Source organism: Apodemus sylvaticus, chromosome 18 (assembly GCF_947179515.1).
Source record: "Apodemus sylvaticus chromosome 18, mApoSyl1.1, whole genome shotgun sequence".
In the NCBI taxonomy this organism is placed as follows: domain Eukaryota; kingdom Metazoa; phylum Chordata; class Mammalia; order Rodentia; family Muridae; genus Apodemus; species Apodemus sylvaticus.
In genome coordinates, this window is record NC_067489.1 from 32,827,022 (window position 1) to 32,899,110 (window position 72,089).

Sequence of the window (72,089 nt, forward strand, 5' to 3'; positions counted from 1 at the left end):
GTAGTGTGGGTTGCACGTAGTGCGCATGAATTGTGTATTTTAAAAGTTGCGTCTTCTACCTGAACAGTTTATAGTGTAATGAGAAAACTGTATTAGTATTTCATGCAGGACCAAACATTTTCAACATAGTAGAAGGTTCTCAGCTCCAAGAGTGTTGACTTTAGGAAGGAGCAGCATAGCCTTCATCGTAAATGTCTCCCTTTGCAAATAAGTCTGTAAATAATTAGCTGTCATGCTCTATTATTGAGTTGTTTTAATACTTTAGTATTCTGGAAGACAATTTTATTTTACAGGGCAAAAATAATGAAGTCCGTTGTCTATTAAGGAAAATCGTTGGGCTTTTCAGGGGTTTTGCTCTGCTCTGCTTTAGTCTCTGACCACCGGAGGAAAGGGCGGTGTCCTGTGATGACCTTTAACTGAACAGCTTCACAGAGCCAAGAGATGGAGAGCTTCAGAAAGGAAGACACCACCAAAACCTAAAGAAACAATGGCAGACATCAGTGCTATGCTCTGGATCCCGTATTTCAAGCTCTGGCCTCCGCTGGACGTGGCCGTTTCTGCAGTTATGTGACTTTCTCGTCCTGTGCAGTTCACAAAGCACCAGTGGCATGCATGTGTGGCTGCTTAAACATCCTAGGAAATCCTGGCCCTCTTGAGTCTTAGTAGCATGGGAGAGCCAATGAAAAGGGTCAACCAATCTGACCCATCTGAGAAACGCACTCCTGGGAATGGACTGGGAATGGAATACTGGGAGATTTTTCTCTTCCTTTGCATAATTAGGACACACTGACTATACTTCTAACTCTCAGGTGTCCTTCAGATTGAGCACACAGTGACAGCATTCACAGGGACTTCACAAATACCCGTTGCCTTTAATTATGTTGAATTCCAGAGACGGAGCATAAATGTTGAGCATTTTGTGACGGGTGCACATTCTACTTATAATGTAATAACTAGACTGTGGATTCCAGAAAAGGAAAGGTATTTCTCAAAGACCAAAGCTTCACTGAGGAATGACTGTGTCAAGCTGACTGGTTGTTATTCATTTAATTAAGATGGCTAAGAGGCATTAACTTAGTGGAGGTCCAGAACAGAGCAATCTTTTCTGAAAATAATGCCCAGAAAGTATCACATTGTGTAACTTTCTCTTGTGTGCTCAACAATCTTAGCAGCAGTCCCCTTTCCAAATGTGCCAAGAAAGATATGTTGCTTTGGGTTACAGACACCGAAAAATCAACAGACCAAAATACCCAGGAGAACTAGGCAGAGAAAGGGCTGAGCCTGGTTACCCTGAAGTCCCCTGGGAGCTAGAGAGTGACAGTGCCACGAGTACCCTAGCAAGGTTCCACCCCCGGCCCCCGACTCCCAGCCCTGCTGCCCTGATCACCAGGCTCCCTTGCCCAGCCCTTCACATTAGTCTACCAATGAGTCAAGAGGAACCTCAAAGGAACTCAGCTTCAAGTAAGAAACAGCTACAGAACTGTAGTGATGTTTTAAAAATTAACTTTGGTTCCATAAACTGGCCAGCAGAGCCAGATTCTTCCAGACAAGAGTTCACATTCTGTGTGCATTTGCGAGGGTGAAGGACACTGATTAAGGGGGTTAATTGGTCCTCGTGTGTACTCATTATGAATGTTCTCTGGGTAGAGAAGTGGTCGGGAAAAGAGCCAACCAAGTCCTTCCTCTCTGTCTCTTGTCTGGAGTTCTGAACAGAGTCAGCATCCCGCTTGGCATCTTAATGCAACACAGAACTAAATCCTTGAGAGCCCTCCACACCCACTGTTTGAGTAAGACACTGTTGTCTTTCTCACCGCCATATTGAGACAAACAAATTGTGGCTGCATAACTTGTTCACACTAATCGACATCCTTCCTTATGTGTGTGATCCTCACAACCACAGGAGGCTGACCCAGAGATCTTCATGCTCTCTGGAATTTTCAGGGGACATGACTCAAAAGGCATTAAGTTAAGTGACTGCAACTTCCAAACCACTTAGGTTTGTGTGCTATATCACTACAAATAAAGCTAATCTAAATAGGACTGGAGAGACAGCTCAGCAGTTATGAGCACTGACTGCTCTTCTGAAGGTACTGAGTTCAAATCCCAGTAACCACATGGTGACTCACAACCATTCGCAATGAGATCTGATGCCCTCTTCTGGTGTGTCTGAAGACAGCTACAGTATACTTACATATAATGATAAATAAATCTTTGGGCCAGAGTGAGCAGGGCCAGAGTGAGCAGAGGTCCTGAGTTCGAGTCCCAGCAACCACATGATGGCTTACAACCATCTGTACATATACATAAAATAAATGAATAAAATTTAAAAACTAATCTATGTAAGTTTTGTTTAAATTAAAACACATTACAACAAAGAGATATAAGCTAAAATAACAACTAGTTTTTATAATTCTTATAACATTTTTAAAAGTTAATTAAATTTTTTTTATGTACATGGGTATTTTGCTTGTAATGTCTGTGCATCATGTGCACACATGTCTGGGGCCCATGGAAACCAGAAGAAGGTATCAGATACCCTGGAACTGAAGTTACAAAAAGCTTTTAGCCTCCGTGTGGATATTGAGAATCAAACCAGGGTCCTCAGGACGAACAACCAATGTTCTTAATTGACAGTGTTCCTCATCAAGGAGCCATCCCTCCGAATACATAACAAAATATTTTAAATTAATTGTAGCTAGGTTCAGAAAAGAGGTGCATGGCATTCTGAGATTTGGGGGAAGCAGATTTGTAACTTTTGCTATAGGGTTTGTTTGTTTGTTTGTTTGTTTGTTTGAGTCAGTTCTTTACTTTCACCATTCGGGTCCCAAGGATCAGACTCATCCAAGGTCATCAGCCTTAGCTGTGAGTGCTCTTTCCCACTGAGCCATCACACTGGCCCCTGAGCCAAACTTTCTCCAGTCAGAAGGCATTGTGCACGGGTCTAACCAGCTGCTCCCCTGTGGAGCTCTTGCGTCAGCTCTTGCGTCAGGGTCACACCTTAGTCTATGCAATAGAATCCTTAAGATCCTTTCCTCCCTTTTATTCTAGATCCTGGATTAAAAACAACAACAACAACAACAACAACAACAAAAAACCCAATGAGCATCGTTTATCCCTGGACACTTAACGACTAACAACAAGGAAGCTTACAACAACCCAAGATAAGCCTCCTGCTGCCTGTTGTCTGGCGCCATCCCATACAGCATTCCTAAATGTTCAAGCTCCGTGTGAAGACTGAATCAGTCATTGCAAGTGTTGACCAACTGGGAAGACTCTGGGTACAAATAATCTTCTAACCCCCACAGTGGTGGCTGAGATAGCAAACACTTACTTGAGCCAATAAGTATAACTTCACAGGAATAAAGGTTGTGTAAGGATGGACCAAATGCCGTAATCAATTGATTTAAGTTGCCATTTCTTAAAAAGGATAAAGGTACTGCCTTTGTGTATTGTTTTTGGTGTGTGTGTGTTGTATGTGATATATGTTGTGGTATGTGCTGGGGCTTTGTCTTAGTTTGAGTTTCTATTGCTGTCAAGAGATACTATGACCACCGCAAACCTTATAAGGAAGATATTTAATTTTACTTCAGATGGCTTACAGTTTCTGAGGTTTAGTCCATTGTCATCATGACGGGACATGGTATGTATGCAGACATGATGCTGTAAAAGGAGTTGAAAATTCAACATCTTGGACCACAGGCAGCAGGAGACTGTTCTATACAAAGCTCACCTCCACAAGGACATCCTCCATAAGGCCACACCCACTCCAACAAGGCCACACCCACTCCAACAAGGCCACACCTCCTCCAACAAGGCCACACCTCCTCCAACAAGGCCATACCTAATAATGTCACTCCCTATGGGCAAGTAATCAAGCACATGAGTCTATGAGTCTATGGGGTCCATTGCTATAAAAATATCACAGGCTCTAACCCAGGATATGGCATATGGTAGTTAAATTCTTTACTACTGAGCTACATCCTTAGCCTGATATTCTCTGAATTCTCATGGATAAATTTGGCTCTATTTTTAAATTCAGATATGTTCAGAAACATTAATTTAAGGACCATCATGTATAAAGTAACCCCCAAGGTCATAAAAAAAAGTCTTTCCATAGGGAAGACATGTTAACACAGATGGGGAAGGGGTGCTCACCAGACCTCAACCCTATACAAAGAACTTCGCAACTAAGGAAGGCTGAGAGCAAGAGAAAGAGTCTTCTCCAGGGATGGGCACACCAACTGATTATCCAAATACCACATGGTCAGCCTGAAGATGTATATCTGCATAATAATATACAGACTTAGCATGTATTTATATATGCCATAATTATAATATGTATAAATTATATATAAATGTATGAGACACGGTTATAATATATATTTAATATATAAATAAATATATAAATAAGTTATGTATAAATATATAAATAGATTATAAAATAATTTGAAAGAGCAAAAATAAATATATAGGAGGGTTTAGAGGGAGGAAAAAGAAGGGGAAATTATGTAATTTTATTATAATCTAAAACAAATAATTAAAAAAAGAACAATTAAACTGAAAAAGGGAAGGAAGGAAGGGAGAAATAAATAAATACCTCAGTCCTTGACCCTCCTTCTCTCTCGCCTGGTATCCCCACCCTCAGGAACCTTACAGGGACCCTGGGTTTTCTCACTCACCAGCTCTCGCAGTGAGGGCTCTGGGCATTCCCAGCATTCTGTCTGCCCTGCCCGCTCTGTCCTTGACCCCTCTGTGATCTCTTCATGATGCTGCGGGTAGCCTGGTGGCTTTTTAAAACAAGAGACAGGTCTCACCACACTAGGACTATCTATCTGCGCGTGACTTGGGGGATGCCCCAGATTCCTACTGTGCCTCTCGGGACCTTACCCAGCCAGTCATCTGACCTCTCTGAGCTCAACTCTTCTTGCATCTGTGAGTCCGTCTGCCATTCTGGCTTCTTTGCTTCTTTTTCTACCTTGGAGACTTTGTGCCCGGTTCCTGTGCCGGAGCTGTCTGTCCAGGCCTCACTCGGTACAGCCGCACACAGTCGCTCGCGCACCCCTCGCGGCTCTGCTCAAAGGTCCCCTTCTCACTAAGGTGACCTCTGATCTCCCCATTTCCATCTGCAGCCACTTTACTCCCCAGGGCCCTCTGGCCTCCTTACTCAGCTCTCTTCTTTCCCCCAAGGCCTACATCTGTTAATTTACCAGACAGCAGGCGTATTGAGTTCCCGTTATTCCTCTGCTCACTGGATGGGGTGCCTCAAAGGGAACATGCTTCGTGGGTTGCTTTTTCCTTTTCCTGAAATAGCACCCTGCACATAGTGCATGGGTGTAGACAGATGTCAGAAAGCAGCCAGCAACTCAGATCTCTCTCTCTCTCTCTCTCTCTCTCTCTCTCTCTCTCTCTCTCTCTCTCTCTTTCTCTCTCTCTCTCTCTCATATGCAGGAATTCTCTGTGTAGTCCTGACTGTCCTGGAATTCAATCTGTAGACCAGGCTGGCCCGGAACTCACAGAGATCCACGTGCCTCTGCCTCCTGAGTGCTGGGATTAAAGGCGTGTGCCACAAATTTGATCTATAAATCTAGGCACTAACATATATATATGTAAGGTGTATACATCTAGGCACTAAGTTACTGTACTTTTAATGTCTATGTAAGGTGTGATCAGACTATAAGTGTTTCTTCGAGTCTCTAGCAGTACAATGTGGGCCTCTTTTGCAGGCAGCAGAGGGAGGGTAAAAGTCAGAGAGAGAGTAAAGGAATACGCATCGATGAGCACATGGGTACAAAGGCCTGGAGGCTGAATCTGTGAAATGGGTGTCAAAGTGGCAAGATTACCTTCAGCAGTGAAGTTAGCACAGGTTTCACACAATTATAACACTGGGTGTTGACAAAGAAACAGAGAAAAATATAGCCTCAGCAAATGCAATCCTTCTGGAAAATTACTCAACCACAGGTCAAAAACCTTAAACTATTTGTTTGCTTTGTGGGAATGTATCTTGAATGTGTGTGTGGGGGGGATGGGAGGTGGGGGTAGGGGGTCGGGGTGGGGTGGGGTGGGGTGGGGGGAGAGCTAAATGCCAAAGATTTTCTTCTATCAGTGTTTATAAGAGACAGAGTTGGGTGTAGTGGCACACAAATGTAATCCCAGCAATTCAGAGACAAAGTTCAAGGCCAGCCTTGACTACCTAGAAGGCTAGCCTGTGCTACATTTGTATGTGTGTGTGTGTGTGTGTGTAAAAGTTTCACAAAAATAAATTCCACAAAAAACAAAGACAGTGCAAGGCTTGAAAACAACTTGAGTAATGAGAATAAGGACACAATGAACTACTGGTTCATCAACTTGATTTGTTTTAATGACTCATTTGATAGCTCAACAACATGGAGAGCTCTAATGTGGTTTTATATAGTAATTCCCTCTGTTCTGCTTTGGGGGAAAAGAGAGGAAGGAAGAAGGTCAAACATAAACAGATGCACCGAGGCCAGAGCTGAGGCCTCACACTCTTGGCTTTCCAAGTAAGAGAAGTCTATCCTTCTGATGCCCAGTCCCCAGGAGTATCGGTCCCTCGACGACCTCCCTCGAGGCTCAAAAGCTGCAGAGAACACTTACCGACTAGACATGTGAGGGAGTGACCCTCACTGCAATCACCTAAAGCACGCTAGAGACGAACTGGTAAAGGTGGGCCCCGGAGAGGAGGACACTGCCTTGAAGAAAGGGAGGCATAAGAAGGCACCATGAGCATCACAGTGTGCAAAGCCCGCAACTTCCTGAGGAGCACTGAGCCTGAGCTGGGGGTGGGGCAGACTTGGCCAACAACGAGCTGCAACAGAGGCGGCCATGATGAGCTGCAACAGAGGCGGCCAAGATCAAGGTCCCGAATGAGCCAAAAGCCAGTGGGAGAAAAGGAAGGCCAAGGAATGCGCCCAAGAGACCAGTCGCAGACGAGGAGTCCAGGCGGCACAGGCGGGCAGAGCCGCCAGCCATGACGCTGCACTATAGCGGGCACAGCAGGGCCAGTGAGATGGCTCAGTGGCTAAAGGCCTTGCCTTGCAAAAATGGAGAGATGAGTTCAAAACCCACATAAAGGTGAAAGGGGAGAACCAACTGCACCGGAAGGTATGCTCTGACCTACACACACACACACACACACACACACACACACACACACACACACACACTGTATCATGGCCTTATACATACATACTCACACATCTCACACGTGTCTTCATATTCGTATACACACATATTGCCATGTTCTTGTACACCACACTAACCTACCACATGCACACACACAACCACATATACACACTCACACAAGTGTATTGTCATGATTTCATACACACTCACATCTGTACACACACATATATCACCATGTGCTTACACACACACACACACACACACACACACAAATTGCTGGTTTTAAAAGAACAGCAATAATTTTTTCAATGGCCCTACCATACAACTGGTCTTTGACCAAGAAAAACAAAGGATTTTGTCCATGTAAATGCCCTCTCCAAGTTCTGACTTAGTGTCTACCTGATCAAATGCATACGTGAGGATGACATTAGGAGCATTTTATGGGTCTTCAGAGATCCAAGTACATGTGTAAAACCAGGAGAGGATCCCTCTCCAGACAAACATGCCGTCTCCTGCTCCAGCTCTTTCTGTGTACAGAAATGGGACATAAGAGCTCACACGCGTGTCACTGGGCCACCTGTCACATATCCAGCCCAGTGCATGATGAGCAACTATATAGTAAAACATGTTTCCCTGGTTCCTGTGACTTGCCAAAAAATAAGATCATTTGACTTTAAAATCTCAGAAGCACATGAAGGTATAATGTGCAAAACACAGAGATTTCAAAACCAAAAATGGCCCACACTCTCAATTTATAGCTAAGTGTTTCCAAGGGGTCAGATTTTGAACATTTTCATGACCGGCTTTTGTGTACTCTCTTTTTTTTTTTTTAATTTTTTTATTCGATATAATTTATTTACATTTCAAATGATTTCCCCTTTTCTAGCCCCCCTACTCCCCGAAAGTCCCATAAGCCCCCTTCTCTTCCCCTGTCCTCCCACCCACCCCTTCCCACTTCCCCGTTCTGGTTTTGCTGAATACTGTTTCACTGAGTCTTTCCAGAACCAGGGGCCATTTACTTGATTATGCATGTGCGTTTGTGACAGATAGCCCTGGATAGCCCAGGCTTTCTCAGGCCTAGGATCTTCATCTTCCACACACTCAGATTGCAGGTATGACCCACTGTGCCCGACCTGCCAAACTTTCTTTTCTTAAATCTAACAGAATTCTGCAGTGGGATTTGTGTGCAGCTGTAGGTGTGATCTTTGTTGAGTCTAAGAAGACAAAAGGCTTATTTCTGTGTTCCGCTTCTAAACATTTCAGGAGAATGGAATGACCTGGGGTTTGGCCATAAAACTGTGAGAAGCTAGTGTCGGGGCTTCTAACAGGGGCCTTCTGTCTTGTTTACTTATTAGTTTAAAAATAGAAGCATGCAAGCTTCTGCCCTTGGGTCTCTCTAATGAGCTCTGATTTCATTTTTTTGTCTTGAAGTATCAAGGGGAATTTTCTGGTTTTGTCTTAACCTTTCAATGGTGAGATCAACCACAAACAAAGGAGAAATACAAAATAAGAATGCACAGCACAATAAGGAACTTGAGACGTATACAGTCACTGCCGAGGTCACTAAAGAGGCATTATCAACACGCCAAAAGTCTTGTCACCCCACCCCACCCCCAAATACCACACATCTTCTCTCCTCGCTTCCCACCCCAGCAGTGTGACTTCCAGGGCAGTCACTGCCTCCCGCCCCCGGACATTATCACTTCCTGGAGTAAATGTCCAACACAGCTTAGTGTTAATGTCTTTATTTTAACTGTGACATGACTGGAAGTGTGTAATGTGTAGCCTTTGGTAACTGGTTAATTTCACAATAGCACATTTAAGACGGGTACAATCGACATGACTGTTCACTGCGCGGAGTTTTCACATCTAAGAAGTTGATTAGTGACTACATCACACTCTGGAAGTTCCTCTCTCCGAGGGCATCCAGGTTTCCTGCTCTATTTTATTTTTCTTAATTAAAAATGTGGTCACGTATCTTTTCAGAGACTGTGGGTCATCTAGAAATCTTTTGGCATCACGGTCTTTTATTTGTTTTTTATTTTTGTTGTTGTTGATGGTCTTTGAGTTCAGTCTCACTCTGTAGCCCAGGATATCCTTAAACCAATATCTCACCTGGGCCCTCTCTGCCCCACTGCTTTCCAAGTGCTAAGAATCCATGCTTGTGACAAACAGAAATAATTTAAGCCCATCTCTTTTTTTTCTTTTTTAAAACTTAGAGTCTCACTATTTAGCCCAGGCTGGCCTTGGAACTCCGTATCTTTCCACTTAGCCCAGGCCGGCCTCAAACCCATGCTTCCCCTACTTCTATCCTGAGTGCTGGATCCTTGTGCCACCGTAACCAATCCAAAATATTTTGAACTATTTTTAATTGTGTTTTTTTTGAGATTTTATTTATTTCAACTTAATGTGTATAATAAGTGTTTTGTCTGCATGCACATCTGCGTACCACATTCATGCAGTGTCCAAGGAAGCCAAATCAGGACAGCAGATCCTCTAGGACTGGAGTTATAGACGGTTGTAAGCTATGCCACGTGGGTGCTGGGAACGGAAGCTGGGTCCCTAACAGCTGAGCCGTCTCTCTAGCCCCTTGAGAGGCTAGAGAGCTAAAAGCCGTCTCTCTAGCTTTTAAAATGAACTTTTCCTCCCTTAGAACCAAGAAAAGGATTCTGTCTGAGACTCTCTAGAAGGAGCCGGTCTTGTCCACACAGTGACTTTTAAGTTGGTGAAAGCCGTACTGGACTCGTGAGTCCAGAAGTTTGAGGTGGGCAGCTACACTTACCTTAACAAGGAGAAATCATTTTGATTATAAAACAGGTCTTTTTATTTGTTTTTTTTTTTTTCCAAACTGAGATATAATTTGCCCTTGATGGTATGTGTAATTCCTAAGCTCCACAGTTTGATGAATTTTGAGAAGTGTCTACACCGATCTAGGCAACCCCTCAACTCAAGATACAGAGCATCCCAACTCCTCCCTAGGTTCTCTTTGTGGTCCTTCTCACTTATCCTCATGCCTCCTCGCCTCCAAGCCAACAACAAACAAACAAAAAACAAGAAACAAACAAACAAACAAACAAACAAAATATTTGTTTGGTTTCTAGTGTCAGCCAATCGTCTTGCCTCTTGGGGAACCTCAAATAAACGAACCACACGATATCTACTCTGCACTTGACATGAATACCAGAACTGATTTTAAAGATCCCAGAACAAATCCTGGCTTTCCCTCTTACCAACTTCCGAGTTTCCCCAAGGGTCAGCATTTCAGGGCCTAGAGACTGTCCACCCTACTACCCTGTCATGATGATTGTAGATGTTAAAAAAACAAAAACAAAAACAAAAACAAAACAACCCCATTTTGTTATTTTTGAAATGGTACATACTTACAAACACTAATTTCCAACTCAAAACAGAAATCAGATTTGAAATACTCTTTGAGCATGAGATGATGAGCGATTCTTCATTTCAAAACATTTTTTCTGTGTTTCCTGAATTTCCACATTAGCACCAGAGTTTCTGAAATAGAGAGATTTTTGTAGTAAATCAGCACAGGAGAATTAATCAACTCCTGTTTTATATCGTGTCTCCCAGCCTTATTGGAATATAATGAAAAGAAAACGGCACGTATTTAGAGTGTACGGCATGATGATGTTTTCATTTATAACATGAGTTGCCACGATCGAGCTGCTTAGCATATGTCATATGTAAGCGTTTAGGACCTAGCCCCCACCAAATTTCAAGTGTACGCTACAGTTATTAAGGACTGTCGCTGCGTGATAAGCTAGCTCTGAAGAATGCACCCCGTCCGCCCCTTGGACAAACAGGGCTCATTTCCCCAGTTTCTGCACCCCTCCCTATCTGCAGTCTCTGCTCCCATGACTGTGGCTGCTTTAGCTTCCTTATGGATGTGAGTTTACGTCTTACTCCACTGAGCACAATAACTTCCACCCTCACCCATCCTCTTGAAGCCGAGGGATTTCTGTTTCATCATTTATTCAGTTTGGGAACAGTCTTGCTAGGCCAGACTGGCCTCAAAACTCAAGACTTTCCTAGTCCAGGTGATGGGAACATCAGTGGTGACTTCTCTTTTCTAAGGCTGAGCAAATTCTTTGCTTTTGTTAGACCTTCAGATGGAAGAATTACAGATTTAATGTTTTTTTTTCAGTTAACAATGTCAAATATGAATCTGTATAGAGTGATGAAATATGAAACTGTGGATAGAATTATGTTCACTTCTCTAGGAGAAACTGCACAAAGGGAGTCTTGGACTATCATTTTAATTGTAAATTTTTAAATATTGATTTATTTTATGTGTAGGAGCATTATACCTCTGTGCACCGAGCACGTGTGTGCACCACGCACGTGTGGGTACCTGGTGTCTGCAAAGATCAGAAGAGGGTGTCAGATTCTCTGGAACTAGGACTATGGCTGGCTGTGAAGCCACCATGTGGGTGCTTTTAACCTCTGAGACACCTCTCCAGGTCCTTATTTTGTAATTTTACAAAAAGTAGCTAAACTTAGATGAAAGGATAGCTCCTGCTGAAGTGCTATCCTAAGAATAAGGCACACTTCCAGGTCAAGGTCATTGAACTGTCCCCAGTAAAAATCAAGGGTAAGGCCCATGGACTTCTTGTTTCTATTCCAAAGAGCTAAGCCATAGCAATTGGATACATCTTTCCACATGGGTCAGAATATCACACACCCTTGGATTTGACATCCTGAATCCGCTAGCCCCCCAAGTCCACATTCTGATAGTCGAGAACTTCTACTAAACAAGTATCACTTAGAACCGTTTCTATGGAGCTGAGCCTAGAGGTGTTTGCTTCTAATCCCAGTGCTCCAAAGGCTGAGGGAGGAAGGTTGAGCTCAAGGCCAGCCTGGGCTTTGTGGCAAGACCCGGTTGGTCTCAAAGTGAGGAAACAAAATAGACTTTTTAAAGTGACAGAAGTAGTAATCATTTAACTTTGTGAGAGTAATTTGGTTTAAATCAACAGTACAAATAGCGGGAAGTTAGTGATACCAATCAAATATTAGCTACTGAATGGAAACAGTCGCTCTGTAACTTATGGAGTGTGATGGCTGGCCGTCCATCCATCAAGACTCAACATGGCAGAGCTGTCTGTGGCTGCAGCAAGTGGGGGTGTGGCGAAGAGGAAGGGAGCAGGGGGACCCTTAGCGCCATGAACCAAGAGGAAAGGACTTCCTGGAAGGGGGTCGCCCTGATTCTCCCTGTCCCCATTTAAGAACGGAAGGGAACATAGCACCAGAAGCCAGCCAGAGACGAATCATTGCCAAGAAGCGACTCTCCAAGAGAATGTCCTCCAGACTAGCTCCAAGCCTGCTCGCTGGGCGGAGTCAGCACAAAGAAAGTCAGAACTACCGCAGTAGTAGTGGTGACCACTTACTGGGTGGTTACTATTCACTAGGTACCGTTTTAAGTCCTTTATAAGCATTAATCTTTCATTCCTCATTCTAACCGTATCAGATGAAAGCTACTGCACCCCTTATTTAACAGAAAGCCATTTATCTAGTGAGCCCGGGCTCTCAATCATGATAGCATTCTCTCTTTCAATGGCTGGAAAATGACTGCATTTACAGCTGGAGTTCTGAACAATTGCAGCAAAAAGAGGCTGGAAATTCTCACCATCTACTACATCAGTCTTGAGAGAAAGAAAAGTGATCGTTCAAACATCCCCCCCCCCCCCCCAGAACATGTGTAGCTCAACAGAACACGTAAAAGAAATCATCCAGATCAGGTATACAAACTGAAGGAACAGAGGGAGACTTGCCCTAGACAGGAAGGTCATAGCATTCCCCATTCCCAATGGAAGGCAACAGCGCTTATACTACAATTATCATCTAGTTATACCATGCACTTAAAGTAACAATTTAACTCAAAACATGTAGTTCCTCACATAGCCCTAGAAGGTTAGCATTAGCCAAAAGAGCTGCCATCCTATCAGAACCAAGTGGACCAGTCCAGACACAGAAGCGAGGCCATGCAAAGAGCTACACCTCCACCCAGTGTGCCGCTTCCTACAGCCTTGTGCCGTTTGCTGCACCATAGATTCTAACAGGGAAGCTATGGCTCTCACTTGAGAAAGACAGACGCTCACTTGAGTGCGTAGAGCAACAAGTCCTAAAGCTAAGCAACCAGGCGTCCCTTCTTCCTGGAATTCTGACCCTGCTTGGATGACAGTTTCTCATAACAACTCTAAGCAATGGAATTGGCTGGTTTGCCACACCCTCTGGGAGTTATGCATTCACAGGGTCAGGTTCCAAGCACGAACAAATAAGGTGACAAAGCTTTTGAAACTTAGAAAATGTTCCAGTGATGTAAGAATAGGTGTATTTTTGAGCACTCGGGGTATCCTTGGCACACTCAAATCTATCCACTTATCTACCATCTTCGTATTCGTTGTCTATTATTTACCAACACACTATCATCTATCTCTTATCTATCTTCTACCCACTTATTGTCTGTCTTTACTTCCTCGATCATTCGTCCTTAAAACATCCCCAGGAAGGACACGACACATCCATTGTGAGCTCTATTTTACTAATGAGAACCATGGGAGGTTAAGCAGGTTACCAAGGTAACAGTGAGTGATCCTGTAGGAAAGCCGGTCCAGCACTCATGGCAGCAGCCACTGAATCAGCCAACACTGGCGTTTCACAGGCTGTGCTTGGTGACACATGCTGGAGACGGTTACCTCTCTGCCTCTCTTCTCCTGCCAGCTCTCAACACCTAGGTTATCTCTCTGTTCAAATCTTCCCTTTGATGCAGGAAATCCAATAGGCCTTTTGAGGCTTAGTGTTCTGCCGCTTTATAAAGGGCTAGCTTTCAGTATATTTCCCTCCTTCAGCTAGGAAGGAACAGCAAACCAAAAAAAGGGTTTCCTGGGGCTCAGGTCGGGCACAGAATTTAAGAAAATCAAACATCTTGCCGGCTGGGGAAGTGGCTCTGTAGGTAAAGACATTAACCACCCAAGTCTGACAACTTGAGTTCCATTCCCAGAACCCGTGTAAAAAGCCAGATGTAGTGGCACAAATCTGTAATCCCAGCAGCATCCTGTGGTAGGATGGGAGGTAAGAGTCAGGAGAATCATCTAGAAGCTCAAGCGCAGCAAGCTTGGACTATACGGCCCAGCTATAGAAGAAAGATCCTGACCAGCAAGGCGGAAAGAAGGCAAATACACTAGGTTTCAGCCTCTGCCCTTCACTCACATGTGGTATATGAGCTCTCTCTCTCTCTCTCTCTCTCTCTCTCTCTCTCTCTCTCTCTCTCTCTCTCTCTCTCTCTCCTCTTCCTCCTCTTCCTCCTCATCTGTCTCTATTGATTGCATGTGTGCCCACACGTGTGCACATACACAAGAAAGAGTATCTGGAGAGATGGTTCAGAGGTTAAGAGTACCAACTGCTCTTCCGGAGGTCCTGAGTTCAATTCCCAGCAACCACATGGTGGCTCACAACCATCTGTAATGGGGTCTGGTACCCTCTTCTGGTGTGTCTGAAAAGAGCAACTATGGTGTACTCAATGCATAAAATAGACAAATTTAAAAAAAAGCATTCAATATCTTTAGGAATCAAAATTAGGGCCCAAGTACCGTATCCATAGTGCTGCAATCAAATTAAACCAAAATCCTTCTAAAAAGAAAAAAAAAGGCCATGCTTTACATCAAGGGGCCCAACCCTATATTCATATAGCACTCTCTGCCCCTCCCTGTGATCTTTGCTCTGGATTCTGCCCATATTTAATTTTTTACATATTCTTTAACATGTAACTTTTGCACCAATTTCACTTTTCTGTTTCAAAGTTTTATTTGTATATTGCTGCATTTGTTTCCCATGTACACATGTGTGTACGTGTGCCACTGCAGACATGTAGAAGTCAGAGGACATCTTGCAACATCAGTTCTTTTCTTCCACCATGTGGGTGATGGGTCTTGAACTTGGGGTCTTCAGGCTTAGCTGCGAAAGATTTTATTCTCTGAACCATCTGGATGGCCCTAATTTCACTTTTCTTAAGGTATGTCATTTATCTTGCAGTCATCTACTGGCATCTCATGATGTTATTATGCTATGATGTTATTATGCCCAAGTCCTCAACTTGCTCCCATCCCAGATTGGGTACATGAAGGACAGAGTTGCACACAGTAGGCCTGGTTTTCCTGTGCCAGTTTTCCATGTCCTGCCCTCACACCTCCTCGAGTGGACTGTCCTGTGTCCCCACCAAAAAAAATGTGCACACCAGGTCATAGCTGAGCAGTCCTTGACTGCACTGGCAGGAAGGTAGTAAGAGGGAGGGGTCCTCCACCTTGGGGGGTGCGTGTGTGTATACATGCATATAGTATGTATGCATATAGCAGGGTACCATGTGTACCTGTGCATACATGCACTCCCCAATGCCATCTAAACCCCAAGCATCCGTTCTTATGAATTATTCTTCAAATAAAAAAGATGAGCCCGATGAAGATGCAGACAGAAGCCAGAAAATGGAGAAAGATGCAGACCACCTTCCCCCCTTTCTCTCAGTGCCCTGCAGAACCCTTATAGTTGTTGGAGATCGAGTTTGAAGACCAGGGGCAACCATTTTGATAGCCTGATATGATGCAGGGATATGAAGAAGCCAACATGGCTGCTCCGGTTGCCGCTTCTCAGAACTGCACTGTTCGTTTCCCGTCCCTCTTCAGGCATCTGCCAGCCAGCTGGCTGCCTGGGCTCCAGGCCATGCTATCACCACCGTAACAAGCAAGGCAGGGCTGCTCGATCCAAGTGCTATTTCTGGCCTCTAGGTTATAAGAGGAATATGCAGCTCCCACCTGTGCTCACCTGGAAGCCATTCCTACAAATCCCCAGCCCCCTGGATGGATGGCTCCATCGGGGCCCCAGGCGCGTGGCAGAGGCCTGAGTCTTGCTCCTGGTTTGTTTCGTTTTCAAGAGCAGAATATCGAAGTGCTTTGTGCGGGATCACCTTTGGGCATTCTAGCCTGAGAAAGATCACTCTCTATGGGACAGTGACTTCCTGGTTTCTACCCAGGAACAGATGTGCTTTATCTTTTCTTAGGCAGTGTTGATTGTTTTTGCCATAAGCTAAACCCAACTAATCAAAAACCTCAGCTCGGTTATGAGATCTCTGCCAGCCCCGGGGCTGATGCAGAGAGGGAGGAAGGCAGCAGGTATATATTACAATCAGCGTGAGTGGCGTTGGCTCTGCTTCCGAACCCATCAGTGCCACGGAATGGGCTCTGTTCCCGTTTCCTGTGGGGTGGCTGATTTGAGCCTTGCTGGTGTGTAGCCTCCACTGCCTCTTCTCACTTCTTCCCCAATACAGCATCTTTAATTCCTGTTCTCACAACGGACCACTCTTTGTACCAAGCTAATGCTTGAATAAACTACCCAACAGTGAGAACATTCTGGGTTTGCCTCTCCGGAGGCCATTTCCATTCCAGGCTAGCTTGTGAAGAAAGCTGTTATTTCCTCCCGTTGAGTGTTTAAAGGGTACACTGAGATTGCTCTTTGTGGAGGTTGTCTTAGTGAAGTCAGCTCTTTAACCGCAAGTAACAGAAACCAGCTTGTGCTGGTTGTAGCTACTGAGGGGATTTGTCACAGGATAAAGGGACGCGTCAGGGAAGCCAGGAGAGGAATGTGGCCAACTCTGGGAGGGCACTAGGCCCTGTGTGCTCTCCAGGCATCTCTGCCACAGCCTGTCTTTCCTTTTGCCCAGGCATTGCTTTCCCCCCTGTGTGCTCAGTGGCATGTATTACCTGTGTGCAAGGAGAAATGTCACTGTCACTCAGAGAGCGGCACTCATCCCTTCCACTCAAGATGTGCTGCGCATCCCTAGCGTCTTTCAGTACCTGGTATCAGCTCTGACTGGCCAGACCCTCTCAGCAATGGGAAATAGCATTGGCTAGAGGCTCTGAAGGCTGCCCATGCCAACGCATGTTCCAGATTTGACTCGTTTTAAAATTTAGACCTAATCCCCACCCTGCCTGGAACTTTAAAATAAAGTTCAAGGGATTTTCAGGACAAATTAGATAATGTCCACTGTACAGTGTCACCAGGTCTTTCCACTGAGACCCAAGAGAGACTGCTCTTTCAGTTGCAGATGATTATTTATTACAGGGCCATGAACAACCCAGTTTATTGCAGATAGGGACATTTAGTGGGAACCCATTCCTCAGAGTCCTGGCTGTTAAACCAGTCTAGCAGGCATGTGGGAAGGCAGCTGAGGGTTGGAGCTAAGGTGCCTCCAACCTTATTCATGGTTCAGACTCTGCGGCCAGAGTTCAAGAACAGGTCTCACCAAGAGACGTTGGCTCCATGTCAGCCAAGCAGATGACACAGGCGTGGCTCATCCTCAGAGTCCTGACGGGTTCAGAATCTATGCCCTCCTGAGGGAGACAGGCAGCCTCCCTTCCATGGGAAGATGCTCTAGTAGAGAATCCAGCTGAGTTCACCTTCCCGTGTTTCAGCTTCACCAAAAATGCGATTTCAGCTGAAAATGGTAAACTGTTTTCTTTTTCCGGTGTTTATTGGCTTGTTCCTCACAATTTAGTTTGTATTTCTATTCAAAAGTTGGCCTCCGGACAACCCGGCCCACCAGTCATTGTTTCTGTCCCTCTAATGTCCTGAGTATTTAACACCAAGACTGTAATCACCTTACCTCATCACTGCTGCTCTGAGGTGGTTATTTGGTAACTGAGTCTGCTTGGAAACCAGCCAGCCGGGACTTCAATTCTACTGAATAGATGTAGCAGATGTGTCTGCTCACCGCCCACTGGCTTCCTTCCTGTCCCTCACCTTCCCCTTATTCCCACAGTAAGCCTGACTCCATTCCAGAGTTCAGGATAATCCACTCTCAGAAAACTTAAGAAACTCTAGACTCGGAACCCTGATCCTAGTACGCCCTGTTTTACGGGACCGGCTTCCATACCGTAATGAATTCCGAAGCTGACTGTGCCCTACTCTGGGATATTCTCATTAAATCAGCCATCATTCCCTGGGTATGATTCAGATGTTAGCTCATTCAGCTCCCACAATAACCCTATTAAGTTTCCGGAAGTTCCGAAAGATTGAGTAGCTTGCTGAGGCCACAGCACTGGTGTCAAGGTAAAAATGCAGCCTTGACCCCAATGCCACACTCTTAAATACTTCTCTGCTTTTAAATTGTGCCCCCCCCCCGACCTGCTTTTCATTGTACACTTTCCTGCCTTACTTTGTCAAGTAGAATAAGATATTCAGTAAATAGTTGAATATTAACAATCCAATTATTATTGCATGATATTGGACTGATTGTTGGTAAAGTGAAAAATACAACAACCCCCCCAAACCAACTAATCAGAATTATGTACCCCTTCACATTCAAGATCATTTAACAACCAGAAGTTGGAAGAGGTAACATACACTTCAGAGGCCAGGGCAGGAAATCAGCATGAGTATGAGGTCAGTGCGTTTAAAGACAACCTGGGCCCTTCTTTCAAGAGCAAAAACCAAGATGGGATGTACTTAAACACAGGACAAATGAAAACATAACTCATTCACTACAGAGGGCTGCATCCAACCGGGGCAGAGCCTTGTGCAGACAGGGCAAAGGTGAGCCCAGCACGTGAGCACAGGCTAACTTAAGCAGGCTCTGGTAGAGCTCTTGGAAACAAACACTTGCTTCTAGCTTCAGCAGTTAGCAGACTCTCCGTCTAGGTGCAAAGTGGAATCATACCTGGGCTCTCTGCCCTCACACGTCCATAGTGTGGGAAGGGATGCTTCAGCATTTGCAAAAGAACAGAGGCCTGGCAGGTTGGAGCACGAGTGTTGGGAACCAACCTTGCCTTAACTGTTTGTTAAGGGAAGAGGGTGAGGGAATAAGTCTGAGTTGTTTCTTTATGTGCTGACCTCAAGGTGACACAACCAGTAACCCCGATGAACTATCCAAGAAGCTAATGGGGAAATTTCCAGAACAACAGAGATCAGGGCAATTGATTTTAGAAAGCCTTTGCCAAGAGGTACAAGGTAAACTTGAGCATCACCAGGAGAAATGAACAAGGGGAAAACACAAACTTTAGGAAGCATGCGCTGCACGCTCGACCTGATTCTTCCACTGCTTATGGAGGTCTCTGCCTTGGGACAGTCCTAATACAGTGGTTCTCAACCTATGGGTCGTGACCCTTCCAGGGGCCAATCGACCTGTTCACAGGGATCCCCTAAGACCATCAGAAAACAGGTATCTACATTGTGATTCATAACAATAGCAAAGCTAGTTATGAAGTAGCAACATAAATAATATTATGGTTGGGGGTGACCATCACATGAAGAGCTTACTGTTCCAGGGCCGAGGAGCCCTGCCCTAGAGTTTCCTTTTCCTTTCCTTCTTCTTTTGAACTCCCCAAGCTTGGTGACTAGGATAAGGGACTTTAACTATCAGGGTCATGAAAACATGTAACAGTAGAATATGGTTTCTGAATATTCTGTGTCTCAAGAATAAAAACCTGGGAATCGATGGATGGCTTAGGCATTGGATGCTTCCTGCTCCTGCAGAGGACCTGAGTTTGGTTCCCAGTAATCATGGCAGGCAGCTCGTGGCCACCTGTAGCTCCAGGGGATCTGACATGTATACACACACACACACACACACACACACACACACACACACACTCGGGAACAGGACTTTAACAAGGATAAAAAACCTGTACTAAGCATAAAATCCCTTTATTACCAATCTCCATATCTGAGCAATGAATCACATAATATTCCAAATTAGTACACTGAAAATTTCCAATACTTCATTTTTAAACGTTCCACTTCGTTCTTGCCTCTCAGATCACTAACTGGTAAAAATACAAGAGTTGCCTGAAGTAAACTGTGTAGGAGTTAATGGATTGTGACTTAAATTGTCTTTATTAAGTTTTACCTGTCGCTCCTGAATTTGAATCAAAATGTTTGGAGGCCCCACTGCCCTCACTATACAGAATGGATGAAAGCTACCTTGTTCTTCATATATTTCAGGCAAGGCAGCAAAAGTGATGCTTAGTTCCAAGTAATGGAGAGTTATTCTGCTCCATTATTGCTGCTGTGCTTGGTTTCCACACAGCTCAGGACTGAATAAACTTCCGACTGAGGCAAGGTCATGGGCAGACATGCCTGACATCAGATGAAAGACACCCATAGGCTGCTACTGGCCAGTGAACAGATGTGATATTCATGATCCCAAGGTAGCCTTGCTTCCTACCCCACCTAGACCTTCACCTATTTTACCAGTGCACACTAAAGAAGTTCTCAGTAAGAGCTTTTATTGATGAAAATTAAAAGAGAAAAGAACACATGGCCAAAACAAGCAAGCAAGCAAGCAAGCAAACAAACAAAAACATTTTCTGAACTAGAAATTCAGAACTAGACATGCTTTTAATCGAGGCAGAGGCAGAGGCAGAGGCAGAGGCAGAGGCAGAGGCAGAGGCAGAGGCAGAGGCAGAGGCAGAGGCAGAGGCAGAGGCAGAGGCAGAGGCAGTGGCAGAGGCCGAGGCCGAGGCAGAGGCAGAGGCAGAGGCAGAGGCAGAGGCAGAGGCAGAGGCAGAGGCAGGTGGATCACTGTGAGTTTGAGGCCAGTCTGGTCTACAGAGTGAGTTCCAGGATAGCCAGGACTGTTACACAGAGAAATCTTGTCTTGAAAACACACACACACACACACACACACACACACACACACACACACGGAGGGAGGGAAGGAGGGAGGGAGGGAAGGAAGGAGGGAGGGAGGGAACTAGAAATTCAACACTGCACCAAGTCTCCCTGTAAGGAGATGTCTAATTGTAGGCGTGTGAGACATCTATAATTACCCCATGGAAGGATAATCATAAAAGGAGTTTTACTCTGTATTCTCAACTTTTATATATATTTTTTCAAATGAGCAACCTAAAACACACACACACACACACACACACACACACACATGCAAAGATCAATGCATCCTGTCTACAAAACCCAAGGCACACCACTTAACATCTATTCACTCCAGCATAGGCCCGAGGCATTGTCCTTGCACAAAGGTGGGGAGCTCTGGCAGTTTCTCAGACATCTGCCCCATTTAAACATTTTTCACCAGAGTACTAGGGAAAGTGCCTGAGAGATTTACTCTGCAAGAATGAAAGTTTGAGTCCCATCTCCAGCTCCGACATAAAATGTTGGGAATGGCTTCATATCCCTGTGAGATGTCTTGCCATGTCCTCTACATGCATGAACACAAACATACATCATATATATATATATATATATATATATATATATATATATATATACACACACACACATATATACACATATATATACACACACACATATATATACATATATATATACATATATATATACACACATATATATATATACACACATATATATCATAGAACAATATATATCAGAACAAGTTGGCCACTTCCATTTCTAAGACCCTTACTAAGTAACACACCTTAGTTTTTTGTTTGCTTGCTGCTTTAGCTAGGATCTTGCTATGTAGCCCTGGCTGGCCTGATATTTGCTAGAGCATACACTGTTGTCGATTCATGGCAATGAGTGCCTGCCTTAGCCTCCCTGTGCTAGAATTACAGGCATGTGCCACCACACTGTTGTAAACGTGGTGTGTGTTCTGGCCAGGGCCAAAGTGACTTTGGGTGTTGTCGCTTGAAGGCTGGTGTTCCCCTCCCTCGTCTTCTTGGGTCTCAGTGACCTGGAACCTGACAAACAGAACAGGCTAGAACCCTGGCTGGCCAGAGCTCCGGAATGGCCCTACTCCACACCCCAGTGCTGAGCTTTACAAGCACCTGTCTAGCTTGTCTTACGGGGATCGTACTTAGGTCCTCCTCAGCACTTCACCTCCCGAGCCATCTCTCCAGCCCCAAATTCTTTATTTTCTGTTAAATTGTATTTGCTTATTATGTGTGTCAGGGTTGCCAGTGTGGCACACTATTCATGTGCATTCAACTTCCATGAGTTGGTTTTGTTTCCTCCTTATGCCCTGTAAATTAAACTCAGGCCTGGCAACCTTCACTTTTGGTCACTTCTGGTGATGCCCCTCCAGCCAGGCAGCAGACTTCCATAAAAAACATGGAGTTTTACTTAAGTAAAATTGTCAACTAGTTAAAAACTGACCAGGGTCTGTGAGATGGTTCTGTAGGCAAAGGCACTTGTTACCGAGCCCGATAACCTGAGTTTGATCTCTGAGTCCCCTCATGGTGCATGGAGAGTAACGGGACCTCCATATTGTCTCCTGACTGGCACATTCATGCACCTCCACCACGATATAAATAAAATATAATAAAAGCATTTAGAACACTGCCCACTACAATTAAAGGCACAATCAACAGGAGGTTTAAAAGATAACTCATTTTTTAAAAAGGTTTATTTATTAATTATATGTAAGTACACTGTAGCTGTCTTCAGACACACCCGAAGAGGGCATCCAGTCTTGTTACAGATAGTTGTGAGCCTCCATGTGGTTGCTGGGATTTGAACTCAGGACCTTCGGAAGAGCAGTCAGTGCTCTTAACCACTGAGCCATCTCTCCAGCCCAACAAAACTCATTCTTCATGGTTCCAGACACACCCACACGAACATGGGCAGGACAAATTGGACCTGGATGGTTATAAAAAATAATGAAATAGGAATCTGGGAGGGACTGAGGTGGTGGAGAGAGGCCCAGGAGTTAGGAGACCTTGCCAGGTGAATATGATCAAAATAAATTGTATGAAATCCTCAAAGAATAAAAAAAAATCATACAAAATTATTCTTAGAACAATGACTAAATCAGTACCTTTGGACCATCAAAACTATGTTCTGGTGGTTTATTTTCATTGTAGCATGGAATACTTTTCTAGACTATCAAAAATTTTCATGATGAGCTGAATAAAATCTACACACAAGATGTTTCTGAATCATACTGTAAAATATCTCCCCCACTATAAATACCAGTTTACTTAGTACTCTTATAACATTGTTACCATCTACCAGGACACAACGAAGGAGGCCAGCTGCTAGATCAACTTGCCTCTAGAGGCACACAGCGTTCCTTTACTTCCCAGTTCTCCCAAACATCTCGGTTCAAAACGTACTTTTACTGAAAGAAAAGGGCCCATCTACTTGAGTACACTTGACAATTTCAACCAAAGCACTGACTTGTTACAACTTAGAGAAACAAAACACTGAACCATATCTGGTAAATCTACCTGAGCTTAATCCTTACTGCCTTGTATAACTTCTTTAAACAGATTAAAACTTTATACGGATGAGTGTTTTGTCTGCATGTATGTATGTGTCCACAACTTGAGCTTGTAGCCTTGGAAGGTCAGAAAAGTGCATTGAGTACCCTGGACCCGTAGTAATCGATAGTTGTGAATGTCACATGAGCCTTGAGAATCAAAACCAGGTCCTCTGCAAAAGTACTCTTAACTCCTGCTCCTTTGAATAACCTTTGTATGATAATCTATATTGTTTGATGGTTTTCATGTCTTTAGAATTCATTAGCATTTAATTCACAAGTCACCTTTTCTGACAAAACCAGATTTGGTTAAGGTTAATGATAGTTATTTCATTTGACCTTGTTATATGATGGATATTTGCCATATAAAAAGTCAGAACTACATAGTATTGTGAAAATAATTTAAAGCCCTAAGGACCAGTAGGTCCAATTAAGATGCACCTGAGCATTGGTACAACTGTTTGGGTTTGCATTCTTAAATATATAATTCTACATAACAAATACTTCTACCAGTCATATAACCTACAACTCTTTCCAACAAGAGACCAAGAAGCTAACCATTATTAGCTGATGACTTTTTAAGACCCAAGTTTTGTAGATAGATCACAATGTAATCTTTGCCATGGGATTTAAGAAACTGAATAAAATGGTTCTTAAAGTTACTTCCATTCCTCCTCCTCTTTATGTAGGGGCTATGTTCACACTTATATGGATACAAGTTTTAAATTAGTTTGAATTTTTAAATCAGTCATAGACTACTAGGTGCCTTTTCACGGATATAGATTAGTGGTAGAATGCTTGACAGGAGTCATGCATGAGACCGAATCCAGGCCCCAGAATCACCCCAAAAAGAATTATTCCACATTTTACATTACCTTAACATCAAAAAATTTAAGTACCTCTGTGGCTTTCAAGCACAGAAGTATGTAGTAAAATACGAGTACAGGATTGGGGGTTGGAGGGATGGCTCAATGGTTAGGAGCACTGACTGCTCTTCCAAAGGTTCTGAGTTCAAATACCAGCAACCACATGGTGGCTCACAACCCTCCTAGTGAGGTCTGATGCCCTCTTCTGGTGTGTCTGAGGATAGCCGCAGTGTACTTACATATACTAATAAATAAGTCTTTAAAGAAAAATACAAGGACAGGATCAACTGACCCAATGGGAAGGGCTCTTGCCCTCCAGCCCTGCCACCATCAGACACAGGAGCTGAGTGACAGCTCCTAGTGACAGGGATAGCACAGACTCCTTAGGACTTCCCAAGTGGAGGGGAATATTGCTTGTATGACAGCAGAATGTGAAACATTTCCTTCATTTGCACCAATATGATTCTACATTTCCATCAATCTTTTGAGCCCAACATGGGCATTTTAGTGGTTTTACTGTATAAGAAGATCTTGAAAGGGCAGTTAAAATAACTGTAATTGAAGAAAGGAGACATACTTTACAAATCCTTTATCATTTGGGGGCCTAAGCGTATGTCTGAGCAAGTGAATGCAGTTGCCTATTAATGGGCATTAATGCCCATTAAAGCCAGAGGTGGTGTCAGATTCCTTAAGGTATATCCAGGCATTTTACAAGCATTTGTGGGCTACCCAACATGGTTACTACTCTTAACCACTAAGCCCTTTCTCCAGCCCTCTCTATACATTTTTATATAGATGTAATTAATTTCTATAGCATTTAGAAAGTATCACCCATAAGCAATTATGATTATTTCAAAATGCGAGTATTTATACCAAGGTGAATATCCTATCTACTGACAACATACCAGGGAAACTTAATGTGCGATGGACCCAGGTGCGGTGGCTTACATGTTAAATCCCATCACTACCAAGAGACAGAGGCAGGCAGATTTCCAGAAACTCCAAGGCCATTCTGTCCTACATAGCAAATTCCAAGCCAGTCAGAACTGCATAGTAAGATCCGGTCTCAAACGGAAACAGAACAAAAATGTGCAATGGAATTAGCTTCCTTCTAAATTTTTAAGAAGTACTTAAACAAACAAAAAAATTGAAGAATTACTGCTCTAAAACAGAAAGCAAGCAATGAATGAATGAATGAATGACCTTTCAAGGTCAAAAATACTTGGAGAATTTTTAAAATTAGCAATGAAGAGACAGATGAGTCATGAATTCAGCATTTTGTTTGCTTCTTCTGGCACCTAGAGGGAAAGCCAAGTACTGATAGGATTAAAAGTTTCTGATGTTGAGATTCAGGGTTCACAGGAACAAGAACCTAGAAACTATCTAGGCAGCCACCAGATTGATTAGGATATAAGCCACCAACTTTTCCAGTTCACGAAGATATAGAGACCTTAAGGAATATATCTCACTATGCACATTTTCAAGGGTACAAGGATACATTGTATTAGAATCTGAGGACACAATATGCAAGAACCTATGTGGATGAAATCATCATGAACCTTGGTGGCACCAATCAAGGGCCCAGTGGGTACAGAAAACACACCAGAAAACATTTCCAAAGTCAGGGTAGGCTCCTAAGGCTAGGCTCAAAGCCAAAGAAAGGGCCTGGAGAGATGGCTCAGTGGTTAAGAGCACTGACTGTTCTCCCAGAGGTCTTGAGGTCAATTCCCAGCAACCAAATGGTGGCTCACAACCATCTGTAATGGGATCTGATGTCCTCTCCTGGTGTGCCTGAAGATAGCTACAGTGTACATATACATAAAATAAATAAATCAATCTTAGAAAAGAAAAAGCCAAAGCAAGCTTGATGGACTACTTTCTGGGGATAAAAGTAGGAGTGTGTCATGATTAGACCAGAGCAGATACCTGCTTTCAAACCTAGAAAACGTAAGAAAGTGGAATGGGGGTGGGAGGTCTAAATGCCAGGGACTTGACTTTTATTTTGTGAAAATGTAAGCTTCTGAGACATAGTGCAGAACAACGCTTTAGACATATCTGAGAGAAACAGGTAGGGATGGACAGTGTCTCCTAGTTAGCTTCAGCTGTCAGCCCAGTTATGAGGGATTATCAATGGGGACAATGCCCCGACAGACTGGCCTGTGGGCATCTGAAGCATTTCCTCAAGGTAACTGATGTGGGAGGGCGCAGCCCCCTGTGGGCAATGCAGCTTTCTTCAAGTTCCCTGCTTCTGCTTCCTAAGATGAAACACTTCCCTGACTTCCCCTCTGACTTTGGCAGTGGTATTTGTCACAGGAATAGAGAAATCAAACCAGCACACAGAATTGTTTTGAACAAATAGCCCATAGTTCATATCTTGGAAACATCACAAATGCCTATGTTGATGATATTGAGAGGTACGGCCTTTGGGAGGTAACTGAGGTCACATGAGGTCAAAAGAGTGGGCCCTCGTGACAGAATTAGTACCTTTATGGATGGAGAGATCAAAGCTAGTGTGCTCTTACATTTTCTTGCCACAATTTTCTCTATGTCATTGTTGAGACAGCAAGAAGGCCCTTACCAAATGTACCACTTAGGCACTGGCCTTTCCAGCCTTCAAAACATGGAGAAGCCAACCTGTTCTCTATGAAGGCCCAATGTGTGGTACACTGTCAACATCACAAAAGGGTGAGACAGAAGCCAATTACACGTAGTGATGGTTGAGGACGTACTATGCTAAGGATGTATATATACAAGAGCAGGCGATAAAGAACACAAGTCTTGATAGTATTTCAGGACTAAAGAAGTGGTCTCAATGTCAAAGATAGATCAACGACGAAAATTAACCCAAGTTCAAAGGAGTAGTGATTACGCAAGCCAAGAACAGGAAGCCAAGAACAGCCCTCAGCTCTGGACAGCAACATTACACGGCAAGCTTATAGACTTATTTTGTTCTCTTGATCAATCAGGAAAGGACTTGTATCAAAATTGTTATTAATCATATTGCATGTCTGAAGGAAAGGCCATCCAGGGACTGCTCCACCTAGGGATCCATCCCATCTGCAGACACCAAACCCAGACTCTGTTGCTGATGCCAAGAAGTGCTTGGTGACAGGAATATGGTATAGCTGACCTGAGAGGCTCTGCCAGAGCATGACCAATACAGATGCAGATGCTTGCAGCCAACTATTGGACTGAGCAAGGGGATCCCAATGGAGGAGTCACAGGAAGGACTGAAGGACCTGAAGGGGTTTGCAACGCCATAGGAAGAACAACAATAGCAACCAACCAGACCCTCCCATTCCAATGGAAGAGTCACGGAAAGGACTGAAGGACCTGAAGGGGTTTGCAACGCCATAGGAAGAACAACAATAGCAACCAACCATACCCTCCCACCCCCAGAGCTCCCAGGGACTAAACCAACTAAAGAGTACCCATGGAGGGACCCATTGCTCCAGCTGCATATGTAGCAGAGGATGGCCTTGTCTGACATCAGTGGGAGGGGAGGCCCTTGGTCCTGTGGAAGCTTGATGCCCAATCGTAGGGGGAATGCTAGGGTGAAGAGGCAGGAGTGGGTGGGTGAGCATCCTCATAGAAGCAGGGGGAGGGGAACAGGGTAGGCGGTTTGCAGAGGGGAAAGCAGGAAGGGGGATAACATTTGAAATGTAAATAAATAACCGATAAAAAATAAATAAAAATAAATTAAATAAATAAAATACAGCCGCTTATCTGTAACTGTCGTTTCAGTGAATCTAATGGATCGTTCTGGCATCTGAGGGCACTCCAAAAGAATCTTTAAAACAGAAACGTGTTTGTACAGAACATAAGCAGACATCTTCCCCTAACAATACTACATATAGCTTTTCCCACAGCATGTACCTGGGTGTTTATAAGATGAAGTATCTTGAGATGACTTCAAGTATGAGAAAAGTGCAGGCTCTATGGCACCAGCAGCAGGCTGTGGAGGCGTGGTAATTAGGGATGTATGGTATCTACAGGGATGGCAGTACCCTAACACCCAATCTCAAACCTTTTAGCCTGTCTTAGTAAACACACCACACGATACTAACATTCCTCCCAAGAATATTGGGGTCACCTTTTTAAAAATGAAAATCCTTTTCCTCATCCACTTATTTCTGTTTCCCCAAAGTCTTGGAGCTTGTTACAGTTTCAGCTAAACTACTCCAACAATACTCAATGTAACTATTACTGCATTCTGCTCTAGAGTTCTCTACTATCAGGTTTTTGTTTTATTTTTAAATCCATGGAGTTTAATGATGGTTTTAATCAGGAAGAAGTCAACAACTTTCTATAGAGGACTGGGCAGATCGCAGGCAGGGTTTCTAGAGCAACATTCACCTCTGCTGTTGTAGCACAAACACAGAATGCAGGCAAATAATTACAAATGGAAGCTATTCCACAAAGCTTTATTTACGACACAGAAATTTGATTTCATAAAATTCTCATGCTACAATTCACATCACAGGCATGGTCGGTAGCACTTACCTGTAATTCCTGTACCGAAGAATCTGAAACCAGATTAGACTACAAAGACATGTAGTCTTTGTAGTTTTGACCCTGTCATAAACATACATACATACATACGAGCACTCTTTTTTTAATCTGCCACTTGGCCATCAAATTTGGTTAGTGGTTACAGTGTGCAGATCCCCTGCTCCCATGTGAGTTCGATGCTGTGTGGCAGCAGGAAGAGCTAAAATGTGGGTCAGCACGAAGGACAAGAAGATTCTCAGTGGAATTACTCATTCACTAACGCTGTTATCAGTTTCACATGGAAAGTATCTCAACATGCCCTGCTGGAATAAGGGGGTTAACAACCCATCACTCTCTGTACAGCAGCTCAGAAAGTCTTCCTTGAAACAGGACATGGGCCCACTTGAAGTGGGTGACTTGTCTGGTGGTCCTTCTTGTATTGACCACTTGTGATCACTGCCCACCTATTATCAGAGTTTCTATTCTTGCACAAACATCATGACCAAGAAGCAAGTTGGGGAGGAAAGGGTTTATTCAGCTTACACTTCCACATTGCTGTTTATCACCAAAGGAAGTCAGGACTGGAACTCAAGCAGGACAGGAAGCAGGAGCTGATGCAGAGGCCATGGAGGGATGTTCCTTACTGGCTTGCTTCCCCTGGCTTGCTCAGCCTGCTCTCTTATAGAACCCAAGGGTCCCAGCCCCTTGATCACTAATTGAGAAAATGCCCCACAGCTGGATCTCATGGAAGCATTTCCTCAACTGAAGCTTTTTTTTTTCTGTGATAACTCCAGCTTGTGTCAAGTCGACACACAAAGCCAGCTAGTACACCACTCCCTCTTTCTCTCCAAATTATGCTTTGCAATAATACTTGTAATATCCAGGAAGATGAACTAAATGTTCTTTCACCTTTCAAACAATTACTATTTAAATAAATGACTCTTCAGCAACAGTACCAGTTTAGCCTGACTCCCATGGTCTTTCATGTTAACCTAGCTGAGAAAACCTATCCCCACAGCAGGACAAGAAGGTCTCTAAAGGCAGATGAGGGAGGGGAGGTAGGAAAAAAAAACCCACAGAAAAAAAACTTTCCTTGAGGCTGGAGAGATGGCTCAGGGTTGAGTGCTGAGCTTGGGCAGAGGCGTGGCCTCAGGGTCCCAGCACCTACATTAGGAGCTCACAACCACCTGTGACTCCGGTTCCGAGACATCTGCCACCCTCAGGCCTCCATGGGAATCTAAGGGCACAGGGTGCACATAAGCTCTCCCAGGCACACATACACACAAAAACAAAGGTTGACAAAAAGAAAAACTCTTCTTCCTTCTTTTGCTTGATCCAGTCAGAGGAGAATTGGAGAGAAATATTTTCAGAGTCAATGTCAGTATTTAATACAAAAGTCGGACAAAATATAGCTGAGAATATATACCAGTTTGTGTGGACTTGAAAATAATACAGGAAAACAAAACAGTCTCAATGTCCAAGTAAGTAAAAGGAAAACCAGGAAATGACCAAGGGTATGGAGAAAACAAAGCTTTAAGTAACAAATACTAGGAACCGTGTAACCCATTACAGCAGCAACAAGAACAAGTATCTTTATACGCAACACAGTCATTCTGCAGCATTCTCCTTTCAAGAATTACGATTCTATAACTTATAGACAGGTTATCTCAGCAGAAAGACAAACCAAATCAGAGAGGTTTGACAGAGACTCAAAAAGTGAGTAAAGATGGCAAAACACTTAGTAGAGCCAACAGCCTTCTAAAAGCTTGCATTGTTGAAGTTCTTATCAAAAAAAGTTAAGCACTTAATTAGGAAAAAATTTAAACAGTCTGATTTGAAAACAAAACAAAAAAAAAAATGGAGGAAGGCATTAGCATTTCCTGCTATTCTCTGACTTTCCGAAGCTAGTTTCCCTATTCAGTAGCAACTATGCAACCAGGTGACCGTGATTATTTTTCTAGAGCTCAAACCTGCCCCTAAGTCAAGTGTTTTCTGAGGGAAGATGAAGGGTAAGCCTGGCGGGCCTCCTGGCACCCGCCCCTCCCAATGATGTGCTCTTCTCCAGCCTGTCCTTGGCTTCCAGACAGAAGCCAGTTAAGGAGGCCCTCAAACCTGGGCAGCAGATTCTCCTGCCACCTGCACATCTGTCCTTTCCCCTATGTCCCGAGTTAGGAAACATGATGACTCTGCTTCATTATACTGGTCACAGAAATAATGTGATCACAACTATTAAGGAAAGGTTAAGAAACAAAACAGGCAATGCCAATGAAATTGGTCCATGAAAAGTGAGAGAGGTTTAATTCCAAAAGTCCACACTTCCAGCCTCTAGATAGCTTTACATCATCCCAGGAGCACATTTGGACTTTAGAAACAGGAATTATTTTCCAATATATACTGATCACTCACTAAGACACGCCAGGTACTTTACTATGGCACAAAACATTTCATCTGACAGTTCTACACACAAATGTTTATCATGAGCTGTAAGTCAATCTCAAAGCAGGGCAAATACACATTCACAAAGAAGAGAAGCCAATGAGCAAATCTTCAGAAACTCCCATTGATTTTTAAGTTATAGCTCTCAAAATTACACTTGTATTTTCTACTAACACGTTTTGGAGTCAGGGTATCATATGGCTCTGAGTGGCCTCAGATTCACCAGTGCCTCAACTCTTAAGTATTGAAATTACACGTCTGTGCTACCAGGATGGCTTTCCTAACTTTCCATTAATCTGATCAGTAATTTGATTTTTTTAAAAAAAGATTATATATACAGTATTCTGCCTGCATGCCAGAAGAGGGCAGCAGTCTCATTGGAGGTGGCTGTGAGCCACCATGTGGTTGCTGGGGACTGAACTCAGGACCTCTGAAAGAGTAGCCAGCACTCTTAACTTCTGAGTCATCTCTCCAACTCAGTATTTTACATTTAGTTATTTTATGTTTATGAATGTTTTGCCTGTTGGATTCTCTGAAACTTAGAGATGGTTGTGAGCCACCATGTGGGTTCTGGGAATTGAACCCGGATCTTCTACAAGAGCAGCAACTGCTTTTAACCACTGAGCCATCTCGCCAGCCTCCAGTAACTAGATTTTTAACTAAATCCTATGACCTATTACAAGGTTTCCAGTTATAAGAAGAAACTGGTCCCAGTATTTTATTACATTTTGCTGGTTTTGGACACATATGTGTGTGTATACGTGGGTGAAGTTCCAATGGTGTGCATGTTGAGGATCAGGGGAACATACTTGATTCTCTCAGTCTATCATGTGTGTTCTGGGGATCAAACTGGGTTATCATGTGTGTTCAGGGCTGTCAAAGTAGGCACCTTTAGAAACAACTACCTGGCTTGAATACAGGATATATGCAGATGTACAGAAAATGTTCTAAGAAGAAACATCTGAATTTGCCGCTCAGCAAGCACTTTGTTAAGTAGACCAGAGGTGAGTGACTGGGGGGGGGGGGGGGGGAGAGGAGAGGAAGACAGCTGCTGTCACCTTCACCATCTCAGATCTTGGTTTCTTTCCAGCTCGTGCTGGCTGAGCAACTTACTCGTGTGCTATGTAGCAAGGCCCACTATAGTTGTGTCTACGCCAACTTGCACCATTTATCATTATTCCCTAAACAATATGACTATTTCTTTATAGTTTATTAAGTATAAGCTACCTAGAGATCATTAAAATATACAGGAGAATGTATAGATTATATATAAACATTATGGCATTTGAACTATAGAACTTTGACCCTTGTAGAATCTGGTACCCACACACAGTAGTTCTGGAACAAACCCCTCACTTCACCCACAAACTTACAAAATTAAAACATGACCTTGTTTTACTTAAAATTCAATGGGCAAACATTACCTTTCAATCCTTTCCACACTATCAAAAGATGTATTTAATTTAATGGTGGTAATGTAGAAATTCATTTTAAATTTCAATATCAATAAGATATGATGTCCAAAGAATGAACCAATAAAACCTCCATCTTAAAAGCAAAGGAACACATCTTGGACACCTTACATTATAAAACTCAGTTCTAAGCAGGGTCTGGTTACTGTGTGTAACAAATACTGCTCATATCAAAAGTGCTGGTGACAAAGAATTTGGTGTGTCCTCCCGCAAAATGTCTGCATACATATCCATCTATCTGTAATTGTAGTAAGATCGTAATGTTTAAGGTGCTTGAAGGTTGCATTAGCTCAGATTCATTCACCTGCTACCTTTGTAGCAACTGATCAGACAGAAAAGCAGTTACTTTCTACTATGTGGCATCTGTGGAGCTGGAGCGCCCTCTATTGGTAAGGAGGAGGACACACTCATCAGTTGTCCTCCAAGTATTTTTTCATTGATTCGAAGTTCACATCCATCCTGAAGCATTCGAACTGCTATTCTAGCAATGTTCTTAGAGTCATCAAGGCCACTGTGAGGCCGCCCATCATAATCCATTCCTAATTTCTCAAGCATTATTGTTAGTTTGGTCTGGCTTCTGGGAACCTGGAAAATAAAGAACCAAGTAAGTATTAAGAACTCTGAACAATTCAGTTGAAAAATAAGCAATTTAGCTAAGGCATAACACAAAAACTTCAAGATAGCAATTATGAATATGTTCAAGCACCTTAACAAGGATATGAATAAATACCTGAACAAAGACCAGGAAAACACCAACAGTTGAGTAAAATAGTAAAAACCATTTAAGATATGAAAAGAGAATCTAAAAGAGAAATAGAATTACTAAGGGAAACGGGAAACTGCCAGGTGTGGTGGAACACATCTGCACAATGGAGGAGGAGGTAGAGGCAGAGAGGCAGATCTATCTCTGTGAATTTGAGGTCAACCTGGTCCACATAGTGAGTTCCTGTGATCCTGACTCTGAAAGATCAAAGGGGGTAAATGTTTTTAAAAAGAAAAGCTAAGTAAGTCAAAATAAAAATGAAATGGCAGAGAAACTTTCAGGTCACAAAGACATAGTAGAAAAAAAAAAATCAAAGAAAATAATAAATTTTAGAAAAAGAAAAACAAAAACCCCAGACTCAAAACATCCAGGAAATCTGGGATGGGAGACTATAAAAAAACCAAACCTACAATAATAGGTACAAAGAAAAGAGAAGAAACCTAGGTCAAAAGCACAGAAAATATTTTTATAAAAGAAAATTTCCTAATTCTAAAGAGACGCCAGCAAGGTTCAAGGGGCATTCAGAGTACCACACAGGCCGGAAGAGAAGATCCCCACAGCACTTCAATAGTCATGACACTTAAATCAAACAAAGGATGTCAAAAGCTGCAGGGGAACAAGACAGAGCCACACAGAAAGGCAGACCACTAGCCTCACACTGACCTCCCCATGCAGACTGGGAAAGCCAGAGGGCGCGGACTGATGCACAGGCATCGGAAGACCACAGGCACCAGCGCAGACCACCGCATCCAGCTAATTATAATCCCTCGATTATAGGCAGAGGAGAAAGGAACATTTCAGAGACACCAGTACATAGGTGTGGGTGGCGAGCCCTAGGCAGGATGTTGAGCTTACAGTCCTAACTGAGGTATTGACCAATGGGGAATGGATTAAAAGTGGGTGGTACTGAGGAGGTGTGCCCACAGTGTGGGAAAGGGAGACATTTCCATGCTGTGGAACAGCGAGGCAAGCTAAGACTGAATCAATTCTCAGTGGTCTGGGCAGAACAAGTCAGGCTGCTGGATTCTCTTACAAGAACAAAGGCACCGCCCTGGGAAGAGGACTGGACTACTTCACTGCTTTTCCTGCTCGCTCAGCTGTCAGCACAGGCTCCTCTTACAGCACATGGGACTAACAAAGAGGCACACCTAGACAACCTGCGGAGTGAGACCTGGAGCCTTCAGTCCTAAATGGCATGTCTCCACCCCAACCCCTCCACCCGAGGGGTTCAGGTCTATGCAGAAGAGACGAAGAGGCAGAGGTGGCAGATGACTGCAAGGAAACAGCGACTTTCAGACTCAGGACTGAGACACGTGAGCTCAAGGGCTGCCGCAGCACGCACAGGGCCTATAAGACTCAAGCGAGATGGGCCAGTGCTGAGGATGAAGGGGACAGGTTCCCACCCCTAGCCAAAAAACCATCTGTAACTAAAACCCACTGGCAACAGAAAAATTAAGTTTTCTCCAATAGTGTCTCACTGAGTATATTAACCCACGCCCCAGAAGTAATTGGCCAACACAAAAAAACTCAATGTTATTTTTGTACTTTTTTTTCTCATTTTGCTTTGGGATTTTTTTTTTTTTTTGATAGTTTGCTTGTATGTATACTTTGGTTTCCAATTTTTGAGTGAGTGTGTGTGTGTGTGTGTGCGCGCGTGTGTGTATGCACACATATTTTAAAGAGTAAGGACATAGAGTTGGGTGGATGGGGAAGATCAGGGAGGAGTTGAAAGGGGAATATTGTGACCAGAATATATTTATGAATTTTTTAAACTAAAAATGGAAATTCCGATTTAAAAATGATAAAATTACACTTTATTAGTGGTGCTCAACTTTCTGTAGAGTTGGGGGATTGAAGTGGAAACTTCTGGTTTCTTTGGAAAATCAGTAATGTCGAATGATGCTTGGCTGGAGCACGCTGGATGCCCCGCAAGCAGACACGTGAAGGACTGTTTTGCTGAAGCAGACACAGGTGAAGGGACGTTTTGCAGAGCACCCAGACTGGGTTCCCAGGACCCACACTGTCACTCCACATGCAGGCAAATCACTTGTACACATAAATTTAAAAACCTAAAAAGATGTAATACCCATACAAAACCACAGCCGAATATATATATATTATACGTATATACATATATATATATGTAAAGTAGAGCAAACATGGTTAAGAACATAATAAAAAAGGAATTTTTACCTTATAAAAGTTTCCGTATGACTTTCGAATATTGATCCACTTTTTAGCAAACGAAGGGTATTTGAGTCTGCTGAGCTGGCACTGGATATTTAAGAACTTACTCATATCCCAGGAACTTATAAAAAGAGGAAAAAAGTGTATAAAGTAAATGCTACACTATTACTACAAAGACTATTTTAAGTTGTTGTATTTGTGCTTTATTCACATTAACTTTTTCTATTCAAAGAAAATACAAAGCTTAGAAAAGTAACCTTGATTCTTAGAAAATACTTTTAAGCTTTAAAAAGGGAACAAAGTGCAGCATGTCCTTCATAAACCATCCTTACCAAGCTCATCTTGATAGCTTTTGTGGTGCTGATTCGTGGCCAAACTTCTACCTTTCTGAATTCTTCTGTGTAACTGGTAGGCTTACATGTTATAATAAATTTATCATTTTAGTTAAGTTCTTTTAGCAAGTTTTAAGGTAAAAATACAACCTGGCTTGCTATTTCTCCATAGCTTACAGGTTAATGTCAATGCTACAAGGCATGGTACACACTCCTTAACCCTGGCACTGCGAAGGCTGAGGAGCCAGAGCTACGTCACACAGTGAGGTCTTGTCCCCACACCAACGCCAGCAGGTAGAGTGAGTGCCCTGTAGAAGCTGAGTTCATTCGGATACTGCCTTTCTTGGGCAAAGTCGAAACAGCAGCAATTAGAATCTTCGGTGGGGAATTTACAATCCCTCAACTCAGTTACCATAAAATCAAATATATACAAATATAAATAAAACGTCCTAGGACCCTACTGCTTCTGTGTACTTTCAACAGCCTGAACCGAAAGCAATCGTCACTAGCTCTGAGCAGAAAACCTGAGCTGCCTAAATTATTTCTGGAGGCAGTAAGGTTTCTAAAGAGCCCTGCTGATTCCGATTTTTAATAGCAATGATAATGTGTTGAATTCCACGTGCACCTGTCTATGTGAAGACCTCTAATCCCGTGTGAGCAGCACCCTAACGGGAACACACCACCACAGCGAGACAGAAACCAGAGCAGGAGCCGCTCGTGCCTTGTTCCTTTACCTTTAGTGGGGCTGCGGACAGTGACCTGCTACAGTGTCTACAGTGTCTATAATCCTTCTCTCAATCCTTCAGATTCTCCTGTGTAGACTTTCATTTTCCTTCTTTCCTTCTTTCCTTCTTTCCTTCCTTCCTTCCTTCCTTCCTTCCTTCCTTCCTTCCTTCCTTCCTTCCTTCCTTCCTTCCTTCCTTCCGTCTGTCCTGTCCTCCCTCCCTCCCTCCCTCCCTCCTTCTTCCTTCCTTCCTTCCTTCCTTCCTTCCTTCCTTCCTTCCTTCCTTCCTTCCTTCCTTCCTTCCTGAGAGGAGGCCTCAAATTCATGTGGGCTGACCTTGAATCCCTGATCTTCCTGCTTCCAACTCCCAAGTGGGGGATAACAGATGAGCACCCCAACACCCAGTTCTCATCTCTCTTCTCATTTAACAGATAACTCTAGACCTGGAAGACTACGGGGTAAAAAAAGGCCATGCTCTGAAAGGATTTCCAACATCCTATAAAGAAGAGCACATGACATACAGTCAGCACGGCAGACATCCCAATGGCTGTTAAGATGTGGAAGGAGCAGTGAGTGCTGGTGCCGGGGAAGAACTGAAGGAAAATGTGATAAGGAGGAGAGTCTCCTAGGAGGAAGAAAACATGAACTGGGCAGAGAACAGGCAAACCCTTAGTGAGTGGACGGACGGCCCGAAGAATGGTGTGTGAGGCAGATGTGTGTGGACTGTGTGGTGTGAGAAGACACCAAGCTGTAGGCCTCGGTGAGCCAGCAAATGTCAGGATGGACACAGGGACACAGACAAGCTATTTCAGCAGGATGTGGGAGTTCGCATCATCCTGGGTTCTAGTTATAGACTTGACATATTGGTGGCTTTTCTTCCTTTCCTCCATGCTGAGAATTCAACTTTAACTAGGGAAAGAATGTGAGATGAAAACACTCTTTCTGTAGAGTGACCTCTGGGGACTCTAATAGTCACACACTCCATGGATACTGTAAGAGTTAAATGAATTAAGAGCCTCTTTTAGTTAAGAGGGCTTTGGAGCATTCCCTACTCACCCATCCGTCAATATGCAGTACTTGTACTTCGTTCCCAGCTCCTTTGACTTCATCCACTCGATGACCTTTTTCAGGACCTGGGGGAAAGCATCGGCTCTGTCTACCTGATCCTGAAGATACAAAGGAGAGACGGTGGCAGTTCCTGCTGCAGCTGACAGTACACACACACACATAACCGGAGGGAAGCACATAGCATGCGGGCTGTCGAACTTCTATGATTTCCATGACTAAGACCTACTTACCGCCTAAATGCCCCCCTGAGACAGTTAGGAAGACATCATTCTATACCCAAGAATCAGGTACTGTTTTCAACTGAGTGGACAATTCTCCCAAAATTAAGATTTAAGAGTGTCCCGATTTTGTCAACTTCACACAGGTGACCTAGAGTCACCTGGGAAGAGTGAATCTCAAGGGAAGAACTGCCTGGACCAGACTGGCCTGTGGGCAGCCCCTGTGGGAAGGGTCTCGACCGCTGAAGCAGGAGGGCCAAACCCACTGTGGGCAGAACAGCCCTGGGCAGGGGCTAGAGATGGCTGAGTAAGAAAGCCTGCTGAGCTGCAGCCAGAGAGCAGGCCGGCTGAGTGAGGCGGTGAGCAATTCTCCTGGCGTCTGCTTCCATCTCCTCCCAGATTTCTGTCAATGAGGCACTGAAAGCCCTTTCCTCCCAAGTTGCTTTTGGTCGTGGTATTTATTACAGCTACAGAAAGTAAACTAGAACAAAAACCAACCCTAGTAGCTCTTTGTGAGTAACTGATTCTTTAGACAATGGGCCAATATTCCATTTAACCTATGGCCCCTAAGAATTCTCCATCTTAAGTCTCACCTTCTCCACACTATACTTGCTACAGTATGTGCGGCACAGTGTATAACACTGCCACAGGGCTGGACTTTGTAAAACATCCGTTTGACATATTGCAGGTCTTACACTTGCTTCCAGAATCACAGAACCTATATGATCTGCGCCATCCTGAACTACACCAGCTCTGCCACAACACACCTACAGCGCCCAACCCTTCCATTCTGCCCATTCACTTAGCATGATCAGTCCAAGTACATAAACACAGATGTACGCCCTCGGTATAGATGCCTTCACAACCTAATAACATCCTAACTTGTATTCCTAGCCAAACTGTAACCACTGGTTTATTCTGTCTGATCCTGACTCATAGACAACTGAAGCAAGCAAATGAAACGACCAAATAAATTAACAAAGTCTACACACTGAAACTTAACCAAAATCCACAGATCGACTAAAGAAAGTGTGTAGTCAAGATTGAGTGTGAGTGCAGCACAGCGACACTACCTTACTAATGCTCCATTTTACAACAGAAATCTTGACTGCATTATCGCAACTGAGAGGTGGGTAAGTGCAGAGCTGAGGCTTTGGCTTTAACTTTCGTTTCTAAGGTGAGTCTGCCAGTGCTGCCCAGGCTGGTCTCAAATATCTGTGCTCAAGAGAACCTCTTAGCCTCAGAATTGCGTCCCCTACTCCCTTAGCATATGAGACCGTGGAATCTATCACTGCACCAGCTCTAAGGCTTTTTGTTAAAAAATTTTCTTTATCATTATTATATTACTATAACATAATTTACTGTTTTTTAAATTCTTTTTAAAACTTCTATGTATGAATATTTTGCCTTCATGTATACTATATAAATGTTTAGTGCTTATGGAGACTAGAAAAGGGCACTGGGTCCTGAGTGTGGATTGTGAGCCACCGTATGGATGCTGGGAATCAAACCCAGACATTCTCTGGAAGAAGAACCCGTGCTCTTAACCACTGAACCATCTCTTTTTGATGTTGTTATTTTAATTACAGTATGAAAGACTTTTACAAAATAAGGAAAACAGCACATTAGAGTGTTTATAGCAATATTTTTTAAACTATCTACAAAGGAAACCACTGATTTAAAATTTTCAAATTCAAAATAACCAAAACCAACAGAAATTAAAAGAGAATAATCACCTGAGTAATTCCAGTAAGCGTGATGCAGAACTCTGAAAGCTGAGCATTAACTTCCGGCCTCACATACTGCTGGAAGGTATCTTCCTACAGCGGGACATAAGGGGAAATGTCTCACATGACTACACACATGGTACGCACACTCCACCATCCAGCCACAGATGAGTTCATCCACTCCAGACGGACCATTGCAGAGTTCCTAAGGAGACTCCCCTGGGTCCCCCAACAAAATCCCTCTGATATTTAAATGTAAAGACACAGCTTATTTTGGGTTTTAAAGACATCAAGTCAAAAGGTATCTGAAAGCACACCTTCAAACCACAACTGTGGTAAATATTTTCTTTGCCTGGGAAATACTGACCATCTTGTTTGTCTATTTAAACACAATTAAGCCCTTTGACCCAGCTGCTACTTTATGATAATGGCTTGTAAAAACAGTACATCCTTTGGAAGAAAGGAGGCCTCAACTGTAGGAAATCATTCCAAAAAAGTATTCACTGAAACTAAACACCGAAAGTCAAACCTCGGCATGTGACTACAGCAACTTATAAGACACTAATTGTGTGACACTAATTGTGTAACATTTCTCAAGTTTTCATGTTGGTTTCCAAGTTATAGGCCCCAATTCTGAGAACTTTATCAGGCTTTGAGAAAGCTTCTTTTTCCTCCTGTTGGACATTGCTTCATCAAACTACTGGGTTATTTTTTGAAAATTAAGACCAATTTCAAACCCTGAAGATTTAAAGATTTATTTATTTACTTATTTATTTTATGTATGTGAGTACACTGTCACTGTCTTCAGATATCAGAAGAGGGCATCCCATTACAGATGGTTCTGAGCCACCATGTGGTTGCTGGGAGTTGAACTCAGGACCTTTGGAAGAGCAGTTAGTGTTCTTAACCACTGAGCTATCTCTCCAGCGCAACCCTGAAGATTTAAAGGTGGCAACTGTTAAGCTCAACTATATACAAATAAAAAGAATTTTTTTTTTGTAGAAAAGTTTTTAAAAATGTGTTCTCTTTTTCATGTGTATGTATGTGCATATAAGCTCACACAGCGCAGATGCCCATGAAGCCAGAAGAGGGCACCGGATCTCCTGGACCTCTCGGAGCTGGAATTAGTCATTTGTGAGGCTACTGGTGAGCGTCCTGGAAACCAAACAGCAGTCAGCGCTCTGACTGCTGAGCCATCTCTCCAGCTCCTAAAGGGTTAAACATTAAGAATGCCAAAGGTACATGATTTCTAAGAACAAATTGTTTTTTAAATGGGGGAAGGGGTAAATTTTTATGTGTGTGCCTGTTTTGTCTGCATGTATGTCAGCCAGAAGAGGGTGTTGGATTCTCTGAAACTGGTTACCGACAGGTGACAGCTAGCTGCCATGTGGATGCTAGGAATAGAACCTGGATCTTCTTGAAGAACAGCCATCTTACCAGGAATAAGAACAAATTCTTACTACACACCATCTTACCTACAACAATCTGTTAAGCAGATGTTTAATGAAAACTGTAAAAGTAAAAAAAACAGCAAAGAACATTTTAATTTTGAAAGTTAAATAAATGCTTTCATTTACTTTTTTTTTAGCAAGAATTTCAGTTAGTTGGATGTTATAAATATATAGTTTATAAAAGCCTTCGTAGCTGCCATTTTTCCTTTTGGTTTGACATTAATCTGTTTTGGAGAAGGTGATTTTAGAAACAGGCTAGATTATGCAGGTGGCAGACAGTAAGAGGTCCTGCTTCCCAAGGTGCACGGGAAGAACTGCTTAAAGCTGCGAGGGAGAGCACAACTAAGAGGGTCTGACAGAAAGGCTGAGGAGTACCACTGACAAGCCTTGCTGCTCTTAGTGAGGAGACCGACGAGGCACTGTGACATCTCCTCACTCAGAGCTTATGAGATAGGAGACATTATTTTGAGGGATTCATTCTAGGAAGTCCTGAATTAAAAACACAGTGCCAACAATTACCTGGGGCACACTCGTGTGGCTTGGAAATGCAGGCTTAGATGTTTCCCCTATGCCATCAGAAATTACCTCTACAAACGATTCTCTACCTTCACTGTACTTAAAAACCATCTATGGAACTTTTAAAAAATATTGATGCCAAGGGCCCTGCACAGAACTAGATTCTTAGCACCTCACATCAGGGTATTTTTCCAGTTCACTTGTTACTTCCCTGAAGACTGATATCTACCCAGGCATTCTAAGTAACAGAAAAATGTTACTTAGTTTTAGCTTTTCATGGACAAGAGAAACAGTTCCCAGAAGTGCTTCACTGTGGCTTTTCTATTAATCATGCTGATACAGAACTCACAGCAATATACAAAAACTTCCTTTTATAATTCTATTTCCAGCTAAGATGGCAAACAAGAGCTCCCAGCTCACTAATGAACACCAGAATAGTTGCTACTAAAACTGAGATGAAGACAGAACAATTCACTTACGATTTCTAAGCTGTGTGTATTCAACAGAACGACAGGAAACTCAATAATTTCATGTAGGAACTCAGCTGGGTTCCCCTCTTCACAAGTAGCCTCAAAGTCAATAATACAAATATAGTCATAGTAACTGTCCACAGCATTGCTTTCTTTCAGCATCAGCTTCTGCTTCTTGTAATAGTTTTTCAGTCTCTTCTTCAGAACATCCTTGACTCCTCTAAAAACATATAATTAAGTAAATGTTACAGTTGAGAATCACAGCTCCCACCTGCTGGCATTAGTGTGCAGTTGCAGCCACAGCAATGCTAACAAATGCTACCTAAAACAAATATAAGAACGGAAAGAAAACTTCAAAGCTAAGTTAGCAAAGAGCTAATGAAAACAAATGACTAAAAGGACAAAATTTCCTTCACAAAACAAAGGTGTCTTCTTCATTGTACCTAGTATTTCAAGCTATAACCTTGAACCTACACATAACGCTGCCCTATATGTTAAGACTCACATGCTATAAAAACTGAAGCTAATGGACAAACTGTCATGTTCCATAAGAAAACTCAGGTAAACTGAACACATCGTACTCTCTTCTGGCATTCACAGGTTAGACAACTAAGCAAAAACAACTGACGGTATGAAAACATGGCCCTCAAGTTGAGTATCTTAGGCTACTTCAAAAGTACCTGAGGCTAGACCACCCTAGAGCATGCTTTGAGAGAACACTAAGATACTCAGTAAGAGTCTGAGTAAACCTAGGTTGCTGGATTTCTTGATCACATCACCAGTTAGTGACTTAAAACTCACATGTTTTAAGTCTACTGTTTTCCTTTCTAAACAACCACTGAAGCACAAGAATCCTACCTATGAAAACAATAATCAATCAACCAGTGCTTGCTTTAAACAAAATATCTTAGTGATTTTTCTTTTTTTGAGACAGGGTCTCACTATGTAGCTCTGGCTGTCCTGTAACGATGTAGACCAGGCTGGCTTTGAACTCAGAGACCCACCTGCTTCTGAAGCCTCCCCAGTGCTGGGGCTAACATGTGCCATCATGCCCAGTGTTTTAATGTCTTCTTCCCACATTGTCAACCTGGGAAAGTCCATCAAGCCTTTTCTTTTTACGATGTTGAGTTGCTTGTGAGACGTGACTAATTTAAGTTCCTTTCTGTTAATTTCTTTTCTTTCATCTTATTTATCTGTTGTTTCTCTGAAGAAATGGCAGTGCAAACCTGATGGTGGCACAAACTGACCTAGCTGCCCAGGGTAAAGCCCCTCCTCTCTAACATCTGCCTTGCTCCTCTGCATCCAAACACCGTGTTTGCCAGCTCTATCTCTGAACACCACTCTGAACCAGGCTGTCTTCAATCTCTACTACAGCTTCTCTTAGTGTTGTGGACTATGGCAGAGGCCACGCTTACCACAGCCTGCAGCACACTGCTTCACTCACGTAACAACTAAGCACCAAACCACGCAGTGGTGGTGCACGCCTTTGATCCCAGCACTTGGGAGGCAGAGGCAGGAGGATCTGATTTTGAGTTCAACACCAACCTGGTCAACAGTGTGTTCCAGAACAGCCAGGGCTAGACAGAGAAACCCTGCCTAAAAAAAAAAAATCCTAAATAAAATAAAAAGAACTGAACATAAATTCAATTTCCTGTGTAAGTCATCTTCAGTGGCTTCCTTCAGTCACAAGGTAAGACTTCACGTTGCCTCAACTTACCACTTCAGTCTCACCGTCAAACATTCCTCCCCACAGTATGCTGACAGACCATAAGCTATGTTATGCAGCACTGAATTTGAATGTGTTCTCGAATTCTTTTAATTACACAATAATTTTGGTTATATAATAAAGACAAGAACATGTGACCAAAAAACCCATACAAATAGAATAGAAATTACAAGGTCTTCTTGTTTTGTTTTTAATTTCTTTTTGCCTGAAATAGGTGCCTTCCTTTTCCTATCTGACATAATTTAAGTGTCACACTTCTGAATTCCTGGGCCACAGTGTTTTGCATCCTTAGCTAAACTTGGCCAGAACTCCAACACTCATGTAACACCCAGGAGGCAGAGGAGGATTGTGTGCTTAAGGGCAGCTCAGACTACACTTGTGTCAAAGGTAAAAATTAAGGAAACATACTTGCTACAACAGACATGACTATATATTTATCCAGTGACAGTACATTTCTCAAATATTCACAAACGTTGACTCAAAGATGTTGCCATCTAAAGGACAGCAATAGAGTTGCATGCCAAGACTCATGCTAAAGTAAATTTTTATTTTTTCCTTTAAAAAAATCATTATTTTTTAGTGGTTTCTAAAATGAGAAGTTACTACTTCTATAACTGGAAAGTGATCCTGGTTTTTTTTTTTTTTTAAGAACTAGAGTATATTAACTGCTTCAAGTAACAGGTTAGAAGTTGGTTTTATTTACCTTGTTTCAAGCTTAAATTCTGAAAGTTTGGCTCTTAGTTCCTCCTTACTCATTCTGTTGATACAACCATTTGTTATTGCGATCTCTTTGTAAATAGGGTCACTGAAGTCACTGCCATTGGAGGAAATGAACTTAGATCCATCTGTCTCTTTGCCATCAAGTCTGCATCGCTGCTTTTTCTATGAAGGAAGGGAGAGAGGTGAATTATAATCAGTACAGATATAGTTTAAAGATGCAAACTCCTGGTGCTACACGCACAGTGAAAGACTCCCCTTGGCGCCGTGGAGGAGGACAGGAAGATGAAAAGATGTTTCCAACATAATTGGCCTCGCTCTACTCTGAGTCATGAGATTCCTCAGAGGCAATGAAGCCAAGTAAAAAGAAGGCAGATATTAGCATCATCAGAGCCATGTCCGTCTGGGGCCTCGGCTGGCCATTTACTAGCTCATGGCCTCCGGGCAATTATTAGCCTCTGATCTGCAGTTTCCTCACCTATACACAGGTAATTGTCCCAGATGGTATTTGGTAATGGTAAACAGTGTTTAGGTGGCATTTATCCTAAGTTTGAGGCTGTGTATACAGCAGGCTACTAATAAACAGTGATTTTACTTATGATCACCAGACTACCAAGACGGTCACCAGATGACCAAGCCCTTTCACAAACAATATCCCAAACTCAGAATAGGCTGTTTAAAGTGACTTTTACAAAATTGTGCATGCATGAACCAGTGACTTCCTGAGAACATTTTAGCCTAGCTTTATTTCACAAAGTTAACAGAACCTGCCTCAAATAAAAATGAAAGCAGATGTTAGCCTGGAACTAAAACTTCCTAGCACTTAAAACAAACAAACAAACAAAAACATTCTGTTTTTGTTTTGTTTTGTTTTTGTTTTTGAGACAGGGTTTCTCTATATAGCCCTGGCTGTCCTGGAACTCACTCTGAAGACCAGGCTGGCCTCCAACTCAGAAATCCGCCTGCCTCTGCCTCCCAAGTGCTGGAACTAAAGGCGTGCACCACCACTGCCCATGCATTCTGTTTTAAAGTTCATAATTTAAGTCATTTATTCAAATCTAGTGCTTTTCTATCACGTGACTCCATTCTATTTTCCTCATAGGCAGAGCTAAACCACAAATATAATACTTTTTAAGGAAATTTTGAAGTTAACTAAATGCCTATATGCAATGCTACGAATATGTGATGTTTTCAGAATTGTCAAAAAGTTTATTTATGGGCTGGAGAGATGGCTCAGTGGTTAAGGACAGAGTCTGTTCTTCCCCATGGTCCTTCAATTCTCAGCAATCATGTGAAGTCTCACAAGCATCTATCTGATGCCCTCTTCTGGCATGTGGTATATATGCAGATAGCACTCATACACATATTAAAAAAAAGTGTATAGCACTACACTCAGCTTGAAAAAGTTGATTTACTATTAACATATAATGTGTATTTACTGGGTCATAAGTTACTACATTGTCCCCAAGTGAATGTTACTAATTATGGAATAATGAGGAATCCCCAGAGAGGGTGCAGTCCCTAGCTTAAGACAAGGATTACCCCTGACTCTTAGCTTTCAACTGCAGCAAACTTACTAGAAGTGACTGCTCGGCACTATGCCAGAGAACCCAGAATTCTTACTGCTAGCTTCATTGAGAAAGAGGACAATGATTCCACTGCATGACTTGTTCTGGAGTGGGAATAAGCTTGTCAAATATACATGTTACAGAGGTAAAGTCCTTACTTCGTAAATCAGTATATGTTTAGACAAATGTGTTGAAGATTATACTACACTTTGACCAAATAACTAGCTTTCAGGTGTATTTAAATTTCTCCTTAGACATTATCAGGATAATTTTTATTTAAAGTTACAATGAGTTTTAAGCTCCATCATTATTCAGGGTACAAAACTGTCAACATTAACTGCTTAACCAAAATCAATGTCTTAGTTAACTTATACAAATTCTCTTTGAATAAGTCCATTCTGATATACTTGAAGAATTCTTATCTAAAATTCATAGCTTTGAAAATTTACCACACAGATACACCTATTCTGGATAAATAAATGGCCATTTCTTCTGATGCCAAGGTCTGACTCCAGCCTTGATTTTGTGAAAACTGTTACCTCCCAAATTTCAAGTATACAAGTCCTCCCCCCCCCCAAAAAAAAAGTTTAAATAAACCAACAAAGGAAGATAAGGAAACTCACAACCCCACATGCGCAATTATCTGCAAGCACACTTATTTACTAAATTAATGCCTACGATTAACACTAGCACACTCATCTCCAGATTCACCTATCATGCCTCACTCACATACAGGACTGGCCAAATAAGAACTGTGGCGATGGATTCACAACATGGAAAGAAATACTCATTTTCATAGAGTCTTGACATTCTGTAACCTGCATGTACCCAATTAAATATGCATATGGCTTCTATTATTACAAATAAGACATTCCTTTATGTTACGGGAAAGGATCATGGACTTTACTAATTTGCAATACTGTAGAGAAGGGCCTCGGAGTGTGGAACTTAAGGATGGGTTTGCACACTTTCCTGAACAAAAACGTGAATATCTCAAAATATTGCTGTTCGTTTACTATTGTGAAGGCAGCTCTATCTTCATCTTTGAAAGCCTTTTTAAATGTACACAATCTACTGTTTGTCTCAATGTGTCAAAGTTTTATAAAGTAACTAAGAAGTAACCACTTCTCAACAAAACCTGTTTCCACATCTTATAGTCAAAATATACACTATTTACAAAAAAAAAAAAAAAAAAAAGCTTTTGCTTCTGCACACTGAAACAAAAATGTCCAAACATTAAAATGCCAAAATGCCACATCTTTCCTTCTACTGGTTTACATCAACCACCAAAATTGGAGCTGGTGGAAATTCACTAGCCAAATCTCAAAAACAACTTTGTTTTAAACACTTTGTTTTAACAAACAAAATAGTTGCGGGGGGGGGGGGGGAGGGAGAGGAGGAAATCAATCTGAACACAGATCCAGGCCTTCAGAGCATTCTATTTCAAAGTTTCAGGACTCGGAAGGACAATGAAGTATATTCAACTTCTCTTACAAAAAGCTTTGCTAATTAAAATTAGCTTTAGAACCGACTTTGATGATGTTGTTGACAACATATGTTAGAATGAAAGGGGCATCTTTCCAGAGAGGGCAAATGGAAACTTCTTTCAGCCTTCCAAAGTACCACCAGAGGACGCATGCTCAGGACAAGAGGAGCACAAGATCTAAAAGTTAGAAAACACTCCACTATAAAAGAACACAGGAAGCCAGAGTGGACAACAAAGGTGTGTATATGAGATGGACAAAGCGACACAGAATGAGTAGCGCAAACTAGACACTCTCAAAGACTGTTAAAAGGAAAACTCTAGAGGCCTGAGAGGCAAACAGCTTAACCATGAAGAACAAAGTCTGCTCTTCCCCAGAACCCATCTGTAACCTCTTCTGGTCTTCACAGGCACCAGCACACACGTGGCATCCATATACACACATTATCCGCGCACAACACGAATTCATTAAGATGAATAAAGTCCGGGGATGGGCTGCCATTCATGCCGCTGTCGTGGGGGTGCACCACGACACTTAGGGGTACCAAATCACTTAGCTGATCGTGGCAGGGTTCTGGGCAAGACAGTAGGGGACGGGGGATAGACTTGGGGGGAGGGTCCTCTCGGGAACAGCCCGACCTCGGGGTGCCGATGGCAGTGGGCTGGGAAGACACAGTTTGCCGGAGCATCCCAAAGGGCTTGCAGCCGCACCTGACAGTGAGGGTGGGCGCTGGCGAGAACTCAGCCAATCAGCGCCGCGGGGCTGATGGAATGGCAGTGCGCCCGCGCGCGCGCGCCGAATGTGTCCGCGGAATTCTCACTCGGAACTTCCCGCCCGACCTCCTCCCTTCAGCTGAGGGTGCTCGCCCCGACTAGGACGGAGCAGGGGAGAGAGCGAGCGAGCGAGCGAGCGAGCGAGCGAGGCCGCCCCGCGCGAGCACCCTCACCTCCACGCTCAGCGGCCGGGACTCCTCACACTCCGGCCGCGGTGTCTTCTGCTGCGCCGCGTCGCCGCCACGCTCCCGGCTCCTCTCGTCCTCCATGCCGCCTCTCGCGCCGGGAGACGGCCGCTGACGCTCGCTGCCACTCCACCGAGCCCCGCGAAAGCCGCCTTTCTCCCTTGAAAAACTACCGCGCTCACGTTCCCGCGGCGGCCGCCACACAAACTCCGCCGGACGCCTCCTACTTCCGGGAAGCGTGTGGCGTCGTCACGCCGCGCAGGCGCAGTGGGCGGGCCCGCGCGCGCGGGGACGGCGGCCGGAGAGAGCCCGGGAGTGGAGAGCTTTGGGGAAGTGGGGGTAGGCAGCCCGCAGGCTCAAAGGTGGTAGTCTGAACGGGGCTGCGCCTGTTGCCTAGGATGCGCGTGTGAAGCTGCACTAATTAGAGTTTGCTGCAGGTTCTAAGGTCTTTCCCCCAGTAATTCAGAAATCTATTTTCTTCCTATAGCAGAAGCTGCTTTGACAGCCAGTGTGCTCTATGTCTATGCCCTTCTGCAGATGGTTCCCAGTGTCCAGAGAGAACAGGTTTTCTCTCAGCCAGTTGCACGCTTAAATCTACAGGATTGCATCCCTTTCCGCTGCTGTTTGGTATTTGGTGACATTTTTAAAATCATTTCATTTAGGGAAAGTTCATCTCCACCCCCACTTTGTGTTTATGGGTGTTTTACAACTGTGAGCTTGTGTGCACTGCGTGTGTGCAGTACCCCAGTGAGGCAGAAGACAGCGTTGTCCCTGGGATTGGAGTTAGAACCACTTGGGAGTTGCTATGTGGGTGCTTTTGAGAGGCAAAGGAAGAAACCACCATTCCACTGAAGTGTCTGGGCAAGACAGACTTAACTCTATCAAGCGGGTATGCCGGGAAGAGTGAATACATAAAAGACAAGTGTCCTGGAGGAGCGGGGGCTGGAGAGATGGCTCAACGGTTAAGAGCACTGACTGTTCTTCCAGAGGTCCTGAGTTCAAATCCCAGCAACCACATGGTAGCTCACAACCATCTGTAATGAGATCCGATGTCCTCTTCTGGGATGTCTGAAGACAGCTACAGTGTACTTACATATTAAAAAAATAAATAAATCTAAAAAAAAAAAACCCAAATACTATTTTTAAAAAGTGTTTTTGGTGATTATTCTAACTTAGGAAGTGGTTGTGTCTCTTCCTCTTGCTTAAGGTCCCGTTTCACAGCCTGATTTGACTGGCTAGTCTGAAAAGAATTGGTGCACCGGAAATGGAAGAGGAGGAAATGGGTCACTGGAATAAAGGAGCAGTTCTTTGTGTAAACAGTAATTTTTCTGGAGGATTGACCCATTCATTTTAAAAGTCTTACACGGTGAAGGAAGATAAAAAGGATTTCAATTCTTTGTCTTAACACAAGTTTTATAGTATCCATAGAAAAGACTTGTGGTGGTTTGAATATGCTTGGCCCAGGGAGTGGCACTATTAGGAGGTGTGGCCTTGTCGGAGGAAGTGTGTCACTGTGGGGATGAACTTTAAGAACCTCATTGTTCTGGCTGCCTGGAAGCCAGTCTTCTCCTGTTTGCCTTTGGAACAAGATGTAGAGCTCTCAGCCCCTCCTGCACCGTGCATGCCTAGACACTGCCATCCTCCTGCCTTGCTGGCAATGGACTGACCTCTGAACCTGTAAGCCCGCCCCAATTAAATGTTGTCCCTATAAGAGTTGCCTTGGTCATGGTGTTTGTTCACTTGTCATAAGACAAGACTCTCATTTGGTATTTCTTACACACTGGGGATTGAGCCGAGGTCTCTGAAAAAGCAGCCAATAATGCATCTAACCATAAAAAGAAAAAAAAGTCACTATTCCAGTCCCAAATCTGATTTGCTTATTTTTAAAATATTTTATTCGACGTATATGAGTATTTTGTCTACATGTGCAGATGCACCAACAGAAGCCAAAGCATATAAGACTCCCTGGAGTTGGATTACAGATGTCAGCTGCCAAGTGGGTGCAGGGAACTGAACACTAGCCCTCTGTAAGAATCCTGTGACAAACCTCAATGACAGTAAGTCTTTCTTCTTTCCCATCTATGTTTTGATTTCTGAGAATATAAACATTAGAAATAGATTATATTTACTGAATAAACCATTCCTTTTTAAAGTTAGTTTTGTCAGGATACATTGGGTTTGAGACTTCCCTAGCAGGCCTTGAGTGAAGTGACTACATTTCTCGGATTAAGAAACAAACACTTTAGAGTCATTGGCATGTGGGTAGTTAAGGAGAGAGAATGGTTGAGGTCTGTGCTGGGATATAATTACAAGAGGAAAGAGCGCTTGTGAACCAGCACTGAAAGGCCTCTCACATTCACTGATTACAGGGAGAGGAGGAGTAGCCCGAGAAGATGGAGAAGGACTAGCCAGAGAGAAAGAAGGAAGCCAGTGGCTAATTTTTGGTGTCAATTTGACCACATTGGAACCGACTAAATCCCAAGCAGCTGGGTACATTTTCTCCCGTGGGGGATTTTCTTCATTTGGATCATTTGAGGCGAGAAGACCCACCCAAAATCTGGATCATGCCTACTAGTGGCAGCCCCCATGAAAGGACATGGAAACTGGAAGATTGTGCCCTTCGCCTGCTTGCCTGTCTTACCTGTCCTGCTGCTGAGGTACTGCTTTCCTCAGACAGACTCCAGCCAGCGAGACTGAAGACCAGCTGACATCCAGCCTCATAGTCTGCACTGCTACAGGAGTCCTGACCTTCCATCAGGAGACAGCCATTGTTGGACTATTTGGACCATATCTGTAAAACCAATCTAATCAGTGTGTGTGTGTGTGTGTGTGTGTGTGTGTGTGTAACTGAACCTAGCATGTGTATGTAATGAAACCTAGTATGTGTGTAACTGAACTGTGTGTGTGTGTGTGTGTGTGTGTGTGTGTGACTGAACAGAGTCAGTTTAACTAAGGAATGTACGCAGTAGCAGCATCCCACGAGTCAGAGTACTGGACTGAGTGAAGTGGAGAAAGCAAGTAGAATACCAGAATTCATCTCTTTGCTTCCTTACTGCCCCGGTCTCCCACGGCCATAGCTAGAACCATCAAGTACCACACCTGACTGCAATATGTTATATCTCAAAAGTCTTCCAAAATAAACCATTTATAAGAAACATCAAGTTATTTGGAAAATTATAGGTTTTTCTCATATTGAAAATTATATGTATGTTAAATTAGAATATTAAAGTGGGCAAAGTGGCTCACATCTTTAAATCTCAGCTTGGAGAGGGCAGAGACAGGCAGATCCCTGTGAGTTCAGGGTCTAGTCTGGTCTACATAGTGAGTCCCGGGACAGCCAGGGCTTCAAATCGAGATGTTTTCTCAGAGAGAGATACAGAGACACAGAGACAGAGACACAGAGAAAGAGGTGGGGAGGGGAAGGGAGAGAGAAGACAAGTGAGCAAGCCTGTTGATTGTGTGTGTGTGTGTGTGTGTGTCTGTCTGTCTGTCTGTCTGCACGTCCCTGCCTTGCTCCTCACCGACCTGTGGCAGGCAGGGAGTGCTGGCCCTGAGATCATGAAACAAGAGAGCCATCCTTGCCTCCTACTGACCGCAGCACCCCGGAGAGCAGGACCCAGTGCCTGGGCAGCACAGTAGAGCTAGCCCTGGTGGTGAAGGTGCAGGTGATCTGGCCCCAAGGCCAAGCCATCTAGAGAGCTGGCCCTGCCCCTGGCTGGCTGCAGTGCTGGGTGAGCTAGCTGGGGCAGTGCTGGAGAGCTCACCCTGGTGGTGGGATGTGGAATAACTGCTAGGCTGACCAACTCAGCTACCTCCCAGGCCCAGATCCAGGGCTTTGAGTTGGACACCCCAACATCTACCCCATCCATCTATAAACTGCTGGACTGTGTGAAAGGGCTGGTCCTGCAGAACCAAAGCTGCAGGATCCCCATGATACAGGGCAACAACAGGAGTTCTGAGAGGAGTCCCAGTGAAGATCCAGTATTGATAATGTAGCAGAAGCCAGAGGCCTCAAACCAGACCAATGACTCATTGTGATGAACATTGCAAGTAAAGACCTGTGGACACACATTCTGAGACACACCGACACACTACAGCTTCCACTGTCAAGATTTTTTTTTAATTAATTTATTTTTTATTCTAGCTTTTCTTTTGGGGGAGAGAGTTGCAAGGGCAAAAGATAGATATGAATAGATGGGGAGAGGAAAAGGGCTGGGGTACATGATGTGAAATTCACAAAGAATGAGGAAAACTTTTAAAGAAGGAAAAGAAAAAACAAGAAAGACCTGTAGTTGAATACTACGGGATCTAGGGTAAGTTCCGTCAGAAAGTTCATTTTTCTGAAGTGCCAGCAGAGGGCAGTCAACCCCAAACTTCTGCTTTTGATGTTTAATAATCAGTCCCGTCCCCATCCCCCCGCCCCCGCCCCACTGAAAGTAATAACAGACATTCAGTTTCAGTTTGAGGAGATAGCGATTGAAAATCGATAAGCACACAGTCAGAGAAGATTTATTTAGTATGCAAGGTTCTCTAGGTTCAATCTTCCTTAAACTCCAAAATAAAATTAGTTTGGCCATTATAAAATGTATATGAAAGTGTTCACATTTTTCAAAGGTTTATTACTTATTTTATATTCTTAAATTAGATAGCACATTTACTACTTATTTATTTTTATTTACTGTGTGCTGTGATAGATGCTGTTGTTTATGATTGGAATAAAATCTTTTCCTTATATTTCCTTATATCTTATTTTGCTGGGCAAGAGTCATACATAAACAAAATAGGATCAAATATGTCTTATATTACATTAAATATCTAAGAAGGACGGGGTTCATTTTGCTAACGACAGATGGGTCAAAAGAGTGCTTCTTGGCAGAATGAGATCTTACAAAAGAAGCTTAGTGCCTAAGTTTTCACATTAAAATGGTGAATTGCGTTTGTGCATTTTCCTTTCCGTCCTCTAAAAAATAGATGTTATGCTTTAAAACTCATTTCTACAAAGACTTGACAAAATGACAGGAGAACACGGCCACATTTAGGAAGGTGGGGCAGGGCGGGATGGAATAGATCAGTAATATGTTTAACAGAACCAAGAAAGTAGAATCATAAGCTGGCTTTGGGAAAACCTGGCCCAGCTGTAACATAGCAAAATCTTCCAACGAGTTTCCAGGGTCTTGAGGCATGCCTAGGACAGCAGGTGAATGCCAAGGGGCACTAAGACAAGGAAGACTGGGGTGAAACTGGGTTGAAACAAAGCAGGAGCCCCAGATCCTTGATGACTTGGCAGGTCTTTGGGTGCTTATTCTCACTGAGGGGAATTAGGGGACTCCCTCCCCCCAACGCCCCACACAAGGTGCCTACCTAGGTCAGTTCCCAGACCAGAGCAGCTAGACTTCACCCTCCAGGCAGAAGCAGAAAGACTCTTCCCTTAGGGCCTCTGGCCATCTATAAAGAGAATACAGAAGGTTGCTCAACTGTTTTAAGAACAGGGTTGGACTGTAGTCTAGGCTGGCCAGAAACTCATAAACCTCCTGCTTCTGCCTTTAAGTACCAGCGTTACAAGTGTGAGCTGCCATGCCCGGCTTACTCATTAACGCTTGGAGGAGTGCTAAAGCCACTATAAATTGAAACTGGCATCAGTTGGTGTACTGGCTGGTTTTGTGTGTCAACTTGACACAAGCTGGAGTTATCACAGAGAAAAGAGCTTCAGTTGAGGAAATGCCCCCATGAGATCCAGCTGTAAGGCATTTTCTCAGTTAATGATCAAGAGGGGAGGGCCCATTGTGGGTGATGCCATCCCTGGGCTGGTAGTCTTGGGTTCTATAAGAGAGCAGGCTGAACAAGCCAAGGGAAGCAAGCCAGTAAGAAACACCCCTCCATGGCCTCTGCATCAGTTTTTGTATCCTGATCTGCTTGAGTTTCTGTCCTGACTTCCTTTGGTGATGAACAGCAATTTGGAAGTGTAAGCTGAATAAACCCTTTCCTCCCCAACTTGCTTCTTGGTTATGATGTTTGTGCAGGAATAGAAACCCTGACTAAGACAGTTGGTAATGCCTACTGAACATCACAGTTGAATCAGTCTTCTGTAAACTTGCTCAGAACACCTTTCCCAAACTACAGCTGGGAAACCCCCCTAACCAGAGCCTATTTTATAATTAAGTATTGAATATCTCATATAACTTAGTAATACTGTAGGGAAAATGTATACCCCTCCCCCCCCACACATCCAGTTAAAAAGTCATTAACCCTCCACATCACCCTACTCTGAAACACAAGCTTTAGATGTAGGTAGATGCTGGTTAGCTTCTATCTGCTTGTGACCTGGGAAGAGAGCCTCAGGTGAGGAAGAGCCTCCATCAGATCTGCCTGCAGGCACATCTGTGCAGCATTTCTGACTGATGGCTGATAGGAGGGCCTGGCCCGTGGAGGTGGCACCACTCCCGTACAGGCAGGAGCGCCATTGTGTGAGAGAGGAAACGGAGCAAGTCAGTAAGCAGTGGTCCTCTGTTTCGGTTTGTGCCCCCGAAGTTCTGATTGAGCTTCGGCTTCCCGTCATGGTGGAAGCAAACCCTTTGTGCTCCAGGTTGCTTTTGGTCATGATGTTTATCACAACAGGAAAGCAAATGAGTACAAGGCGTGTTCGGTACCCTCACTGCGGAGATTCTCGATGCCATGACACGTGCTGTTTAACCTGGGAGCGGAGTCCAGTGACGTTGCTTTTGGTTTTTATCTGCACTTGCTTTATCTCTAACAAGACTGGACATCCTTGGTTTTCCCTTGGAGTCCTACGAATTTATCTTCGAAGATAACTCCTTCTCCCCCATACACACATTCTGCTTCAAACTACTCAAGAGGTGAAGGAAAAACATAGTAAACTAAGAAGGACAAAAATATACGGCAATCCACTCTGTCGGGCCAAATCCCTTCTGTGTGTGATACTCCGCTCCATAGTTCTGGCGGACACCCCTAAGCACTGCGTTCCCCGGGACTCACAGCTTTGCCCACGGACTTCCAAATGATCCAGAAGCTATCAAGGAAGAAAGCGTCCAGATACGATAGTTCTTCATCAAAAGTTCAATTCCCAATATGGCCCTTCTTCCTTTGTGTTTGTTTCTTAATTTTTCAAAAGTAAACATTTTCAAAACTAAATATTCATAAACAAATCCCCAGATGAAAAACATTTTAAAAGCCAGTAAATGGGAAGCACGAAGAGGGATTCTAAAGCACGGACATCTATTTCTTGTTCTGGATGACAGATATGATAAGGACTTGCATCATCATCGTCATCATCATCATGATGTATATGATTTATGTATATGATTCATGTATATGATTCATTTTATGATTTAAAGGAATTATGGGATAGAAAGATACTCCCAAAATGTTGCACACACCTCACTTTACTTTTAAATTATGTAATTATAAATTGACATCTCATTAAAATATAGCAAAATATAATAACGATGAAGGAGTTTCCAGGCACAAGAGACAAGGACCTATCTGAAAAGAATGAAGGAGTATTTAAGTCAGGGTAAGAAGGCTTGAAAGAGTCCGGCATGGACCAATACCTGAAGAGACAATGGAAGAAAATTATCCTGTGCAGGAAAGCAGTGTGTGTTTTGGTTTGATGTGAGTCCTGTGTTTGTGTGTGTGTCTCCCAGCACACTGGCAACTCTGGTCATGAAGCCTCAATGGAGCGTCAATGGAGGAAGTATCTCCAGGGGATGGGCCTTGGTGTTTTATGGCCCAATCTAGTTTGCATTTGGTCTCTGCTTCCTGTTCCATCAAGATCTGAAGAGCACCAGCTGTCGTGTTCCCATCGACAGATCCTCCAGGTAGACTGTCCCCTCTCAAACTAGGAGCCTACCCCTCTCCAAAGGTGTTTCCTTTTGGGTAATTTGATCACTGTGACAAGAAAACCAGCTGGGTGAGAACAGGCAGGTTAGTGCACATTTTGGGATGTTTTCAAATTAAAATAATACAAGGTTATAGAATCATCTAGGTATAAAAATGCTAGTACTCTTAAGAGACTAAGATGCCACTGGCCTCAGTGGCACACACCTTTAATTATAGCACTCACCGGGCAGATGCAAGATGGATCTCTATAAATTCAAGGCCAACCTCATCGAGTTCCAATGCCGGTTACATAGTAAGACCCTGCTGCTAAAATAACAAAAGGACTATCCTCAGATGTCCCTGAAATACTAAGTTTTAACCATCAATGGAGAATGTTCACAAAATTTTGAAGAGAAAGTTTGCACTTCAAGAATTTAAAACTCACCCAAACTCCCTGTTAAGTACAATTGAAACAGAAATGATCAACTATCCAAGAGTCCATTAAAATATTCTCAAGTCATTACTCTGAGCAATTTAAAAATAATCTGACTTTAGTTGGGGATTGTATACTTTAATGTGTTTTGCTTTGTTTTGTTTTTGTTCTGGAGACAGTGTGTACCTATGTCACTGTAGCTGACCTCACATTTACTATAGAAGCCAAGCTGGCTTCAAACTCATAACCCTTCTCTATTGACCTGTTGAGACTACACACCACAGTGCTTGGCTAGGAGTGTGTGTGTGTTTGTGGGCATGTGTGTGTGTGTGTGTGTGTGTACATGCATGCATGTGATTTTTGCATAGATCATAAAGATCTATGCATCTTTGCAAAGAACATAAAGTTCTTTGATCATCAAACCCACCAACCTGTGTACTCTGAGGACCACATGAAAGCAGCTTGTTTGTGTTCCTTTGGATAAAGATCATGTAAGAATCTCAGATTTATTGTAGATTTCTACTTCTCCTTCTAAAATATTTGACTTCATAGACCCGAGGAGCCTTGGAATTTTAATTTTTTCTAAGATATGTCTTTTTTAAAAAATTGATCGATCTTGTTATTTGGCAATTTCATGCACATGTGTGATTTACACGATGATAGTCTCCATCCTTTCATATCTCCCATCCCTGCCAACCTCTGCCCCACTTCTACTGCTCCTTTGCCCAGATCCATGGCTTTTGGTTTTGTTCTGTTATTCATTTGGTTTAACCAGGGCCATCTGTGCAGATGTTGGCTTGGACCTCTCAATGAACTGGGTCCAACTGGTCTCAATGAACTACACTACCAAAGGCAAAGAATTTTAATTTTAACTCATATTGTGGGATTTCAGACTGGATGTGAAGGCTAATCATATATCATAGTGCAAATAATATAATAATAAACTTAGTTTTCACAGTTACAAAAGAACTGATATGAGGTGGGGTTTGTAGCTCAGTTGGTAGAGTGCTTGGCTAGCACACACAAAGTCCTGGGTTTGAGTCCTGACACTATGCAGAATGGTACATGCCTGTAATCCCAGCACTCTAGAGGTAGAAGCAAGAGGATCAGAAGTTCAAAGCCATCCTCAATCCATACAGTGAATTTGAGGCCAACCCAAGCAGCATGAACCCCTGTCTCAAAAAACAGAAGAAAAGAAAACAATGTATTAAGAAAAGGAAGAGAAATTACCTGACTATTTGGCTACTGGAATTGAGGAATAAAGAATATATAAAGGGTTTTAAAATATAAAATATAGATGTGAAATGGTATTATTGAAATTATCAATACACTAACAGATTTAACTTATTTGGACATTATTTCAACTTCATAGACAAGGCACAGAATATGTACGAAGAATTTACTCATCTGTTTCACCAAGATTCTCAAGACATATGTCCATTGTTCTCAAAACAAAGGACATTTTAATCACAACCAACTCACAGCACTTTAAATCCGGGAATCAAAGCTTGAACAAACCCACCTCCCCACCCCCCATGACTGATACACTTTATTCAAGTCTTCCAACTTCTCCAGCATCTTTTTCCTTCCCGGATCAGGGTTCATCTCAAGGTCACACATGCCTTGCGTTGCCAGGCTGCTTCAGTCTCCTTCTGTCTGGACCTTTCCTGGCCTTTCCCCGTCCTGACGGTGCTAACGCCTGCACACCTTCCCTTAAGCTCAGCTTCTCAGTCTGCCTGGCCAGTGCCTCAGACTCAGGTCAGCCATTTCCGGCTAAAGGAGAATACTCCCTCTGTGTTTCCTTGATGTATCACATCGGGGACAGCATTTAGTCACCATCTCAAGGGATAAAAGTAGGGCTGCCAGTACAAAGTTTCATGAACTGGATGGCTTAAATAAATAATTCTAGGTTTTCACAATTCTGGGCACTTCGAGTCTCTAGTTAAGGTACAAATAGATCGGTTTCTTCTCAAGCCTCTTTGGTTTGTAAATGACCACCTTTACTCAATTTCCTCTGTATATGTGTGGAAGTTTAGGTGAGAATGGTCCTCCTTAGGGCCATGTATTTAAATATTTGGTAGAACTGTTTGGGAAGGATTAGGAGGTGTGGCCTTATTAGAGGAGGTGTGTCGCTGGGAGAGGGCTCTGAGGTTTCAAAAGGTCATGCCATTTCCAGTTAGCTCTCTCTGATTTATGCTCGCCAATCAGATGCAAAGTCTCAGCTGCTGCTTCAGTGCCATGGCTGATTATCTGTTGCCCATACATCCCACCATGACGGTCATGGACTCATTCTCTATAATTGTAAGCCCCAGCAAATACTTTGTTTTCTTTACAGAAGTTGCCTTGGTCAGGAGGCTTTGTCAACACAGTAGAAAAGTAACTAAGGCAGTTTGCCTGTATATAGATCATTTTTTTCTAGTAAGAATGGTACTCGTACATGGGTCACCTTAATTACCCAATTTTAACTTCATCAACTCTAGGTTGAGATGTAACTCAGTGGTAGAGCATTTGCCTAGCATATAGAAAGCCTTGGGTTCTATTCCAAGCTATGATACTGTCTTCAAAATAGTTAAATTCAGAAGTGTCAAACATTAGTACATTTAACAGATGAGTTTTAGAGTTTACGTCACAAGAACAACCTGTATTGCTTGGTCACGCTGTTGTTTGTCAGGTGTCTGTACTGTAACATCAGAATTACGCCATTTGAAATTGATAAATACTTAAGCGAACAGAAACTACCTCAGCACTTCATCAATCTGCAACCCACAGCTTTAGCATCTATTGACAATTCCTGTCCCCGTAGGCTGTCATTATGCTAGCCTGTCAATACATTTCCCTTCTTAGTCCATCATTCCTTCTATAGTTAGCAATCTACTGCACAGATGAGGCCTTCCTACCTCAGGGATGTGTTTTTGTCAGTAGGGAGGTGTGACTTACTACTATTCCTCCACTCCAGCCCTCTTTCCTCTGCTTAGATTGACCTAAATTGATTCCCTTCAAGCTGGTCTTGGGTCTGCTTTGCATGTTCTAATCCACTCCCCGCCCCATCGCTCCCTTACTTCACTATGCAATATGCAAAAGGGTTTCGAGTTCAGATTGTGTGTTCCTGACTTAGCCAGTGTGCTTTTAGCAGAGCGTGGGAGAGCTGTTGCCCCTGAGCTCACTCATGAGCCAAAGCCACAGTCCTTACATATGCTCTGTTCTGATAAATCTTCCTTCATCAGCAAACTGTATGTTCATGCTTATATCATCACTTACAAGTCGGCATTATTGATTCCAATTTGTAATCTCCCACAGTGGAAAAAACATTAAATAAAAATTTAAAACCTTCCCTTTCATTATTATCAATATAACTGTCTGTCTGCGTACTCCAATATATCTACCATCCTGACTCCATTTCTATTCTTACTAGAGATCAAATTGGTGAAAGCTACTTCATTTCTTGCTTCTTATGATAGGGTACTCAACTGTTTAAATATGGTCAAGCCAGGTGGTGGTGGTGCACGCCTTTAATCCTCGCACTTGGGAGGCAAAGGCAAGCGGATTTCTGAGTTCGAGGCCAGCCTGGTCTACAGAGTGAGTTCCAGGACAGCCAGGGCTACACAGAGAAACCCTGTCTTGAAATGCACACACTCACACACACACACACACATATTGGTCAAACTCCTAGATATGTCTATTTCAATTTCTAAATAAATTATGATCCCAATGTTGTAGACACTGGGTTAATTGTTATTTGGTAATATATGTTGATAGAAGAATTTAGAATGTATTTTATGGAAGTAAATGAAGTTACAGGCTCTGTTTACCTTCTTATCAATATTTGACTTGGTAGCTTCTTCTTCCTAGTTCCAGGGCATTTGCCTTCTCTTCAATCCAAATCCAAAGCTGTGCTCTGCTTCACTAAGATGACATTTTCGTTTTTAATATACTTTTATAACTATTATAATTTTATTTTTAAAATAGTCTATTATAGAAACCTGAAAATAAGTTAAAATGGGGCACACCAAAATGAGCCAGATACAAACTCTGTACAACTTAATTAACTTCTACCCAGTTAGAATTCAGGACAGAAGCTGGGACGCTCCACATTACATTCTACACTTTCAGGACTGAATATATATGATGCACTTACCCATCACCTAAAACAATAACCATAGGAGAATCAGCATTGGGAAAACAATTAGCGCTATATTCTCTTTCTGTCTATCACCTTTATCTGTCCTTCTTCATCCCTTGTATTTAGCCTCTCTTGTTCTATCTTCAGGTTACACTGTATCTTCATAATAAATTAATGTTACTATTTTGTATACATTTGTGCGCTGAATTCTAAAAATATTTATTTTATGTATATGGATATTTTGCCTGCGTGTGTATGTGTGCACCTCATGGATGCTGTCCCCGAGGAAGCCTGAAGAGGACACTGGGTGCTGTACTTAACTTCATGGGGACGCTGAGCTGACATGTGGGGGCTGGGAACCAAGCATGGGTTCTCTAAAAGATCTAAAAGAGCAGCAAGTGTTCTTAACTGCTGAGTAATTTCCTCAGACTCTCCCCTACCCCCACCCCCACCCAATTCTTGAACAGCCCTGTGAATGGATCAAGACAGAGGCTGTGGCTCCCACTTCATGGAGGAGAAAGCAAGGCTCCAAGAGATTCTTGTGTTAAGACACTCTTTACAGCTGGGAGGAAAATATGTTCTGTGGGACTCGTCTATTTCAGCAGTGAGGGGGTTACAAGTGTAGTGCTCTGCTTAAAGTCAGCCACAGCTAGTCTACTCCAAATAGATGAGAGTCCCACAGAATGGAAATAAACTGGAAAGGTATTCCACCAAGGTACCACCTGCTTTTCCGAAATAGTTGCATGTCCTGTTTGCTGTGCACCCCTGTTAATGGTCAACAGTTAATGAACATCGCTCTATGTTCTCTTCATATATAAAAGATGGAGGCATCGGGCTCCTCTCACAGTTTAAGCAACCACAGGTGAAGACAGCGGATGTCACATAACAGGGTGATCGCAGAGCAGTCACCTCAGGAAGCTTAAAAGGTGAGATTTGGTTGATGGGTTGGAGATGTTGCTTGGTTGATAGAAAGCTTGCCCAGCATATGTGAAGCCCCAAGTTAAATCCCCTACACCTCTTTAATTCGGCAGTGCACACCTCTAGTCCCATGTCTGTGGAGACAGGAGGATCTGTTCAAAGTTCAAAGCCAGGTCTGGCGGCGCCTGCCTTTTAATCCCAGCACTTGGGAGGCAGAGGAAGGGGCAGGCACATTGAGTCTATCTTGGTCTACATAGTGAGTTACAGGATAGCAGAGATTCACAGTGAGACCCTGTTTCCAAAAATAAATAAATAAATAAATAAATAAATAAATAAATAAATAAATAAAATAATAAAAAAGCCGAAGCCATCAGTAACTACATGGTAAGATCTCTGCCAGTCTGAAAGAGGAAAATAATCAAAATAAAAATGAGTTATAGAAACTTTGACTCATTTAGCTAACGTCTAGTATAATCATGCTTCACTTAACCATGTGGATGCTTTCTTGGGTATCTACCCCTAGGCAGATTTGCTGAAGGAAATGATAACTTCCATCATTCTTCCAATCTCACAGGGTAGACTTACACATAGTTGGGTGATCCAGGCCAACCATTCCACATAGACTTGTGTCAAACATGAGGGGCATGCAGCTGCTCCCAGTGAGGCATGGGAGATTTTAATAAGTAGGAGTACATTCCACAGTAATGATATGAAACCACGTGTAGTAAACACAAACCAGTAACTGTCCTTTATTACCACCATCAAGCGTTATGTGGTGTACCTAATTATATGTGCTAGACTTTTATGTGACCGGTGGCGGCACAGGAGGGCGTGTTTACACCACAAACACACAGGTCGTACAGTATGAATCTCTAGGCGACTGCTTCTTGGCTCCATTATAAGATCATGCCATACTGGCCAGTCTACTTTTGATAGAAGAGTTAGCATGCCCATGAAACCACTCAAGTGGAGAGAACCTTTTTGTTTTTGAAGGAAATGTGTTCACAAAGAGACGCACTAAGGATCATTTTCTACACCACAGTGGGTTGGTAGGAATGCTTCCTTCTTTGCCTCAAGCTTGGAGATCTTGCTGTGTGTTCTCTCCCATGCCAAGACATAGTGAGACAGGATTTCCCATATTTTGCCCATGGGAAATTTGGAAGGCCAGAGATGCCATTAGCAGTTGCTAATGCTATTAGGTCATCTTTCCCTTCCAAAGTCTATCAGGGCTAAGAATCCATCTTGGACCAGAAGGTAGGAGCTCTCCTGGGCTGCGGCAGAGATGCCATGTGAAGTGGACTAAACACAGAGGTACAGATGTGTGATGTGGGCAGATGTGTGGCTGATGGAGTGACAACCAATCGGCAACCAGAAAAAAAAATGTAGTTTATGATATGTGAAGGGCAGTTCGCCTCATGGTGGGGAGAGGAGATGGGGGATACCGTGAGATAAAGGTATCCTTGGATATTTGTCAAGGTCACAAGTGAGAGGCCACTTTCCAAAAGAACGAGTTAATGGAGATCCTTTCCCCACACTCCTACGCTTACCTTTCCTTTCTGCCCACCTCATCTCTACCTTTCGTCTCACTTCAGCTGATAAACTATAATCACCAGGCTGGGAGAACAGCTCGGGGATGTAAAGTGAGGGAGTCGAGGAAAATAGGTTTGTCTTCCTAGATTGGCCTCTCGTCAGAAGCCCCAGCAGTGGGAAACAGGCTGAAACTGAAAACTTTCATCATTATCTGAGCCACAACATCCTATTATCACAGTTTTATGGTACTTCATCTAGCTCTAGATAGAACTTTTTATTATTTAGAAGAAGCATTAGGGAACCACCTGACTTTTTTCCCTTCTGGACAGAGATAGATCTTCTTCCCCTGAATACATTTTAAATAGATGAGAAGTGAAATAGGCGTTCTTTCCAATCTATCTTGCTTGCAACACATTCTGGTGATGTATGGATTATTGAGGCACTTAATCTTCACCAAATGAGGTAAGTCTCTTTGGAGTGAGAGTGAGAGAGGCAGGTGGAGGGTGAGAAAGAATGTGTATGTTAGGTGTTCATGTGTGCCTATAGGTTCGTGTGTGTGTGTGTGTGTGTATGTGTGTGTGTATGTGTGTGTGTATGTGTGTGTATGTGTGTGTGTGTATGTGTGTGTGTGTGTATGTGTGTGTGTGTATGTGTGTGTGTGTGTATGTGTGTGTGTGTGTGTATGTGTGTGTGTGTGTGTGTATGTGTGTGTGTGTGTATGTGTGTGTGTGTATGTGTGTGTGTGTGTATGTGTGTGTGTGTGTATGTGTGTGTGTGTGTGTGTGTGTGTATGTGTGTATGTGTGTGTGTGTATGTGTGTATGTATACACATGAATGGAAGACAGAGTTTGACATTGGTTATCTTCCTTAATGACTTGCTAACTTGAGTCACAGGCAGTTCTGAGTCACCTGACCTGGGCTCTGGTAACCAAACTCTGGTCCCTGAGAAGAGCAAAAAGTGCTCTTAACAGTTGAGACATCTCTCCAGCCCCAATGCCAGCTTTTGAGGGTTTTGGGAATGAAACTTGGGTCCTTACATTTGTGTGGCAGGGACTTTACTGACTGAACTGTCTCCCAAACCCCTTATATAGGCCTATTTTTATTCCCATTTTACACATAAGAAAGTGAGTCCAGAGAGACATAAAACCAAGTTGCCAATACATGGCAGAACTGAAATTTAATTGCAGAGCTTATGGTCTTGATGCCTGTTCTATATGGGTTTATGACTACAGAGAGTAAATATAAAAATGGGGCAACCTAGCCTGGTTTTTAAAATTTGTCTTGATACAATAAACACACTTTTAAATGTATCTCCCTTTCAATAGAGACCTTCACTATTCTGCATATATTTCCTAGATCATGCTTTTCGTGGTGAGACCATATTACTCTTCATTAACAATAGAACAACCTAGCAAATACCAGATAGGTAGTGGATTCTCACAACACTTACATATGATAAAAGAAAAGGCAGAATTATTATTCTAATTATTCCCAGGAAATCTTTATCATCAGAGCACTTTTTGCTCTTCTCAGGGACCAGAGTTTGGTTACCAGAGCCCAGGTCAGGTGACTCAGAACTGCCTGTGACTCAAGTTAGCAAAATCTTAATGATTGATCTTTATCAATCATTTTACTTTCAGGAAAACTGAAAATAGGGAGAAGAGTTCCTTAGAGATGTTGGACATGGTGTTGGAAGACTTAGGAGGACATAAAGAGAAAGAAGGGTGTTCCCCAGAGGGCAACAGCTGTCATGGTCCCTGGGCCAGAGCCACTGAGTGTCTCGGGTGATGTTGGCCTCCTGGTTCTTTAAGTCCAAGGAGTGGGAAGGAACATTCCTCCTTTTCCTCTCACATTTGCCCATCTTCCCTAGGAAGGTTAAAGGCGATATGAAGGAAGCCAGATAAGATAGAAAAGAGTGGAGAGTCATAGCTCTTTTCTTCACTGGAATCAGAGGGACTCAGGGATTTCCCAGGTAGTCAGGTATGACGTTCTCAAGTCCCCAAGACTGTCTTCTCTTCTGACACCAGCTACAAGTTAAGAGGGTCTCAAGAACACAAAGCTGGCATGCTGCTATGGTTTTATTATAAACAAAGTACAGAGGAACATGGACGGAATCCCTAGACTTCCAAATTCGAGGCCTTTCCAGTTGACGTACAAATGGTACCGATTTCCTCCCATCAGTGTGTGATAATCTGTGTGAGTACTGTCAACCGAGAAAGCTTGCCAGAGCCGTGGTGACTTTGTAAGGGAGCACAGACTCCTAGATAATAGTTGTCTAAGTGCGTAGCTAATCTTACCTGCCACACCCTACAGAGGTTAATCTGATGATTCATGATCCAAAGCTCTCACTGAATTACATTGTTAGTGATGATTGTCTGGTGTGGTCCAAAGCCCTCTAGTAAGCAAATAAATGAGTATTGAGTGGGAGGACATATTGCCAAAGAATAGAGGACAAGGCCCAGGTCGTTCTTTAGCAAACACTAATACTCTACTTCGAACTAAATCTTCTTTTCTAGATATCACCTCTCTATTTGCATGTTTGATCCCGAAAGCCATTTAACTGAATACCCTGTGGTGTTTGCTCTCTGTCAGTGTGGTAAATAAAATACCTAAGAGAAGAGACTGGGGAGGAGGAAATTTCTGGTTTTGTTCTCGAATTCAGGATTTTAACATTATGACCAACTGCTCTATTTGCTCTCTGGTCTGTGTGAGACTCAATGTCATAGCATTGTGGAGAGGATATGCTCACCTTGTGGCCTCGGGGAATCAAGAGGAGAGCAAAGCAGGAGCTGTGTTGCAAGGTTTTCAAGAGAATACGGAAAACGGCCCAACTTCCTTCCATTAAACTTCACCTTCCTCCAACGAGGGATCAGGCCCTCACACAAAAGCGTTTGTAGAGTGTTTAAGGTCTAAACAATAGAAAGTCTAAACAATAACATCCAAGGCCTTCAAGGGAATTTAAAAAACGTTATTTATAGGTCATAAAATAAAGTAGTCATTCCATATATGTAATGGCTATTCCTGGTTGTCAACTTGACTCTATCTGGAATGAACTACAACCTAGAATTGGAAGGCTCACCTGTGATCCAGATCTTGAGGCTGGAAGACACAAGTTTCTGACCTGCATCATGGCATGAAGATCTTGAGGCATAGGTAGCTTTGAATCCCAAGAAACTAAGGCAAGGAGATCTCTAAGTTCAAGGTCATTCTGGGACAAAGCAAGTCCCAGATCCAGGCGTGGTGGCACACACTTTCAGTCTGGGATACACTTTTTTCTGGAGACCTACTTAAGGACATTGGAAGAAGGACGAGCGCTCTTCTTTGCCTGCTTGCCTTGTGGGACTGAGCAACTGCTAGATCCTTGGACTTCCATCCATAGCTGCTGCTGACCATTGTTGGGAGTTGGATTACAGACTGTAAGTCATCAACAAATTCTCTTACTATATAGAGACTACCCATACGTTCTGTGACTCTAGAGAACCCTGACTAATGCAATATATAAAGTGGAATTTCACTTATTATATCTTATACAACTCTTCGTAATATTTAAAATTTACATTCAGATTTTTCCCATTTAATCATAACCTTTCCTATGGATTTAAATTAATTATGCAGCAAAAGCATAATTTAGAAACAAATTAATTCAAGGAAAGATTATGTAGTAATTTTAGATCTAACATTTATTAAGATCTGAATTAAAATTTAAAGCTCATTGTCACAGCACAAATGAAGAGCATGCTGTAATAGTAATGTAATTTATGGCATTAAAAATGAAATTGGTTTATGATGATATTCATGTTTTGTTTCTATTATGGATTAAATATTTTAAGCTTTGAAACATAGGTATTTCCATTCGAAACATATACAAGAATGGTGTGTGTTCAATAGCAAAAAATTCAAATTAAATCTTATTGGCCCATTTTCTTTTCTTTTAATATCAGATTCTTTTAATGGTTTTAGAAGGATTTTGTTGCGTTAAATAACACCTTAATTGATACAAATTGATATAAAACATGGGTCTCCAACAATCTTCTTAAAGTATATTTGTGTACTTGTTATTTTTCCTTAGTAAGATGTTTGACTCTAATATCTTGATTCTCTTAATAGTAATATTCTTGGAAAGCAATAAAATAATTTTAAAAAGGAGTCGAGGTGGTAGTTTCTGGGAATCAGACTCTTCTCTCAGGGTTGTGGTTATCAGTTCTTAGGAGGCTGTGTCTGAGATAGCCCATTTTTCTCTTTGCCAACATTGTCTGACTTATCTCTCTTCTAACCTTGGCCACAGGCTCTGCCCCTCACCCCACAAATAATATATATGATGGTTTACTTACTCCTCGCCTTCAGCTTATGCAAGACTTCCTGGTCTCAGATGTTGCTGTTTGTCTTCTTCATTACTCATTCCTGCTCCTCCCATTTACCATTCTGGATCATTATGTCTGCAGGTGTGGTCAAAACATGACTGACTAAAGCTAGAAAAAAGATGGAGAGATGGCTCAGTGGCCAAGAGTGCTTGCTGCTCTTGGAGGGGACCCAAGTTCAATTCCCAGCACCATGTCAAGAGGATTAGAACTGCATCTAATTACAGTGCCAGGAGATCCAATTTTCTCTTTTTGGTCCTCTCTGGCACCTGCATATCACACACACACACACACACACACACACGAGAAACCAGAAGAACAGGACCAGGCATCACTATTTTTAATGTCTTCCCCCGGAGGTCTCAGCATGCAACTAGGATTGGAAATGCTGTCTCACATCTTTCCTCAATGCAGGCTTTCTACCCTGCACACCTCCTCTTTACTATTGGATACGTGGCGGATAGGTGTGTCTGTGCACTGTGTTTGCACACAGTCAAATAGCACTTGCTCGAAAAGGGATGTTGTGATCAAGCCAGGCTGAAATGCAGATAGGCAGCTGTTTGGAAATGGAGAGGCCGAGCTTCCTTCCTCTTGCTCTCCTCCTGTCACGGAGCTCATCATTGCCCATACATTTGCATCTGTGTTACTTTCCATGACTGAGGTCTAAGGCAGCACCTGAACTCAGGGGCCGGATGCAGTTACCTGCCTGGAAAAGCGTCTGGACACATAGCACCTTCTGTCTGTGAGTTATCTCATTGCATCATTCCTCAGTCCCTGGCCAGGCAAAGGGAGGTATGCCTTGTACTGTGACCAGTCTAAACCCTTGGTTTCTAAGCCAGTCTTGCTTCTAGCAACTTAATCTGCTTTTCCTTGATCCAAATATCAAATCAGTGTGTAGGCTTAGATTTTTCAAAACCTATTTTAACAAAGGTTCTCAAACACTTCAATCTCCCTTATTGCCCACCCACCAAAGGAAGTGGAGAGGAAGATGGTTAATAGGACAAGTGGGGCATGGACTTGTTCAGGAGCATGAATACAGCAAGAGTATAGTTAATTTTATAAGAAACCAAAATGCGTTGGTAATTCAAAGTATGCATGGAAATTTGTGTTCCTAATGTCATTTAGTGGGGGTTCCATTGTGGCAATCATCATTTGGTAGCATGGGTTTTCTGGATTTTGCTCACTCTACTGAGGATGTGGTTGTTGTGGGAAATATTAGAAAAACGACCCACCCTCTCTCCTGTCCTGCCAGGCCACACCACCATGTCCCAGCGGGTCCCACTCAGTGTGTTCTTGCCCAGCTAGCTCCCACAGCATCCCAGCTGGGTTCCCTTTCTGCCATAAACCCCTGTAATCAGTGGACCCACACTCCAATAACCAAGTAAATCAAAACCCTTAAGACTTGATTAACCAATCAGATTTATGTATAACTAATCTCACAATTTGCAAGATGTCAATACAATAATTTAGTGCCAGTTGATAGTGATAAAAGCTTTATCCCCACAATTCTAACCTTGTGAAAACTTAGCTCCTTGTGGCTGGCAGTTACCATGCAGGTTCATGTCAGCGCCAGGATTCTCCCCTCTCCTCTGTCTCCTCTCTGTCTCCCTAACTCCTAGCTCTACTTCCTTTTCCCTCTCCAATCACAGACCTTCTCTACAGTAATGTAATCAGACAGGGAAAATCCTTTGACTCGTGGTGATGCCAAGGTGTCTTAGTTTGCACTTCCCCGACGACGACGACATATGATATCTTCTTATATGCTTATTTTCCAGATAACAAGTCTTAGCATCAATATTCCTTAACTGCTGAAATGGTATTCACAGCCCTCTGTAGCTCCAGTTTCAGCAGATCTGTTACCCTCTCCTAACCTCTGAGGAATCCAGGCATGAAAGCAGTGTACAAACATACATGCAGGGAAAACACCCCCACACACATACGCAAATCTAAAAGAGCTAGTGTCTCAGGTCGGGTTTTCTTGCCGTGAAGAGACACCATGACCATGACAACTCTTATGAAGGAAAACATCTCATTGGGTCTGGCTTACCATTTCAGAGGTTTAGTCCATTATGTCATAGTGAGAAGCAGGACAGCATGCAGGCTGACATGGCGCTGGAGAGAGAGCTGAGACTTCCGCATCCCGGCCGGCCAGCAGGCAGCAGGGAGTGAATGTCACAGTAGGTTTGGCTTGAGTATTTGAGACCTCAAAGTCTGCCCCCTAGTGATGCCCACGTCCTCCAATAAGGCACACATACACTTCAGTAAGGCCACACCTCCTAATAGTGCCGCTCTTTATGAGCCTATAGTGGCCATTCTTATTCAAACCACTAGGGGGTGGCATTTGGGGTGGGGGAGGGGGAATAATTAACAATGGTAAGTGGAGTCAGAGTCAGGCAGACACCTGCTCCTCTCTGTATGTAGGGTCATGAGTAACTTGACATCTACGGATGTAGACTGATACAAATGATGGCGGGTAAACTTTCTAATCTGATTTTTTTTTTTAATGGCAAACACCTCATGTAGCAAGTCTAGCAAAAGAAAGTATAACTGTTCCAAATACACACCTAGAACATACATCACAGTGAACGAGCCCTAAGGTAAACTGGTCACTGTGATGTATCAGTGAAGAGCCATCAGTTCCAACAGGGTGCTATTCTGGAGAAGGGTATTGACAATGGGTTATTGATAAAGGAAGTTATATGTGTACAGAGGCTGGGGGGATATAGTAAATCTCTATACTGTACTCTCAGTTTTTCTGAGAATTTAAAACTGCTTTAGAAGTTAGGCTTCTATTAACTACAATATGCTTATTGTATCCATTGCTTTTCTGCTGCTGTGACCAAAAGGTCACACTTTGACCAAAAGGAATTTAGGAGAAGAAAGATTTATTTCAGCTCATAAGTCCACATCTATCACTGAGGGAAGTTAAGGCAGAGATTCCAGGCAGGAAGTCAAGGTGGGTCTGCTTGTTATGCCATACTGTGGTATGTCTTAGCCACAACATTCCCTTATAGCCAAGGAAGGACAGTAGAAACCGTGGAGGAATATGGCTTGATGGCTTGCTCATGGCGCATGCTTAGCTCATTTTCTTATACACCCCAGGGCCACCTGACCAAGGAATAGTGCTGCCCACAGTGAGCTGGGCCCCCCTACATCTGTGACAATGCCCTTCCCCTGACTAACCCTGACTACAGGCTCTCTGATCGGGTAATTCCTCTCACACATGACTCTAGACTGCGTCAAGAGGACAGACAAAGTTAACCAGGACACATATCCATTATTTTCTTAATCTATGAGATCCAATATCTGACGAGAGACAATTGGGAGAGGGTAAAGGCCACCACAGCACAGAAGGTACCACAAAGTCACATCAGTGGGAGTCTGGCTGGGAGTCCTCACAGCTTGGTGGACCAGGAAGCAGGGAAATGTAAATTTCCCTGTTGCTTAGCTGCTGTGTCTCCCTGCTCCTTTCATTCAGTTTGGAACCCCAGCCTGTGAATCAGTGCTGTCTCCATGAAGGAGTATTTTTTACCTTTAGTTAATCTTGTCTGGAAAAGTTCTTAAAAGATACGAAGTCGTACCTTGTTAATGTCTTAGATATTTATTAATTCAGTCATGTTATAATTGAAATTAACCAATACGAGTCCATCTTTCTTCAACTTGACATCCAATGGATCACAAATTTCTCCCTCTCCCTCTCCCCCCCCCTCTCCCCCTCCATCTCCCTCATTTGTTTGTTAGGGACAGGGTTTCTCTGTGTATCCCTGGCTGCCTTGGAATTCACTCTGTTTACTAGGCTGACCTCCGACTCAGAGATCCACCTATCTCTGCCTCCCAAGGTGCTGGGATTAAAGGTGCCACTCTTTTAATTAATATTTTTGTTATGTGTGTATGTGTGTGTGTGTGTGTGTGTGTACGTGTATACGTGTACATGTGCAGGTACATGGGTTTATGAATACCACATGTGCCATAAGTTGTCTTCTGACTCTCATGACTTTTGGAATGGGAATTTTTCTTCTTTGCTTTAGGCAGGTACCCATAGAATCTAGAGCACACTGGATTCTCGGGAATTGGAGTAAAAGCAACTTCGAGACACCTGATGTTGGTACTAAAGACCAAGCCCAGGTCCTCTGCAAGAACAGTAAGTGCACTTAACCATTAAGCCATTTATCCAGTTTACACCCTCTACACCCCTGTCCCTCCCCCTCCCCCATCCTCTCCCTCCCCTGCCCTCCCATCCCCTTCCCCTCCCCCCAAACAGTTAAGAACAACATTATATCCTTGGCCCTTAAAAACTTACATTCGTCTTATAATACAAAATACAAACTATCTCTCTA

The 72,089-nt window shown here is 43.0% G+C and overlaps 1 protein-coding gene across 1 annotated transcript; it reads right to left on the reverse strand.

The window, feature by feature from the left end:
- Positions 1 to 31,011: 31,011 nt before the first annotated feature.
- Eri1 (exoribonuclease 1) lies at positions 31,012 to 48,806 on the reverse strand. The gene is made up of 7 exons (XM_052162248.1): positions 48,546 to 48,806; positions 44,534 to 44,712; positions 42,114 to 42,324; positions 39,677 to 39,760; positions 37,711 to 37,820; positions 35,605 to 35,719; positions 31,012 to 33,233 (listed from the first exon to the last, which is right to left on the reverse strand). Exons 1-7 carry the CDS (start codon positions 48,639 to 48,641, stop codon positions 32,991 to 32,993), a joined length of 1,038 nt encoding a protein of 345 aa, XP_052018208.1. The 5' UTR covers positions 48,642 to 48,806; the 3' UTR covers positions 31,012 to 32,990.
- Between the last annotated feature and the right edge of the window lie 23,283 nt (positions 48,807 to 72,089).

Bases quoted from the DNA above. Each gene is read 5' to 3' on its own strand.
- Eri1 (XM_052162248.1), bottom strand. From the start codon at position 48,641: ATGGAGGACGAGAGGAGCCGGGAGCGTGGCGGCGACGCGGCGCAGCAG. The intron at 44,713-48,545 runs GTGAGGGTGCTC...CTTCCTTCATAG, and splicing joins CCCGGCCGCTGAGCGTGGAG to AAAAAGCAGCGATGCAGACT. The intron at 42,325-44,533 runs GTAAATAAAACC...ATATGTTTTTAG, and splicing joins GAATTTAAGCTTGAAACAAG to AGGAGTCAAGGATGTTCTGA.